Source organism: Cynocephalus volans, chromosome 4 (assembly GCF_027409185.1).
Source record: "Cynocephalus volans isolate mCynVol1 chromosome 4, mCynVol1.pri, whole genome shotgun sequence".
Classification (NCBI taxonomy): domain Eukaryota; kingdom Metazoa; phylum Chordata; class Mammalia; order Dermoptera; family Cynocephalidae; genus Cynocephalus; species Cynocephalus volans.
In genome coordinates, this window is record NC_084463.1 from 132,582,756 (window position 1) to 132,654,844 (window position 72,089).

Sequence of the window (72,089 nt, forward strand, 5' to 3'; positions counted from 1 at the left end):
AGGGGATGTTTTGGAATAATCATCCTCAAACTTAAGCATGAGTCAGAGGCATCTTTATGGTTTATTAAGACAGATTGCTGAACCCCATCCCCAGTTTCTGGTGTGCCTGAGGTAGGGCCCATGATTCTGTTTTTAATAAGGTGATGCTGATAGTGCTAGTTCAGGGGCCAAACTTTGAGAACCACTGAGTTAGAACAAACATGCCCTCTTGCAGCACCTTACCGCCACCTGAGCTGGAATGCAGTATATTTGAATTTGTTTCAAAGGGGCCACTTTAAGCAGTCAAACTTCCCAACCCCTTTTAGATGACGAAAAGAGACATCACTTCATTATGTCTCCTCTAGAAGAAGAAAAAAAAAACAAACCTTAGTCATGGGGATTTTAAAGGAACCTCACAGTTAATTAACTGTAGCCTTAGCTGAATGCTTCTGATATCTTGACAGTTAAACACATTTAGACTTCTTGATGTTTGCCAATATTTTTATGAAATAATTGAAAAGTATATCCTTCATCTAGGTTTGTCCTTCATTGGGACATTCTTGGGCGAGCAAACTGGGAGGTGATGACCAGCAGGTGGCACTGTGAGTCAGTTCGTGGCGGCAGCCCAGATGGGGTGAAGGCAAAGCAAGGTGCTTGCTTTAAATCCTCCAAGTAAAGTCCTCTTAACCACTTGTCATAAAATACCCTGAGACACACGTCTTGGAAAATCGAAGTGTCAAGCTCAGCATCTTTGCCACATTTCAAACTAGGTAATTACCTTCTCTCCCAAAGGGAATCTGTTTTATGTATTTGTGTCCTTTCTAGGTTACAAGTTTCCCAAAGGCAATGATCTTGCCTTCCACTCATTCTACACAATGCTGAAGTGAAATGCACATTTTACAATAACAATCTAATTATTCCACACCCCTCTGAGCTACAGGATGACCTGTTATATAATTGCCAGTAATACAGAAATGTGCCTGCCTCATAGAAATCGTTGCAATAAGTAAAGGTTTTTATTTTACCTAAAAGTAAACTATTTATTTCTTTGCAATAGAAAAAAACAGACCATTTTCCTGTCATCCCAAATTGTGAGTCATTATCAAATAAACAACACTGCATTTCAGTTTGTCATTTTTATTAAGTCTGCAGAGTTGGGGTTTTTTTTTAACTACACACAACAAATACTTTGATATAATCTAAGATAATAAAATAGTGGAACAACTTTTCTTTTTCTTAGATTTACATTTGTATAGAAACAATCTGTGGAACTTCTCACTTCAAAGGGTGTCTAAAAACTGTGATTCATCCTCATTGCTTTAAATAATTGTTGGGTTAAAGGTTGCCATTTCCATTCTCAACTGATATGTGTCTCTATGCAGTTTCCCTTGGGTCCAAAGCTTAAGGCCTTGGGAAGGTGGTCAAGAAAAAAAGGGTGGCCACTCTCCTCTCTGCCCTTCCCCTTATATGGAGGAAAGTGATTGGAACAGGACTGTTACAGAAGCCAGGAAGAAAAGAAATCGATTGCACAGATCTTGTTTGCAAGTGTCGAAGTCGTAACAAGTCTTTACATGACAACGACCTATCTGCAGATGGGGAATTCCATCATGACAGCACAGTGCCTGTTTGCCCCCAAATGTTCCTTTCTTCTGCTAATCATGTCAGTTACTATGGATAGGCTGTGGCCAAAAGTTCTCCCTAAGGGCTGGCTCTTTTGTCACATTGAAGTCTTGGCCCTGGCATTATGTCACTTGGATGCTATGTCTTGGTGCCCAATAAGATCTACCATCACCTAAGAAATGCCTCACCCCACCCACAAATCCCCAAAGTGCTTAAGAGTGAAGACCCCATGGGGACAGTATCTTCAGTGCCCAGGGACTCTGGCCTATATCATTCCATTGATCTTAGTCCACTCGTAGATGTCCTGCTCGCACACTATGTCGGAGTTGATGAGGAGGTATCTGTCGCCTACACAGAAATGCTTCTGACAGGCGGCACATTTAAAACATTCCAGGTGATACACTTTGTCTTTCACCCGCATCGTCATCTCATAGGCACGGATCCGCTTGTCACAGGATGCGCAGAGACCATCTTGGCCAAAAAGCCTGGGGCAAAAATAAAGAAAAGCTAAGAAAATAGTGGCAGAGATAACACTGGAAGAGAAGCCTTGGGGTGGCTGCTATAAAGGAGGCTGAACTTCAGGACGCCAGGAAGCTGGCAGACTTGACCCAGATGATGGCCGACCAGCACAGTCTTTCCTAGAAGGCAGAGGGGACTCTGGGATGAAACTGTGGCATCTGTGTTTGGCATGCACCCTCCCTCTTCTGAGCTCTTGCCCTTAATTCAGCAGCCACTCACCATGCCTCTAGGCTGCCCCAGCCTTCTCCTCTGTACAGAAGACTCCCAGCTGAAGTGATTTGTGATAAGGGGTTAGGCATGTATTCTGTCCCTTCCAGGGGAACTGTCACTTTAGAAGAGGAGCTGCAGGAAAGCCCTAGGGGGCCCTTTGAGAGGGAACTGACCAGGAATGCAATAAATTGGGCATCTTTCTGAGGCTCCCAAACTCTATCATGTCAACAGCCACTAATTCCACCCATGAGGAGGGCTGGCCTTGAATGCCTCTATAAGCTGCAAAGCCCATCCCCACATGCCTAGGCCCTGGGCTCCAGCTGCCGGGGGACAGGGAGCTCTGCAGAAACCTGTGGTGCAGTGACTTGTGCCTCAGAGATCTGGAGGACAAATAGCATCTCACAGCAAGTGGGAGATCTTAATCCATGGTCCTCGCCATCCCACTGGCATGAATCTCTGGGGAAGCTTCTCTTTGGGACTCTCCTAAGCCTCAGTTATCAGTCACTTATTTGAAACAATATCCAGCGTCAGGGTGGAAGATGCAGCATGGTCGCGTTCAGTGCAGTGGGTCTCTAAATGTTGGTCCTGGGACCAGCAGCATCAGTGTGGCCTGGGAACTTGTCAGAAGTACAAATTCTTGGCCTCCGTCCCCGCTACCGATTGAGACTCTGGGGGAAGGTCCAGCAGTCTGTGTATTAACGAGCACTTCAATGTAACTCTGATGCTGGCTACTGTTTAAGAACCAGCCTGCAATAGTGGAATTACACAAGTACTGGAACCAGAAAAGCCGGCTTCAAAGTTGAGGGCCAGCCCCGAGCACCTGAGTGTCCCTGGCAAGACCTCTGGTTTGTCTGCATGTCAGTGAAACGGCAGCAATAATCACAGCATCTGCTGCACTTAGCTGCTGGAAGGCTCAAGTGGAGCATGTCAGAGCACCAGCGGTCAAGGGCTTAGCCAGTGCTGCTTTGTTCTAACACATCCCGGGTGTATTCCCCACTGCACCAGTCTTGCTGCAGGAAGTCACTTTCACACGTGGCTGACAACACAGCATGTTAGCGGGGTGGTTGCCACATAAAACCTGTAGGACCATTTTAGGTAAATACCTGTTCTTATTGGAAGTTTTTACTAACTCCAGAATATCAGAGAATCAATTGGTACATTCTAAGAGGCTGTAGGGGAGATAAGGGCAGTTGACAAATTTTGCAACATTTGGGCAAAATTAATGGAATGGAGAAGGGGTGGGCTGTGAGGAGAGAACTCATTGTTGCGGCCAGGGCCAGCTGATTTCCTTCTGAATCCCACTTTCTGTTTGAAGATCTCTGAGTGTTTTCCAGGCACTGCCTGGGAGCAAACTCATTAATAAGGAAAAACATTTTATCCCAACATAGCAGATGGTGGAGCTGTAGGTAACCACCACCCTGGAGGTCACAGAGTGGAGAAAGACAGTTCTGGTTTCCTGACTGTTCAGTAAGTTAAGTTTGGGTCTGAGCAAGAAAAACCACTTAGGAAACAGGTGGTATAGAATGAATCCAACCGCCTGGAGTGTGAGATCCTTAAGGAAGAAGGGAGCTGATTAAAGGGGAGTCGGGGGGTAATTTACAGTACACATCAGGCAGCTGATGAAGGGAAGGACAAAAGACTAATATTTGGTATTATTAGTCTTATAATATATAAGACAGGATCAGGTCCCAGCATCACCTCTCACTAGCCAGGTGACCCGAGCAAATGGCCTCTCCTCCCCGGGCTGCTGTGTCTTAAGACATAAAGCAAAAGAGCTGGAAGAGGAGGCCCCTGTAGCTCCTTCCAACTCTGGTATTCTGAGATTCTAATAATAATACAAATTAACAATGACTTGACACTTAACTTGAGTATTAACCTCTGGCACCAAGAATTGGTGCCTTAGGCTGGCTATCCCAGAAGCAGACCCTGAGGTGAGGGTTTATGTGCAAATGATTTATTACTGATGTGTTCTCAGGGGACACCTGTAGGACAGCAGTGGGAGCTGGAGGGAGGGGGAAGAAGCCAAGCCAAGCTGCGTTCTCAGGCTAAGGCCCTCACTCTGGAGTGTGAGTTATGTCTCCAAGTCGCTCTGGCTCCAGAAGAGGTTGCAGGGCTTTGATACTCCTGCAGTGTCTGTCATTGATCAAGGTCTGCTGGGCATCTGGTGGCGGGCAGGCATACTACTGGACCTAATGGATGCAGGTGCTCGTTGTTGAAAGTAAAACTACTGGGGTAGAGGGTGGGGGAGCACACAAAAACCGGTAAAAATGGATCCAAGGGGATCTGGGCTATGCAGCAACTGTTAACAGCTGTTGTTAGATTCCCAACAATACAACGTAACAGCAGCAGGGCTTAGGTTCTGCATGGGGGTCTCATGAATATTTGAGGCTAAGTGCCTGAAAAAGACTGTATCAGGAGAGTCAGCCATTGGAAATCCCCAAGGCGAGAAGTGATCCTAGGGGAAAGAAGCACTGAACCCCATCGGAGGTCCCTTACAGTCACCCCTCAACTTGCCTTGTTAAAAGATACGGCTGGATATGTTAACAAAGCAAGTAAAAATGTCCATGGCTAAAGGACTAGCCCTGAAACAAAAACCAATTTTTCTCCTTTGCCAAGAGGTGTAACATCTTAAGCTTTCTGCTGCCCATTTTCATAATAATATAAATATTAAAGCAAGGCTAGAAATGCCTGCACTAACACAGAGTTAATTAACATGTTGCCTAGGAATGTAGCAGGGAAAAGAATTATTTCATGTCACCAAGACACAAGTTAATTAACATTGGGTTCTCCCAGACTATTTTTTTCTCTTCTTTTTGAAAATGGAAAAGATTAACAAGCCCAGGCAGTGCTGGTTTTATTCTTGAATGTTACATAAAACCATAGAGATAGGGAGAAGCCCAGGCTCTTTTGACCTTATTCTACCGCACTTCATTTAATAAGATTCAAATGATTTGACAGGGATGTGGTCAGAAGCCCAATGGGAATCATTTACCCGGCTGCTTGCTGACTGACCTGGCAAACTGGGCAAGCAAAACCAGGTCTGTATTTATCCCGGATCTATCTTCTCGTAACTTAAAAAAAAAAAGGACCAAAATTATAATCATGATCATTGAAAAACCCTACTTATTTTCTCAGAAGCACCAACTTTGCAAGGACTTTATCAGGGAATTAGTGGGGAAGCTTATTCTGTCTTTGGGGAAACAGGTAAGCTTCCTTCACCATGGAATTGCCTGCAGCTTTTTTTTTTTTTTTTTTAATATAAAATGCCCTCACGGCAGGTTTGGGAAAAAGAGCTGGCCTAGCAGCCAAGGGCATTGGAGTCTGAACAAGCTTCCATGGGTTGGATGGCCCTGCTGTATCAGGGCTGCATGCTCTGCAGACCTTCTGCCACAGGAAGATGGCGAAAAACTGACAGCTACACAGTTGAGAAGATCTGACAGTAGAGGGCACAGAGTTACCTCCACAGCAGCTACTATTCAACTAGAAATGCTAGAACATTCGAGGCAAAGGCACTCATTGAGTGTTGGAAAGTTCACATGGCCAATAGTACGACCCAGAGCATGAGAGATGTCCTTAGTTCCTGTCTCACTCGGTGCTGCAGAGTTTTAATCTTACCATTCCATTCTTCCATCTCTCTGTTCATTACATTGGAATACACTTTATGATGTCATGAGGGTAAGTTATAAAAGCAGCTAACGTCTATCTGATACTCCTGTATCAAGCCAAGTACTTTACATGTATTATTCTATCTAATCCTCACCATTTTCTTGGAAGTCGATACTATTATTATTCCCATTTTACAGATGAGGAAATCGAGGCTTAAGGAGGTTAAGTAACTTGCCCAAGATCACAGTGCTAGAAAGGAATATTATTGGGACTCAAACCTACAACCAACCCCAGGGCCTTTGCCCTTATGTCCATCGAATACCATCTTTCTACTACGAGAGTCAATGCTTGGAGCTCCGTGGCAAGAACATGGCTTTCTAGTTTTAAATTTCTCATCACATAATATTGGAGTCATACAAAAGAATACTCTATAATATCTACCTATCTATCTGTTTTGAAGCATTAAAATGAGCTCCTAAGAACCCCCCCAAACTTATAAACTAAAACACCCCAGTTCCTATGCTGCTCCCTCTGTCCTCCTCCCCAACCCCATCCCTTTGTCTGCCCCCCCCCAGAAGGAACCACTATTCTGAATTTTGTGTTTACCACTGTCTTGCCTTTAAAAATATTCATATTTTCCCACACAGGAATGTATCCTGAGATCATGCTTCTCAAACAGGAAGAAATGCCAACTGCTTCTCTGCATGGGGCGGCTGGGACTCGGCCTCGTTCGCCTCCGCAGCCTGACCTCATTTGGGCACAGATGTCCACGGATGGCCTGACCTCCCTTCTGTGGAGCCGGGGGGCAGCAGGGAAGATACCTGAGATAGTCTCTCCGGCACAGCTTCCGGCCCAGCTTGTAGTAGAGGCGCCGACCCACCTCGCCCAGCCGGCACCCACACAGGTCACAGCTGAGGCAGTCCTCATGCCAGTACTGGTCGATGGCCTTCAGGAAGTAGCGGTCCCCAATGTTCTGCTGGCAGCCGCCGCATGTCAGCAGGGACGGGGGGATCTGCAGCACCTCATCCACTGGTTCCCTGGAGAGAAGGCCATGCATTAGGGACATCTCACCGTGGCAGGACTAGCAGCGGAGGTCAGGAATCACTCTGGGCCAAACAGGGAACCTCACTTGATTGCCTTTTGGTGACATAGGAGAAGGGACAGGACAACATATCCCCAGGCCAGATTGAAGAGAGACCCAGCAACCTTGGGTTAAGACAGGAAAGAGCTGGACTTACACCTTCGATGCTATAAGAAGTCAACAAGGGCACCAAGAGCCAAGGCAAGTGCAGGTGGCACTTTACCCCCACTCCCGGCCCAGCGCCATCTGGGCACCTCAGGTCTCTTCCTTTTTCCACTCTCGCCTCCTGCTCTCCTCTTCTTCCTTCATACTTCTCCCTCTTTTTCCTCCTCCCAAACCCAGGACCCCAGAACACCCCCTATCCGCAGAGGAGGCACTCGAGACCAAAAGAGTTGCCTGCTGCCAGGCAGCCATCTACCCAGAGCGCCCCAAATCTGCAAATTCCCCATGTGCCAGCCAACCTAAAGCTCTTCCCAACCGTACAAAAGCAGAGGTGAGGAAAAAAGAAGAAAGCAGCCAAAAATTATTTTAGGTTGCTTTCTCTTCCCAAAATAAAAATTCCATCAGCATATCATAGAAATTCTCTTTATTTTGTTTTTTGACATCCCATCCCTCTTACCGAATAAATCCTTGGAGAAAAATTCCAGATAGTAAGGCCATTGTCAAATTTTTAAAGGAGATCAAATAGACCTTTCTTTCTTCCCATGAAAATTTTTACAGCAGCAAAACTGATGGGGATAAAGTTGATTCAGGAAAGAAAATGCGGAGGGGACAACGATTATCTTAAAGACAGTGGAAGGCGACTGAACAGACGCTGCCATCTCAGTCCAGGCAGCTCATTAACAGTGAGCCTAGGACACATGTTCTTTCAGTAAAAAGCCATGCAGAGTCTCTCCTGTTCACCTGCTTCGCTGGAATCTGAATACTTTTGTTTTACATTTTAAAATAAATACTTTTGCCAAAAGTGGCAGGAATGAGTCCAGTACCAACTGGGACAGGAGAAAAACTTAATACTTGTTGATTTGCGGTAATGAACAAGTGCTCTCTGGAACCTTATTCAAACACAGATCTATTTTTTTAAAAATCTATTATGTTTTTTAACATGGACATTCTTCCAACTATGAAATTCTCAAAGGAAGTTTCCTCCTGGGTACCTTGGAGGTGTGAATCTGTACCTCCTATTTCTCGCTGGCACTAACTTAGCAGGTGACCTTGTGTCATAATTGGCCTGAGCCCACAAAGCTCAGCACCCATTATACTTAGGGAGGCTCGATCAGTATCTATAACATACTCTGAAAACATTAGGGGACTGTCAGGTAAAGTATGAAGCATTCCCTATGAATATTTAGGAATGCTAAAACCAAACCATATTTTGTAGATACAGTATAAGAGGACTTCATGAGATTATCTTCTTTTAGAACAAGGAAATGTCAAACCCAAGCCAGTTTCTTTGGGGAAAAAAAATCAAGACCATAAATAGTTTTAAGAATTCACTGAAGCTTGACTTGCTTTCCTTTGTTTCTAAGGATTGTACATAAAGGACTCCCATTCTCCCTTCTGTAAAATAACTAATACCCCAGGTCTTTGCACATGCATCGACTCAGAATAGCATTTCTTCTTTTTCCACAGCCCACGGTCTTACTTTGAGCTTTCAAACACACTCATGGGACCCTGACCGTGCTGGATGGACTGATGCTGATGCTGCCAACCAACTGTGAAAGAGAAGAATCTGTACTTAGCTGGTGCAAAACTGCCCGGAATTAAACTGAACTGCTCTCGTTACTCACGGGGAGGCAGTAGGAGCCACCAATTGCACGGTAGAGGAAATCTCTATGTTCATGAATTCTGGCTGTTGTTCTGTCTAAACGTTTCATTTCTATGCTTAGGTAAGTCTCTATCTGTAACTTGGAGAGACTGATTGTAATGACCCAAGTTGGCTTTGAGTGAGTACACAGTGAAACATCTAGGACACCGGGCTGCAGTAGAAACGTAAAGCCAAAGAGCTATCGTGATGGCCTGAGATGAGATAGAGAAAGACAAGATAAGATACTGGCTCCATCTATCTTTCTATAGTTAATGATAATGTCACATTATCTTTGGTGGACAATCCAAGCAAATGACTGAGTGGGATTCACCCTCAAATTAATATTTTATATTCCCCCAGAGCCTATCCGGAATATTACACCTGAATATTACTTCGGCCTGGATTTCTGGGATAATTTCTCAACAATTTCCAAGACAGAGAGAGAGAAAAAAATATGCTACAGCAATTTCTCACCTACTTTGTCTGCCTTTGACTAGAACCTGTCTTCACTGGGCAAATAGTGAAGTGAAGGATGGCTTGGTGACCCTCACTTAGCAGGGGCTTGCTGTGTTATAGAGTTAGCATGCTTCAATTTTCTAAGCTCAGTGAAAAAGCACAAACTTTGAAAAGAGCCAACTTTCTTTAGGGAACTGAAACCTCCAGATTTATCTTCTAATAAAAGGATTAGTGACTAAATTCTGCTGATTGAAAGGCATCAGGCACCAAGTTATACAATTCACTCCCTTATTGTATTACTATGGTCTTGCTCAGTCTCTGAAAACCCAGGGCTCAGTTGTCATTCTAAGTTTATAAAAAAGTGAACAAAGCACCCTTTAAACCCATTGTTTGCATAGACATATGCTTTAAAAAAGGAATGTTATTTTTCTCCTAAGAATCTGTTTAAGGAAACTAGGTTTTTGTTATAACAAACCTAGCTCCTTAGAGAACCGATGTCTTAACCTTCAAGACTGAATAGTGATGTTTATATTCTCATTGGATCGTGGTACTTCCTGTGTTTTATGAGAACATGCTGCGCTTTTATGCTGGTAACTGAGGGTAAAACCCAGGTAAATAAACACCATAGAAGACTGAAATTGGAAGGGGTGGGGGAGGGACTTCAAGCAGGAAAGCCCAATTCTTTTCAAGCAGGAAAAGAAAAACAAAACAAATGCCTCTTAAAAGCACAAATGGACAAGTCATTAACCAGCTCCTTTGGTCTGGTGTAACAAATCCCTTCAAAGGATTAGATGGGGACTTCAAAGGAATAAAAATTCTCAAAACCAGACAGCTAATGACTCTTAAAAGGGCATGTGCGTTGACAGGAAAATGATATCTTAAACACCCCTTGGTCCCCATGTTAATACTAAAGAATGGGTATAAATTGGGAATAGGAGAACATTCCAAACCAGTACCAGGCTCAGAAAACATATGCGACAAGTGCTCATTAGAGCTCTGGTTCTCAGACCCCAAATCCTTTTTAAGACTGTGATACAAACTATGAGACGTCGCTCCCCAGAAAAATCCTCCTGTACACAAAATGGTGCACTAACTTTCGAGGTTCACAGACCCCCATCGGTGGACACTGGGGCAGGGGTGGAGGGGTGGGGTGGAGATACGTGTACCCAGATAAACTCCGGATTTAGCTGCTCTAGAAGTCTCTGGAGACCAAAACGAGCTCCTAGGTGGGCGGTCGGACCCCCTCACCCGCCCGTCACCCGCGCTGCTGGCAGCCACTCCACCTGCGGACCGGGAAGGGGGCCGTCGGGAATCCCGGAGGACTCCACTTGGAATGTTCCCCTTTCCAAGACCAAATGGACAAAGAGAAAGGGGGCCGGGAAGGAGCGAGAAGGGAGCAGAACCAAGCCCGGCACGCTCTCCGGATTGCACCTGCGCGCCTCCGAGCTCCCCCCGTGCCTGCTCCTGTGCAAACTTTCTGGCCCGCGGTGGCTTTGGAGAACGTCCCAGGTAGCCTAGAGGGGCCCGCAGAGGCGCCGGGCCGACCCCCTTTCCCTGCCGCCCGCCACCCAGTCCCTCTTCCAGTGCTCCCGGAGTCACCCGCCAGGAAAAGGGAACCTCTTGCAAACAGAGGGGGCCAAGGCCACGCTGCGGGCGCGCACCTGCGACCCCCTCGCCGGCCGCCCGCGCCACCCTGCCGCGAGGCCGTGGGCACGGGGGGTGGCAGGGGCGCCGCACTTACTCAGACGGGTCCAGGCTCTTCCTTTCGATGGCCGAGGACATTGGGGAGGGAGGCGGCGTGCCGGGCGGCGGGGGCGCTCCCTTTGTGGCGCGGGGCTGGCCGGCTGCTGCCGGGGCTCGGACCCCCTCGGGTGCTCGGGCGCTGCCGCCGCCGCCACCGCTCCTGCGCCTCCTCTTGCTCCGGCGCTCCGGCGGCGAGCTCGCCCCTCCGCGCTCAAGGACAGTCACCGCGCTCCCTTCAAACGCCAAAGAGAGAGAGCGAATCACCGGGCTGCGGGCGCGCCGCGGCCGACGCGGGGGCCGGGGCGCGCAGCCTGGCCCCGGGAGGCTGCAGCAGCTGCTGCTCAGGACTTAACCTTCCATCCCGGTCCCGCCGCCGCCGCCGCCTCCGCCCGGTCCCGCTCGCGCGCTGTCGCCGGCTCCGCGCCGCCCGCCCCGAGCCCCTCGCACCTTCGCCCGGGTCGCGGCGCGCAGCTCGCGGCCGAGGGCAGAGAGGGGGCGGCGGCCTGGGGGCGGGGAGGGGACCGCGCGTCTCTCCCCGGGCTTCCTCCTCTCTCGGGAAGGTCTATTTTCGCTCAGCTTCCCTCTGTCTCTGGTTTCATTTCCTTTTTCCTGATCACGATTCAAATACAATAGAAGGAAATCACATTTAAAGAGACAGCTGCCCAGTCCCCCCTCCCCTTTTTTCTTCCTTTTTTTTTTTTTTTTTTTTTAACGGGGCTCCTGGGGATTAGCAATACAAACAGCAGCATCAGGACTGACTTGGCTTCTTAAAGGGACCAGCGTCGGGGACGGGGACAGTCGCTCGGCGAACTCCTCTCCTTGGAGAGGAGGCTGGGCAGCCACTAAATCATTCTTTAGGGTTTCCCCTCTTCCGCGTTTCCCTTTTGGTGTAACTAAGGCTCAAAGTAGCCAGCAGGCAGCTCAAGCAAGCAAGAAAAGACAAGAATGTGAAATAAGCACCTACAGAAATGCAAGCGCTCCGAGTGGCTTTCGCGCGCGTCCCGGGTTCGAGGTCCCAGGTCCACCGACGCGGGGCACGGGGATGTCCCGGACAGCGCGACTCTGCCGGCGGCGGGCTTGTGGCTGCGTCCGCGCTGCAGAGGGCAAGTGGAGCGGCGCGAGCAGGGATCGCACTGGCTGGGCGCGCCTGAGCAGTGTCAGGGGCCGCCAATCCAGGAGGGAGGGTGGCTGGCAGAGGCCGCGCTGGGCATCTGCTGGCAGCAGAATTGCCTCCTGCAGCATCTTTCAAAGAGCGGGCTCCTGCAGCTAAAGTGCCAGTCATATACCCCGACCGGAGAAAGTGCTTTTGAGATGATCGAGAACATTGCTTGGGAAATTATTTTGCCCTAGGTCAGGCAAAGAGAAAGAAGGCAGACTGGATTTGGGGGGTCAGGTTTCTCCTCCAACCTAGAGGGCAGGTTCTGGGAAGAGGCAGGAATGCAGAAGGGGAGAGGAGGAGGTTAATAGTCCGCCCTTCCATAGAGAAAAACTTTGGTTTCCCTGGGCCTCAGAGTTCCTTGAAAATGTTTGTGCTCAGACATTATTATTAAATGCTTATTTGTGCACGATGCTGGTCATGAGGCTTGTGAAGAGTACTTTCAGAATCCATAGTTTTATATGAACAGCCTGGATCATGGTCATAGATAGGAATTTTATCTGCATTTTAAACTTGGCCCTGATGGGCCTGGATGAGCTCATCCTGAAGAGTGGTGGTTGAAATCAGGAGAGAATCCCTAGATGCTCAGTTGTCCCTGTTCAGAACTAAATCCTCATTGACTTTTCACAGGTATAACCAGAATTTACTATTGTCTCTGTGTCCCAAAGCTTGGGTCCCTAAAGTTTATAATTAAAATCTGTATGTGTGTGTGTGTGTGTGTGTGTGTGTCCAAGGAAGTCTTAAGGACAGCTTTGAGTCCAAGTCAGGCCTTCAGTATATAAAAAGACATTTTCCTCATCAGATCCTTGCTTTTAATTAAAAAAAAAAAAGACTAGAATTCTTAGGCAAGCCTAAATTATGTGGTAAATATATAACCTACCACTTAACTATAATTTCTAACAAAAATGCAAAGAGACATGTAGGTTGTAACGAACAACAGTTTATCTACTTATAACCAGTTAATGTAGTGGTTAAATGTTAGGACTTTGGACGTGACTGCCTGCGTTTGATTTAGGCTTTTATTTATCTGCTAGCGTGGCCTAGAAAAATGACTTAATCTGAGGAGGCAGTATTGGGTAGTGGCACCTGTATTAACCTACCCTTTACCACCTGTGTGAACCTGGACTAACTGCAGGAATTTAAACTCCCAGTATCCTCATCTGTAAAATGGGGATGACATAGGTTGTTGTGAGGATTAAATGAATTAATGCTTGCAAAGTGTGTCACATAGATTTGTAATGGAATGGGCGTAATAATAGATAGCAGGTTGATTGCAGCTGGCGTAGATTAATTACTCATACATGGTGGCTGCTGCTATAGCAAAAGACATCATTGAGATAATTTTAAAAGGGTTGAAATGAAATTTAAAGTTGAAATAGGGGTTTAAAATATGAATTTCCCACCCAAATTCAAAAACTATTCTCTGTTTTTTAAAAACAAATAGCGCAGAGTCCCCTTACCTTAACTCCTTTCTGCTCCTAAACAAAACATATAACATTTTCCATTTTAATGTTCATTATCTTGGTGACTAGATGATACGTTTGCATCTGCTTGCTTTTATTAAATCTGATAAGTTGCTATAGTTCTTGCTACAGTTTTGCATGGGACCCAAGTCAGTTGTTAAAATAAATATGTCCTTGGGTTCTAGGAGGTAACCTCAGAATAGCCAAATTTGGGGCATAAAGTTTCCTTTTAATAATATGCTTCTGCTTTGTCCTGAGTGTGCAAAGAAAAAGAGATTACTGTGTACGACTTTGGGTCAGTTTCATATCTTTCACAACTCTTTGGGGAGAACTTCCTTAGAGAAGGTGAATATTTGAAATGGTATCTTAAGATTTCAATTTCACACACGGTGGTTGTAAGAAATAACTGCCTACCGGTGGGATTTCATTTCTATTCAGTGGGCAATTAGATTGCTCAAATTTAAGTTTACCATTTAGATTCAAGTCTCAGAATGTGTTTTTATTATGAATAATTTTAAAGCAATCATGACCTTATTGTACCTTTCCGTACCAACCAGTACCTGTCTTAGGCAGAAGAGAGACTCAGTGACTATGAAGAGATTTGAACATGTTAAACAGTTCTTGAGAGTTGAGGACATCTGTACTGGATCCCTGCCCCGTGGGACTGAAATTTAATTCCTTCTCCCTGTCCCCCAATTCTTGCAAATCTTAAATACCCTAAAATTTAGAAATGTTTAAAGTTTTTCTTCTTGAATCAGATTCAGAAGAAGATTGAATCAGTCTGCAAGATGAATCTGACCCCAGATGGATTATTTTTTTTCCTGTGGGCATTTTCTGTGCTTCTTGCTTATTACCTTTACAATTGTTTTCTAGAGAAGAACAGTTTCAAGTGACTAAGGCTGCATTCCTTTGCTTAAATAGACTTCTTTAGATATGAAAATGCAAATGTCATTCTGAAATGCCAACAATGACAATTTACTTCTTTTTTTGTTTGTTTTCAACCATTAGAAGCCAGGTTGCAACATATGCCTTTTTCATTGTGACATTCACATATAGAAACAAAAATAAAGATCTATCTTAATATGGCTTCAACCCTAAATCTTTAAACTATTCAGTTGTCGCAGGCATTTGGCTGCCAAACACATTTCAGAACATTTTGGGGCCAGTTGATAGATAATGTTTTCATAGAATGTTAGACCTATTAGTAACCTTAATGATCAAAAAAAAAAAAAAAGAAAGAAAAAGAAAAAAAAATTAGTAGAAAAGAACGCAAAGTAAATCTTAAAAAAAAAAAATCCATATCAACTAAGTCTTAAGAAAATAAGCATAGGAGTCAGATAGCTCAGCTGTTTACTAGCTGTGTGACTTGGGGAAAGTTACTTCACCTCTCTGAACTTCAGTTTCTGTATCTATCGAATTGAGGTAATAGTAAGGCTCAACAGGGCCAGGACTAGCATGAAACCACTGGAGTGTCTGGTTACCTCATAGGATTTTTCAGAGGATTCAATAGAGTAATATGGGTAAAAATGCTTTGCACAGTGAGGGTGCATAGTAAATGCTCAGAAATGATAGCTGTTACTATTACCCCATCTTGCAGAAGTAATCACCAGTGTATCAGGAAGCAACAATCTCGCAGCCAGCCCAGACATCCACCAAAGAATGCTGAGACTGGGATGCTGTAAAAGAGCCGGAGTGAACCTAAGGCATCAGCAGGCCCCAAGCTTGCTGGGGAATTTCCATCTTTCAGCAGGAAATTCAGGACTGTGCCTATTCGCAACCTGGGTAGGCTGCTGACAGTGTCACTGCCTCCCTACTAAACTGCCTACTTCAGCCACATCCCCGATTTTATTCATCGGATCTTTCCCCAACTTCTAAACCACCTTTTACAACTAAGTAGTGTTTCCTCTGCCTGAGATGCTCTTTCTCCTGATCATCCTATGGCTCCCATGTACTTCATTCAGGTCTCTGTTCCAGTGTTTTATCCTCAGAAAGGCATTTTAAAATCCCTCTTCTCATCACTCTCCATCCCCTTATCCTGCTTCGTTTTTCTTCTTAGTATCATCACTATTTCCTCTTTACTATATATGTGTGGGTAGGTTTCTTGTGTGTTTTGTTTTGGCCTTTCCTCCCAGCTAGAATGTAAACTCTGTGAGGGTACAAACTCTTTCTGACTTGTTCCCAGGTATGTCTTCAGCTCCTAGGATGTGTCTAATACAAGGCTGTCCCTCAGTGAGTACTCAATGAATGAATGAGTGTACCAATGGCGGCCCTGCTCCCCTTAGCCAAAGCATGCCTGCACAGTGCTCTCTGGGTAAGTGTGGGAAAGGAAACTTGAAGTCCCTTTTTCTTTCTAGAGCATCACTTTTAGGAGAAGAATAAGGGCCAGATACCATTCAGATTTGGGTCTAAGAGTTTGGCTTGGAAAAGAGATCGGGCTCTTGGCTCCAGGAATGCTGACATACAGGTGCTGTTTTAAGTCCACTCTTTGAAGCCTGGCTCTGCACTTCAGAGCCCCCACGCCCACAAGTACCAATGGAAAAAACACAGCCAACCACGTGGGTAAAAAAAGCACAGACTTTGGAGACAGACAGACTTATGTTTGAGTCCTGGCTCCTTTAGCTAACGTGGTTTCAGGCAAATTATTTAACAGCTCTGAGCCTCAGTTTCATCATATGCAAAATAGGGATAATAATATCTTTGTTACAGGGTTGTAGGAATAAAATGAGATCCTGCATGCCAAATGCTTAGCACAGTGACCAACATAGAGTAGGTGCTCAAGGGACGGAGCTATTATTAGAATTAATTAAGCAAAGAAACCCATAGGAGGATATTTGACAGGGAAGGGTTTTCTTGGCTGGACATAGATGGATAAATGAAGTTCTGCCACAAAAGGCTCAGCCCAAGCAGGGTGGGGTCACCCTCCCTGCCAGGGGGGCAGGGTGGGGGGAGTTCTTGCCTCATCTCTCCTGCTATGATGACCTCCAGAGACAGGTGGGTTAGGTTCGCAAAGACCTGGCCCAGCCTCCTGTTCGTGAAGTGACATGAAGAGACGATGTTAGGAGCCTGTCCTGACCACTGGCTCTACAGAGTCAGGGGTCTCTGGTCTGGACATTGAACCCCAGACAGGCCTTCCATTGGAGGAAAGTGGGCGGTGGGGTCAGGCCACTGCTGGGAAAGCTGCATTTTCTGACATTTGTGCCTAGCTGAGGGCACTGAGCCTGGCAAGGGAAGGCAATTCTGACCTTTCTGATGACACTTGAGCCTCCAACCTATCTCCACATTTCCTGAGCGACAAACCTCAATGAGAAGGTGTAGAGCTGGAATCTCATGTATGGTACTTCCTAGAAATGCCCATTCCTGAGGAAGGTATCCTTTGGCAAAAAACCAGGCCAAGAGCTGCTTGCTTCTTTCTGCCAGTTTTCTCTGCTTGCTTTCAGTCGCCTGTCATGTGTCCTACTGCCAGACTAACCTGTCTGGAGTTCTGCTTTCTTCATGGATACCACCCTCCTCAAGAACTTGCAATGGTTCCCTATTGCCTGTGGCCATCCACAAGTTGCTTAACCTCTTGAGACCTCAATTTGTCTGTTTTATAGAAAGAAGAGGTGGACTGGAAGGTTAGAGCTGAAGTTCTATGTGTGATTCTGTTATTCCAGCAGATTAAGGCCAAATCCCCCATGCTTTCATTCAAAGTGCCCCATAATCCTGTCCATTTATTTCATTGATCCAACTTTCTCTCCTACAGCCCTGAACCCTGAACATCCCATCCAGCCTGGTCTCCTCCCTGATCTCAAATGCACTGCTAGTGGCCATTTCTGTGCACTGTTTTACTCTTTTCTCTCTATCTGGGATGTCTGCTTTGTCCATGTTTCAAATCTTTGGTGCTAGAATAGTAGAGTGATTAAGAATAGAGGCTTATAGATAAGTAAACCTGGTTTCGCGTTACTGCTACACAACTTACTATCTGGGTAATCAGGCAAATCTCTGAGCTTTGGTGCTTGCAACGATAAAGTAGAGACAATGATAAATATAGGGTTAGAAGTAGTAATTGTATATATTATAAATATATATAAATATATTTAAATAATAATATATTTAAATAAATATATATTTAAATGTATATATTTAAATAAATATATACAAATATATTTAAATATATATAAATATACATATATAAATAATGTATGCAGTGGGCAGAGCACTGTGCCTGGCACATAGTACGTGCTCAGTAAATGGCAATGGGTACTACGGTTTGTACAAAATCCTCCCCAGTCCCCTCTGCCTCTCCAGATTTTGTCCGTAGACCTGGACCCAGCTTAAGTTACATGTTTACCCTGAAGGTTTCTCTGCCCCTGAAGCTCACAGGGTGATCCCTTTTGGAGTTCTCACAGCTCTTGACTCAAGGGCCTGGTTTAGTGCCTCATCAGACTCGGTCTTGCAGTGCAGTGACTGCACATGGGCAGCATCTTGCCACCTCAAAAGAGGCAACTTGCCTTAAATTCTTAAAAAAGAGTGACCATGGTTTTTATTTTCACTAGCTCCCTGATATAAATCTGGAGATACTCAGTAATTGCTTTTGAATTGGCAGCTTCAAATATCACATCCATGTTTATCAATTGCCCAATTCCTAGATTCACATTGATATCCCCAAAGACCTGAGGGTCTTTACACTGTTGAGGAAGGTCTCCCCAGAGCTGAGGATGGCCCATGCATTGTTAGTCACAGACCTCTTACAAACCTGGTCACAAAAACTATAAATCTCTTAGAAGAAAATATAGGGGAAAGCTTTATGACATTGGATTTAGCAATGACACTAAAGACACAGGCAACAAAATTAAAAATAGATCAATTAGACTACATCAAAATTAAAAACTTTCATGCATCAAAGGATGCTATCGATAGAGTGAAAAAGGCAGCACATGAAATGGGAGAATATGTTTACAAATCATACATCTGATAGAGATTAAGATCCAGTACATATAAAGAGCTCCTACAGTTCAACAACATCAAAAAAAAAACAAACAACCCAATTAAAAAATGGGCAAAGAATTTAAATAGACACTTCCCCAAAGAAGATACACAAATGGCCAATAAACACATGAAAAGATGGCCAACACCACTAATCATTAGAGAACTGCAAATCAAAACCACAATGATATACTACTTCACACCCATAAGGATGGCTATTTAAAAAAATTAAAATTAAAAATTAAAAAAATAAAAAACAGAAAATAATAAGTGTTGGTGAGGATCTGGAGAAATTGAAACATTTGTGCATTGCTGGTGGGAATGTAAAATGGTATAGCCATTATGGAAAAAGTATGGCAGCTTCTCAGAAAGTTAAAAATAGCATTCTACATCTGGGTATATACCCCAAAGAACTAAAAACAGAGACTTGAAAAGATATTTGTACACCCATATTTATAGCAATATTATTCACAATAGCCAAAAGGTGGAAGCAACCATGTGTCCATCACAGATGAATGGATTTTAAAAAGTGGTATATACATATGATGGAATGATATTCCACCTTAAAGAGGAAGGAAATTCTGATACATGCCACAACATGGATGAACCTCGAAGACATTAAGCTAAGTGAAATAAGCCAGTCACAAAAGGACAAAGACTGCATGATTCTACTTTTACATGGTACTTATAGAAATTCATAGAAACAGAAAGTACAGTGGTGGTTGCCAGGGGCTGGGGGCAGGGGAGAATTATTGTCAAATGGGTACTGCATTTCAGTTGGGGAAGATAAAAGTTCTGGAGATGATGGTGGTGATGATTGCACAATTAAATATATTATTTATATATTATACATGTGTATATTTATTTACACACACACAAAAAACCCTAAAGTTAAAGACCATTCCCTAGGTGCACCTCTGGTCCTACATGCAAAATTTTATATATTACTTCAGGGAGCTCACAACCTTCTTGGGTTCATCTATGGACCCATTTAAAAACCCCAGTGCTATGGTGAAGCCAATCCCATGAGCTCCAAGACATACCTGAGGTCCCACAATGGCAATCCCTGCCCACTTAGGCTTTTGTGAACACTGCCGGTCCCTGACTTTAGGACAACCTTCTTTGCAGAAGACCACTTGGCTCCAAGTACAGGGGAAAAGGGTGCAGTTTGTTATTATGTAAAGCCACATCCTTAAAGGAACTCAACACTCTTATATATATCTGCCCTCTCCTCTGAGAATCCTAGAGTTTGAGTGTAGCAGGCACAGGCTCCATTTTGGGTGATGGTGGTGGTCGGGGGGGTCTCCTATGAGCAGAGCATCTCTAATGCCCGTTCAGTTCACTGCCCCTTTCGGAAGATGAACTCCACCCCCTCACGCTTTCAGGCCACAGTGCTTCCCATCATTTGCAGAAGGCTGCCTTGGGTCATATCTTGCAAAGGAAGAACTATTAAAAAATATTCCATTTGTATTTCATGCGTGGCACTCCATCTGGAAATATCTTTTATCTGGCAACTTTTGCAAAGTGAACTGAATCTTGAAGGAGGTCCTGGCAGGTTTATGCTGGCTTCTCTGTCATTCCAATAAGTCATTTCCATCCTAACCTTCACAAGGGTTGAGCAATTGTGACTTGGTGTGGAAAACAGGACTGGCATGGGATGGCAGCAAGTCTTCCGGGCCCTGAGGCACCTTTATTAACCCTTAAACCCCCACCCTTGGAGGGCAAGAGCCAAGTCTAGAAGATTATTATGTACACTCTCTCAGCTGAAATGTTATTTCCTTAGAAAAGTGTCCCCTCAGTCCCCCACCGCTCGGCCCCATACTAGATTAGGACCCACCATTATATGATTTCACTCCAAGTTCAGACCACAATTTGTAATTATACATTTTGTCGTTGTTAAATGTGGTCTGGCTCTCCTGAAGACTACAAGCTCCTTCTGCTCAGAATTGAATCCAAGAGCCTTAGCCTAGTGTGTGGCATGCAGTAAGCATACAACAAATATTTATTGAAGGAAGGAATAAATAGATAAATAAATAAATAAGTAAATAAAGTCACCTTACCTGCCTCTCCACCAATTGCTTCAAGTCCAGGTTGAAAAGTACCTTGTTTTCAGGACAGTTGTTACTGAAAGAAAATGAGAGGAACCCTCTGGTTTAGGTAGCTAGAAGTAGCAAGCAGAAATGAGAGAGAAAGAGTCCTTATCTTCAGTTAGAGAAATGTTTCCAAAGGTCCTTGATAAGTTAGGGAAAAATACCCCCAGGGCTTTCTGATGATAGGCTACTATCCTCGATAGTGTGGCTGGGTGGGGCAGGTGGAGCTTTGGCATTAAGGCAAAGGGATGGACTCTAACGGTTTCTTTGCTGGTTGAAGAGACTGCTTCCTGCAGACTTTTTTTCTTCTTCTTGTACTGGCCCAGCTTGTAAATGTGAAGGCGTGGCACCTTTTCCAAAAGTGCAGGGCTGGTCTATCAGGAGCTGTCCTTATTGCTATTGTGTGGCCTTTCAGTTGGATGCTCTGGCTGGTCTGAGAAGGCGAGAGCTTTGTGTTTCGTGCTTTGCAAATCTCACACACCTGAGTCTCAGAAATCCCCCATGAGTTAGAAGGTGCCGGTAGCCAGGCTCCTATTTTTATTTATTTATTTATTTATTTATTTTTCTGTTTTTCTTTTCTTTTAGTTTATTGCTTGTTAGTTTATTTTTAATTTATTGTTTTTTTATGTTACCATTTGATAGGAGAGGAAATCAGGCCAAAGCCCTTCCAAATCTTAAACCTGCCTAAACTAGAGAGTGACAGGACACCTACTCATTAGACTCTGGCATTCCTGCTCACAAGAAGGTCTTCTGCGAATTTATTTTTAAAGAGGAAGAGCTTCATTTGGCAAAAGTCGGCACAGAGACTGTATCACCCGGTAAATGGCAGTTGTTGGATTTGTCTTTTGAGTGATTCAGACAAAAGATTAAAGTTATGAATATTGGGCTTATTGTTGCAAATAATAACTACCTTTTATTAAGCACTTACTATGTGCCAGGCATTTTATATATTTTATCTTATTTAATCCTGATAATCACTTCTTGGCCTTTTGGCTAAGATCAGTGTAATCCTGGTAACAACCTTCTGAGATCAGTTGTAGTATTATTCCAATTTTACAGATAAGAAAACTGAGAGTCAGGAGAAGTTCAATAACTTACCCGTGGTCACACAGCTGCATAAGTGTAGAAGATGGGATTTAAATGCTGGACTTCTGACTCTGCCCTCACCGTGTTTACCATGCCAGTGTTTCCCAAATATCCTACATTTGCTAGTTAACAATACATATTCTTAGGCCCACACAAAATCCACCAAATCAAAATCTCCAGGGGTTCAGAACGTCTTTCTCTGGATACTCAATCTAAAGTAGCCTCTTCCCCAGCCACTAACACACCACTATTTATTTTCATCATTATGCTTGTCATTACCCGATATTTTCTTATTTATGTAATTGCTTATTTTCTTTCTCATCCACTGTGATAAATTCCATACATGAAGAGACAAGACATCAAAAGTTTTATCACCTAGATACTGAACAAGGGGTGGTACCTAATAAGTAGGTACGCATTTATTGGATAAATTAGTAGATAGTGTCTAAAGCACTGTGTTAAGAAGAATTATGAGTCTGTACTCAGGTTCTGGGATTATCACGGAATACTGGTGTGTCTCAAATGGGACTATATCTAGCTAAAAAGCTTCTGCACAGCAAAGACAACTGTCAACAGAGTGAAGAGGCAACATGCAGAACGGGAGAAAATATTTGCAAACTATTAATCTGATAAGGGATTAATATCCAAAATATACAAGGAAATCAAACAACTCAACAGCAAAAAAACAAATAACCCAATTAAAAAATGGGCAAAGGACCTGAACAGACATTTTTCAAAAGAAGACATATAAATGGGCAATAGATATATGAAAAAATGCTCAACATCACTAATCATCAGGGAAATACAAATTAAAACCACAATGAGGTATCATCTCACCCCAGTTAGACTGGCTATTATCAAAAAGACAAAAAATAACAAATGCTGGCAAGGATGCGGAGAAAGGGAACTCATACACTGTAAATTAGTACAGCCATTATGGAAAACAGTATGGAGGTTCCTCAAAAAACTAAAAATAGAACTACTGTATGACCCAGCAATTCCACTACTGGGTACTTATCCAAAGGAAAGGAAATCAGTATACCAAAAGAGATATCTGCACCCCCATGTTTATTGCAGCATTTTTCACAATAGCCAAGATATGAAATCAACCTAAGTGTCCATCAACAGACGAATGGATAAGAAAATGTGGTATAAATACTACTCAGTCATAAAAAAGAATGAAATGAAATCCTGTCATTCGTGGCAACATGGATGATCTTGGAAGACATTACATTAAGTAAAATAAATCAGGCACAGAAAGATAAATACTGCATGTTCTCACCCATATATGGGAGCTAAAAAAGTTGAGCTCATAGAAGTAGAGAATAGAATCATGGTTACTAAAGGGTGGGAAAAGGAGAGAGAGGGGGGATAGTGAGAGGTTGGGAAGAATAAGTTATAGTGTTCTATAATGCTGCTAAATAACTATAATCAATAATTTATTGTATATTTTCAAATGGCTAGAAGCGAGGAGTTCAAATGTTCTCAACACAAAGAAATGATAAACGTTTGAGGTGATAGGTATGCTAATTACCATGATTTGATCATTACACATAGTATACAGGTATCAAAGTATCACTCTGTACCTTATAAATACATACTATTATTATGTGTCAATTAAAAAAATACTGGTGTGTCTTCTGAGGCTGTAGGATTGGGACATGTTGGCCCACATGCCATATATTTGCCATTCTAGAGAAAGAAACTCAATCCCAAGAAAGTCAAGTGCAAGATGAATGCAGCAAGTCAGAAGGAGAGCCAAGTAAAATGTAGTCCCTTCCTTCAAAGACCTTTATCTCTTCCTTGGAAGTCAAAATGAACTCATAAGTAATGGAGAATGAACAGATGATCAACAGTGAGGTGCTGACCAAAAATGCAATTGGATTAAGTAGAAATGAGAGTGGGAATAGGCATGGAAGTCTTTCTGGAAGGAGTAGAAATTGCCTTGCCCTTTGATGAGTGATTACCTGGGAACTTCCTTTGGGTCAACTTGCACTATCAGCTTTACATAAAGTGTTTTTTCTGGTCCTTACAACACTCAAATGGAGTAAGTACTGCTAAGTACTGAGATGATAATTTTATGGATGAGGAAACTGAGTCACAGAAAGGCTAAAGAACTTTCTCCAGCTCACAGAGCTACTAAGGACTGAGTAGGGATTAACAGCCAATGATTTCTCTTAACCAACCCAGTAAGCAGAGGAGGTGTACCTGGCAGGAAACAGCCCAGATAAGGGTCCTGATGTGGGGTCAGGAGTTGGAGGTGCAGCTCAGGAGTGGTGAAGGAATAAACCAATTGCTGAATTGGACCACGACAATATTCCAGTGAAAGGAAATCAGTCTGCCATTTTCTCTCATTTAAAGGCATTGGATATTAAAATGCACCCCACCTGAGCCAGTAATCACAAATAACCCAAAGTTTTATTAACTTGCTTAGGCATAGGCAGAGTCCCTGGGTGAGGGGCACACTACAAGAGGGCTTCTTGGCATCTTGAGGGGAGAGAGCCTGGTTCTGAGGGCATTGATATAGGGCAGGGGCCCACTTGTTGAATAATGCCAAGAGGCGGTGGAGCGGGGCAGATTAATTTTGAGTGATCTACACTGATGGGAGTCAGGCTAGGGGTTGGGGGAGGCAATCAAAAAGAGCAAGGGTGTGTTACCTTGCACATGACTTTCTAGGTGTAGCAGAAGTGAGTGGGGCTAGGGCATCTGATGGTTTCTGCCCTGGTGGGTGTTATCAATTTGGCTGAATGTCATTTTTCTGGGAGTGACTTTTTGCACTCAATTCATTTTCTCTGAAATTCACTCCCTGACATTTGGTTCGCCATGCCAAGGCTCTTGCTAATATACTTGTATATAGACTGTACCAATTTTACATAGCCAACTCAGTATGTAAAGTCTCCTTGAGGCAGGAGGGCCCCTGAAACAAGGTTATCACAGGCTGCAGGGGACATTTAAGTCCTAGGGATTTCAGGGTACCGTGTGCAAAATTTGCTTTAGGTTTGGTGGTACATCTGTTGGGCTATTTGGATTATTTGCCTGCAGTATTGATCCACATACAGCAGGATACAGTCTTTTGAGGGCACATACTGTTCCTGGGCAGCTAGGAAATCATCTGCAGTTAGTCTAATCCCCACCACTCTAGCATTTAGGGATTTTTGCCCTTTGGTGAAAGCTTCAAGTGCTGCTGCTCTTTGTGTTTTGTGGGCGGATAGAACCTTGGGCCTTTGTCTGCTGTATCTGCTAGTTTTCCTTGTGTAATCATATTGTGAGCCCTAGTCCCATGCTTCTGGCCCCAAATGTCACAGAGATACCTACAGCAATGGGTAGGAAGGTGGCTCATCAACTCCAACTGGGGACGGCGACCAGCGGGATTCAATCATAGAGTGGTCAGAAAAATGTTAAGAAGATTGTCAGAGTTACTAGTGGACAGGTGAGTTTAGGTAGTTGGGGCATCAGGAGGGAGTTGGCTAGGGGAGTGGCAGAGGTGAGCCAGGCTCCCTCTGGGGCTTCTAATCTCTCATGTTCCTTTAATATCTGGGGGGAGAAGGGGAGCACTGGTTGTGCTCAGCGGGCCTAGGAAGACAGAAACACAGGCATGCACATTTAGATAGATGCATGATCTGGACTCTTGGGCCAGTGACCAGACTTAACAGCATCAATCATGGTCTAGCCCAGCATAGGACCTGGGGGCCTGGGCTAATAGCAATTGGCATTAGTTGTTTTGTGGTGTGATGGTGGGGGGCTGCTCATGAAGGCAGATTACAGACCCAACATTGTATGAGGTCCAGATTAGCCTGGGGATAGCCTTAAGCAGTAGGATCTCTTTGGGAGGCCCAGAAGGGGAAATTTCAACCACAATGGGAAGGAAGTTTATTGTGCCCAATGGGGAGGATGGGGAGGGAGAGAGTTACAACTTTGGGGGTCTGTCTGGTGGCCACCACTTTCAGGTATGTGATACACATGGAATAGGGAATCCACTAAGGGAAGATACTTGTGCTTTGGCAGGGGGCATTTTGGTAGATGATGTCAGTAACTGGGTGGACATCATCCAGGATGCAGTGGTTGGCTGGGCTGTGGTCATCACCTGCAGTGTGGTGGTTGATTGAGCTGAGGTCATCACCTACAGTGTGGTGGGTGGCTGGGCTGGGGTCATCACCTGCAACGTGGTGGGTGGCTGAGCTGGGGTCATCACCTGCTATGTGGTGGTTGGTTCCCTGGGCCAGTACAACTCTTAAGTCAGATTCAGGTCATAGGACGATATTGGGAAGGCTGTCACAAAGATGCACAAAGTAGAGGGTGCTTAAGGGCATATTTGCCTATGTGTAGGGCCACCAGTTGTACATCCTAACTATGATAAAGGTAGCTTGGTTGTGGGGGGCTAAAAATGCAGGACCGCATTTGTTTTTGTTTGTCCTGATGGCTGCTCAATGTAATGTAGGATTCCTGGCCTATGATGGTGTAGAAGACAGGGATGACACTGTGAGTTCAGTATCGCCCAGGTCCTCTCATTGAGTAGGGAAAATATGCCCCAACCCAGGCCATCAGCCATATTAGGCATAGCCAGCTAGTAATAACCTAATGGTTTCACAATAACATTTTTGTGTTTTTAGGTTCCATAATAGCATTTAGGACTGCCCATTTATAATGACAGGGGGCATCCATATCCCAAAGCTGTGAGTGGCTGTCCATGCTTCAGCATCTGTGGTGGGGCACAGATGGCCTCAGGTATGCTAATTTAGAATACTGGTGTTGGGGACCAGGATCTCTTTTGTCTTGTTTCGAGATCCACATGGTGATAGGTGTCAATCCAGATGCCAATACTTCTATCCCCTTTTAATCCATTGTTTTAGGGGATGGTACTGCCTGTTTTCCAGGTCAGTAGTAATGTGCTGTCAGGGATTTTGCTGTTCTATGGGTAGCCAGCAGATTGAAAAAAGATAAAGGGATGGAGGATCGGAGGAGTTTGTGGCAGGCAATCAGATATGGGAACCCATGACTTGGAGCTTTGATATCTTGTCAGAACTAGTAAAGGTAAAATGAGGGCATTTTGTTATGGGTGAGGACCCCATAGGGGCAAGGTATCAAGGGAGATAAAGCAGTAAAAGGAAAGTGATTTGGGAAACTTACATGCCCTTTTGTAGCTTTAAGACTTGTCATTGTGGAGTCTACAGTAGCGTGGTGGGAAAGTGAACCAGTAGTAGACATGTCTACATGTTCACCGTGGTTAGAGATACTGGGTGGCCAGGAAGCCTGGGGTAGGGATCCATTAGCATCAAATTGCCATCAGGAATTGCAGGGAAAGTGAAGGAAAATGGTCAGGGCCCCTCAAATGTTCAGAATCTTGCTGAGCACTTGATGTAAATATGCACGTGCGCCCAGGTTTTCCTTGGTTATTGTCTAATGTAATTGTGCATGTGCACCCAGGTGTCCTGGGCTATGGACTTAATTATAAAGGACAAATGGCTCTGATCCACAGGGCCGCCCCCCCCACCCCCAGGATGCCCCTTGGGGGGGGGGCGTGCCACAGGGAGGCTGCTACTACTGCTGGAGGCTGTTGCTGCAAGCTGTTGCTGCCAATGCACCTGGGACCCTCCGTGAGGCCACTGCTGCTGCTGCTGGAGGCTGCTGTTACTGCTGCTGCTACTGCTGAGGACTGAGCTTGCGTCATCTGCCAATGGCTCCCAGGATCTTTTGCAATTACCTACTGTGGACCTGTGTGTAAGGGGTCTGGTGACCCAGTCTGTACAATGGGTTTCAAGGGTCTGAGCTCTAACCCTGACAATACAAATGGAAACTTAGTGTAATTAAAATAATGAAACATTTTGGCTTTAGTTATGAAATGGCCATAACCCTACAATTGGCATAGTCATGTAGCCATACATGAGTGCAGTCAGTTTCCCCAGTCATCTGCTGGGACTGACAAATTGCTCCCAACTCTATTTCTCTATAGGGATTCAATACACCTGGGTGAGCAGTAGGACGTGGGTGGGAAAGGTAAATGCAGCAGCACCTCGTGGAAGGTGCAGTGTCAGCCTCCAGGAGGGTGGATTGAATGAGCCATTAGTCCATTGAGGACTTTTTAATGAGGGAAGGACGTGAGTGGAGCTGCATTTGGGTTGGATTGGGGTGGGGAGAGGACGGAGTGGGGTTGCTGTGCAGGAGCTCCCATGTCAGTGAAGGGTTGAAGGAAGGAGGTGTTGGGGCAAGGACAGGAGGGACCCTGCATGACTGGCTGAGACTGGGCTGCAGGAGACAAAGGAGGGGGCAGCCAAGGTGGCTCCAGAGACATCTACAGCAGCCGCCATGGGCTGAGCACTTGCTCCATGTTGGGCTTGTCCCAGCTCTTGAACCTCTGATCTCATTCCTTTCTCGCACTGAGCCTGTGGGCTACAAATGACTGGCCTCTTGCCTCTGCCCATCACACAGGCCATTCATGCCACTGCCAGAGAGATCCTTTTATAACCTACCTCAGATCCTCTCACTCCTCTGCTTGAAGCTCTCCAAAGGTTTCCTTCCTGCCCAGAGTAAAAGCCAAAGTCCCATCAGGCCCTGCATGTCTGGCCCCGACCAACTCTGTGTCCTCTTCCTCTACACTTTTCCTTGGCTTCAGCCACACAGGCTGCCTTGTTATTCTTGAAACTCCAGCTTTAGAGCATGGGCTCTTTTCCTTCCCCTGGAACAGTCTTTCCCATATGTCAGTTCTCCTTATTGGAAAAGTCTTCCTTCATCACCTAAGACGTGAACAACCCTGACCACCTCATTCCCTTTCCCCTCACGCCGCCTGTGTACTCTTCTCTGTAGCACATATCACCATCTGATGTGCTATGTGTTTACCTGCTCATTGTTCGGTGTCTGTCTCGCCCTCTCTAGTTTGTAAGCTCCATTCAGGCAGGAGCGATGTTTTTTTTGTTGACATCTATGTATCTCCGGTGCCTAGAACAGTTCCTGCCGTGTATTAGGTGCCCAGTAAATGCTTACTGAATGGATGAATAAAGCATATATTATCATTCTGATTTGATAAAAGGGGAAACTGAGGCTTGGGATGGTGAGCAACTTGTGCAGGCAGGACAGCTAGCAGTTGGCAGAGCCATGGTGCAAACCCGGAGGAGTCCGGCCACAAAGCCTGTGCTCTCCTGCATTAGGGTGCAGTACTCCCAAGGAGTTTTGGACCCGACCTTTGCAACTGAGAAAATGGGTCTTTAGTAAACAGAAATGGGGAAATTCAGCAGATTTACGCATGATAGGGGAAAGGTGACACATTCATTTTGGACTCCACTCTTCTTTGAGTTCAGTTGGACGTCAGAGTCCAAGGGCGGCCATTGGAGCACTTCCTGTGAGTCAGGCGCTGTGCTGAACACTAGGATTTAAAAATAAGCAGGACGAGGTTCCCACCCTCGAGGAGCTCACCATCTCGGGCTGCAGTGTCAAGGGCATGCTCGCTGAATTCATGGTGCTGCAGTACCCACAGCAGGACTGGAGCATGGGGATGGGCTGTGGGTCAGACACTGCTGCTTAGCAGCATCTCACAGTCCTGCACCTTTGTTCAGTCAAGTTCCTGAGCGGTTATGTTGTGCTGGCCGAAGTGGTGACATCAAAGATACAGAGGCATTTCAGACAAGGGCCTGTCCTCAGGAGGTCACAGAAGGGAGGAGGAGACTCACTTATTCATTCATTCACCAGCTAGAAAATGCACGCCTGCCATGTGCCAAACATGCTCACGAAGTACACACTCTCCTGATACTTGAGGAACTTACACAGCCTAGTGGCAAGTCATTATAATAAGAGTTATTATTATTATTGCTGTTATTAACAAGGATGATGATGACTAGCAAGGACTAAGTGCCAGCCACTGTCCAGACATTTCCATGGCTTGTTTCATTTATTCCTCACAATGACCTTGTGGGTACACCCATGTGACAGATGAGGCCACTGAGGCTGCCATCTCCCTAAAGTCTACAGTAATTTTGTGTGAGCACAAAGGAGAGCATAACTAAGTTTACCTGATAAAGTCAAGAAAGGCTTTACAGATGATTTAACTTTTCAGGTGGGACCTAAGGAGGTATGGGGTTTTTTTAAACAGAAACACTGAGCAAGAATCCAAAATAAGGAAAGCGCAAGAACTGCTGCTTCAAAGGGGCATTGTGGAAAGTCAACAAGATATGAGAGGTAAAACCCTAACACGTGCCTGGCACAGAGTAGACACTCCCAACTCTGTTCCCCTTCATTGGTCCTCTGTGGCAGCAGGAACTTGAGGCCACTCTCTCCATCCACCTTGGCTTTTTAAAGACACCTTTCAGATTACAAGCTCCTCGGAAGTCAAGGCTTCTCCGAGGCACTCCACTACAATCCTCGCCCTCAGCTCGGAACTGGAATGTGTTTGAAAATGCTAGCAAGGGAGCGGCCCCACCTCTTTACTGTGTAGGGTCATTATGCAAACACTCACACACGGTTTCTGGGGAGATCACAGTCAACACCAGCCTCTCTTTTGGATCAGAATAATTGAGTGGGCCCCCTTTGTGGCTGGTGCAGAGGAACAAACTAGCTGGATAAATTAGCAGTTCTCGAAGACATTAGCCACCACCAGCTCCCACAGTGAGTGTCTGACTCACCATGGGGCCTATTCAGGTCACAGCCTCTGAATAGACGATCCTCTTCTCTCTGAGACAGAGGCCAGAACACCATGGGGGAAGCTTGAAGGCTGGTTCCCCCTTCGGAATCTTTTTATTTGAAAAGACAGATTTAATTACCACTTCTTCTGGCTCCTTGAAGAAGAAGAAAAAAGTTCCCTTGCAATCCCCCGTTCATTAGAGAATTAATCAAGCCTACTCACCAGCAGATGATGTCATCCCGGTGGCTTCCCCCATCAGATCGAGGCTGCCTGCCCCACTGCTGCCGTCTGGGCTAATTGCCCGCTTCGCACCTGTTCCTTCTTGGGAGGCCCTGGCACTCTAGCACCTGGAGTCTCTGCCACCTCCTCTCTCTGCCAGGACACCCGCAGGCCCTTGTGGACAGCAAAGCCCACGGCTTCACGGCCAAGAGTCTGAGGGGATGTTTCCTTCCCACTTCTGCTCAGGGCCAGTTGCTGTTCTTTGAGAGTGTTGCAAACCTAGAGTTGTCAGGGCTGGGCCTGTCAGTGGCCTGGTTGTCTACCTGATAGGGTGGAGCCTTCACCCTTGCCGTGAGCTCTCTCATACCCGCTGCACTCTGTGAGGAATCCCTAGGCTATCAGAAGACATCAACTTTCTGTGCCAGACAGCAAGCCCTGCATGCCCAAATCTTAACTCAGACCCCTCAGCCTCTCGCTCATAGAAAAGACACATGATCCTCCGCTTTGAACCAGTTCCAACAGACCCTCCAATTCAAGAAGCCATCTTTGAGTCTGTTCACACAGCTCCCTCTCCCTCCCAGGGCTTCTGCCTTTGAACTTCCCCCTGCACCATCAGCCAGTATTCACTTGTCCCTCTTACTCATAGCTGCACTGTATTATCCCAGCAAAGGGGAGCTGCAGGCTGTAAGAGAAAGTTCAGGGGTTCACAGAGACCTGGATTAGAATCTTGGCTCAGCCACTTACTAGCTGACAAACTTAGACAAGGAACATGGACTCTCAGAACCTCAGCACCCTTATTTGTAAACCAGGGACAGTGGTATCCACTTTGCAAGGTTGTGGAGTGGGTTAAATAAGATAACAGCAGGAAAGAGCTTGCACAAATGCCCATGTTATATAACACATACAGTATTGTCTTACCCAGCAATCATTCAGTGTATGGATCTGATCATCTCTTAATTAGATAATAAATTCTTCTAACATGGTCCTTGGGGCCTGGAATGGTTATAACTGTGAGGAAGTCACTCATAGGTAGTTGGTTCTTTATTAGCTGAATAAAAGGAGACTCCAGGCTCTCTTTTCTCTTGCCTTTACCCCAAAGCTTTTATCAGCTGCTGTCCCAGGCCTGCCTCTTTGATCCTAGGCTTTGGGCCACTGCAGACTCTTCTTTCCTTGTACCCCACCCCCTAGTGGGACCTGGTTTGCAGTGTTTGCTGCCAGTCCCTGAAATGGCTGCTACCCCATGCGGGCCTTGCCTGTCAGGGGCATGTCTGTCTGCTGGGCCAGCCCTATCCCAGGGTGACAGCTCACCAGGCCTCACCCCCAAGTCTCTTCCACGTATTAGCAGCCCACCCTGGTCCAGAGATATCTTTTATAGCTGATCTCTGGTGGCACCTCCTACCTTCCAATTAGGAGCCTGTCAACACCCAGGCCATCACTCTTCCTGCAGCGGCTGACAACACAGCTGCCCGTGGAGGCTGCTCTGAGAGAGTCAGGCAAAATTATTTCCGTGGTGGAGGCAGTGCTGAGCACAAGAGTTGGAATCGAGGTGAATCTGAATCTTGTTCAGCCTCCTCATTCTGCAAGGAGGTGCCTTGTTTCTCTTTAAATCTGCAGCACCAAGCATGGTGCCTGGCACACAGTGGGTATTCAGTAAATGAACACATGTGAATTTAAAAGGCCAAGGACACAGTGCTTGCTAGCAGACTCCCTTTCTCAATATCTGTGATGTCCACTTCATTATGCAAGTAAGAAAGTTAGCTCACCATTAATCTTTCCTGATCTTTTCTTTCCTTTACCTCTGTGGTTAGAAATAAATTTGCACCATAAAAGAGAGAATCCCGATCCCCTTGTCCTCTCTCTTCAATCTTCTCTAAATCCTTGGATCAGGGTGAGGCTCTCTGAAATTCAGGTTCATTTTCAGAAACTGGTGCTGATAAAGGAAGTATGACACAATCTAACATTTTTCTTATCTGGCAGTGTGGTCTGGTGGTTTGCACAGGGGCTCTGCAAGTCGGAAGTCTGACTTTCTATTTCTGGGGCTTAAGGGAAACCGTGTAAAAACAGTCTTTACAGACGCATGCATTCTTGCTTTCTCTTTCTCGTGTTCCCTGTATGGAGCCCATGTTGGACCGGCTTACCCACCCCAGTCAGTAGCTCAACCAGGAAGGAAGGGTACCGCCCCTCTGGCCCTGCTTCGGCCTTGGTTGAGGCTGTGAAGGCTAGTGGTAAATCGATGAAAGATAATCCAAAGAAAATGGAGAGTGGCTTGGGGCCGAGAGTATGAAGATATGGTGATGACTGACTTAATTAACCACATCAAACTAAACCATTTCTCCTACCACCACTTGTGACCCTGAAGTCGTGAGAGTCTCTTGGGTTGGAGGCTTCATTGGCTAAGGAGCACCCTGTGTACCTGGAAAGAGGTAGGAAGGAAGTTCACCTTGCTTTGCCCTCCAGGGAGAAGATCCAGAAGTGGGAAACAGGCAAGTATTTTGATATGAAGTAGAAAAAGGTGAGGGAGAGAGGGAGAAAGAACCAGAGTGGCAACAAATTTGATGAAAGGAGAAAAGGACAAGAAGAGGAGGGTACTAAGATCAGATCTTCTGAAGAGCAGAGAACTGTAATGATGCACTTTTTTTTATTGCTGGACCTAGGACAGTTACACAGCAGCTTCGGAAAGGCCTCCTGAGGGGTTATCAGTGTCAAACAAGCCAGCATAGACAGAAGCATAAATCTTCAAGGAATTCTGTTGCACCCCAGACCTCAAAGTAGAGAGATCTGAACAGCCTTGAAATCAGTAGAAAATGTTCAGCATTTGATCAAATTATTGCATCATAACTATGCAAGTTCTTGGGCTATATCTAGAAAGAGCAGGGCAAGTTGGAGAAAAATAGTCATTTAACACACCATTTCCTTCCCCATTTCTACCCCCTGGTCTTTAGGTCTCAATTCCTGCTAGTGTAGTTGTTGTTTTAACAAGCAGGAAGCTGTGAGACCTTCTGGGTTATCTTTAGAGTGAGACCCTGCAGAAGGTTTTAGGCTGAGCCTGGGGCTGGGTGATCAGATGGCATTTGCCTTGGGCTAACTATGGCTGTGGGGTTCTGTGGATTTTCTCCCTACAAGGGAGATTCAGACACTAAGATTTCCAGGCTAATTGTGTGTACATTATGCAGAGTCTCAGACTGTGGTGGGCATATGGTGTTTTATCCCTATGTTAATATCACAAAAAAATGTCAGCTGACATCACGTGATCTGGAGTGCTTTAAAGAAAAAAACACTTTCTGGAGGAGCAACACTAAGAGAAGGACACCAGGAAAACCCAGATTTGAATTCTGTCTCAGCCCCTTATTCAGGCAAGCCACTTACTCTCCCCTCCTCCACTTTTTATCTATACATGAGGATTATTAAACTGTCCGAAGGCTGTTGTGAGAATTTAATATGATATACAATTAGTGTAATTTCTGGCACATAGTAAGTTGTAATTTATTGCCCCTCTATCTCAAAGTACATGATGAGACTTAATTTTTAGATATTGAAAAAAGGGTTTTCATTGGGTTTCCAGCCTGTTGTTTATGAAGAGAAAGCTTTCGACTGGCAAAGGCTATCAAAGTGGCAGCACCTGTTTCAGGATGGTGATTAAGACCAGTGATGTCTTCCTATTAAGTGGGGCCTGGCAATATTAAACAAGCACCCAACACTGCTTTACCAGACAGCAGCAAAGCCCTTGTCTCATTTTCTTTCCAATGTGTTACCATCTTGATTGAACAGAAAAGATAGCTTAAGCTGGTCTGAACCAGTCTGCAAGACCAATAGGGAAACCTTCCCACCCCAGAACCCAATTACCTGCAGGATCAAGGAGTTTCTCAGAAGATGACTTGCCCAAGGAGAAGCAAAGTTGAAGGAGCATTTGTCTCATTCAAGGATAACAGGTAACAGCAGAGGGAGGGCAGAGGTGCTTCTGAGAATAGCTCTGGGGCCCCCAGTGGAGTCCTAGAGCAAGAGAGCTATAAGAGAGGAGGTGAAAATTGAATCAAAGGCTTTTCACTGAAATATCTGGAGAACAGCAAGACACAAGGCATTGGGGCCAGCTGCTTGGCTGTGAGCAGAGGAAGGCACTGGTGGCTTCAGAAGATTGTACCCTTAGGGCCAGTTTCGGTTGCCCTGGCTTTGGGCAGCAGCATCCAATTTTGAGGTCATTCACCGACTCACTCATTCACTCACTCATTCATTCATTCATTCATTCATTCATTCATCCAATGCACTTATTAAATGCCTATTGTGTACCAGGTTAGGCATCAATGCCTTTGGTGCAGAAATTAACACCCTCAATACTTGTGAATCCACAAGAAACATTCCTGGGGATTTGCTCCCAAAACTATTTGGTAGGAATGCAATGGGTCTGGAACCCCCACAGAGCAGGAGCCAGGGTAACCAATCGACTTCTCCCTGGTTACTACCTCTGTGACCCTGTTTTTATCTACAGGCTTGTGTGATTTGGGACCCATGATGCTCACCTGGAAAATGAATTGGCTCGACCACAAGATCTCTAAGATCTTTAGCACATTTTATTTAAAATTTTACAGATTGAAACTCTGTCTTTATAATAAGCAATAATGAATTATGAACCAGACATTTAAAAAGCAGCTTATATTACTCTGTCATCCAATTTGACTGCTTTAGAAGGTCACCTTCTGAAGTGGTCCACATCCCTCATTTCTCCCTTTTACCCCTCTTTATGGTGGGATCAGGCACTACTTTGCTTCAAGCCCTTGCTGCCATGTGGATTTACAGGCCTAAAAATGATAGCTAATATGGATTTCAAAGAGGATTCTTCTGGTTTTTAAGTATAGGCAAACAGTTCAAAAATATTTTTTAGACTGTGCATTGGCCAACACTGGATGTTCAAAGAAAATCAGCAGGCTGGCTTTAACCAATGGCCACCAGTTTGCAACCTTTGATTTTTACAATTAGGACTGGATTGAGTCGGGAGAACTAGGATCCAGTCATATCTGACACCTACTTGGCTTCAGCAGGTCATCAAACTTCTCTGGGACTCACGTTTCCTTGTCTTACGATGAGATTTTAAAATTCAATATTTCTCCCAACTATGACAGTCTGCATCTATGTTTTAGAGCAGTATGTCATGAATGGATATGTTGACTTGTGAATATTTCACTGTTCTTATGTTCAAGATCAGAAAGAGTGTCTGTGTCCTTTTTGTTAGGAGGTGGGAGGTTCTAAAGGAGCATAATTACTTACCTTTCCTCCCTTTGTATTAGAAACAACTGAGAAATAGGCCAGGAAGCTGAGTGAGTGGAAATTAAACTATGATATATGCTCTATTGTTGCTAAAGTTGAATAATGACCACGCTTCCAATCTGTGGTCAAAGTATGGGTCTCCTATTATCTCCTCCCAAGTTGAGGCCAAGGGGCCTGCTTGTGGGCAGCATTAGGGCTGCAAAACAGAACCTCATGCCCGCAGCCATACTGAGGACCTGGCTGCCTCACCTTGTGGGAGCATTGCTGAATAACAGTCAGCACCCATCATGCCCCACGTGGGCCTTCCCACCTGTTCCATGCTCCAGGTATGTTCACCTGGCCCAGCAGCTCTGAGAAGCAGAAGCAGAGAGGAAACCTGACTCTGCAGACAGATCACTAAGTGACAGAAATTTTAGAGGAGGCAGGGCTGCTGCTAGCCCACAGGATGCTGTTGTGAGAATTAGAAAAAGCTGTCCCTTCCTCTGGACAGACATGGCCACATCAGGATGCATAGCCTGGCAAGCAGGAAATAAGTCATGTTTCAGCCCAACTCATCTGCTCGCTGTGTGTAGCCACAGCAGCAGCCTTGGTAGGAGCCCAGGTCAAAGGCCTTGAGGGTTCCCTCTATACCCTTGAAGTCATTGTCATAAGTTCTATGGCTGTGCTGTTCCAATATGGTAGCTACTGGCCATGTATGGCTATTTAAATTCACATTTAAATTAATTAAAATGAAATAAAACTAAAAATTGTATCCTTCAGTCATATTAGCTTCATGTTAAGAGCTTAATAGCCACATGTGGCCAGTGGCTATCATATTAGACAGATACAGAACATTTCTATCACCACTGAAAGTCATTTTGGACAGCATTGCTCTGTGGGATCCCTTCTGGTTACGTATGTTACTTCTAAGTCTTGGCCAGCTTACCTTCTCACTCCCTCTCTTCCCACTCCCCATCATGGACTGCATTCTCCAGCCCTTCAGACCACTCATGTGTTCCCAATATTCTGGATTATATCTCATCACCATATATATATATATATTTTTGGTGGCTCACCAGTATGGGGATCCGAACCCGTGACCTTAGTGTTACCAGCACCACACTCTCACAAGTGAGCCACAGGCCAGCCCCAATCACTGTACTTTTTGTTCATGCTATTCCCTCTTCCTAAAATGTCCTTCCTCTACCAATAACTGCCCATTTAATCAAATCCCACTCACTCTTCCATGTGGAATATACTATAAAGCAAATGTACCTCACAGGGCCTGGTTTTCCAAAGCCTTGCAGTTTCAAATATTGACCTTGCAAGGAACAGGAAATTTTCCCCAGGCTATTGAATCTCTGTTGCAAGATAAGAATTGTAACACAGCAAGGTTGCTGGCTCAAAGACAGACAAATTATTAACTGATATGTAAAGTTAGGAAAAAGCTGCTAGAGGGAAAAGGAATGTTGGCTAAATCAAGCCTTTGTTAGTGGATCACTTAATTGCCTAACAGAATGTCATCTGACTTGTTTTCACTGAATGTTACCAGCTTCTATTGTAAAACTTGTTAAACTGTACTTAGCAAAACCCCACCTATGTCTTTTCCTGTAACTTCTTGGTCTGGGGAATAAATGCAGGAAGAGAACCTCAATTTGTGGTTAATTTCCCAAATGGAAGAATGGCTCATGCTTGAGGGTCCTGGGATATTAATCCCTTTCTGGGGCTTCTCACTGCTCAAAAGAGACGGGCTTTGAGTAATCTTTGGCGGCTCCACCACCCAGGGGAAAAGGGGTGACAAATCCGTGGGAGGCAAAGCAACACTTCCAGAAAATGGCAACTCCCTAAATGCTCTAGGTGGACAGTTTTCTCTTGATAGCTCCCAAAGCTAAACACTCATCTGTGGTAAGGGGATCCGAACCCTTGACCTTGGTGTTACAACACCACACTCTAACCAACTGAACTAACCTGCCAGCCCTCGGATGGTGTTCTTGGACACTAATCACCAGGTTGGACGATTGTGTAATAATATTGTTAATACTATTAATAATTTTTATAATTTGATCATTTCATTTAATCCTCTAATTTTTAATAATTCAATAATATTTTTCATTACACTGTCTTGAGCATTATGTGCCTGGTGCTTCTCTGAGCCCTGCTAGATGGCTATTATTTTCCCCAACTCACAACTGAGGGAACAGAGGCTCAGAGATGGGCAGTCCTCCAAGGTGACTCAGCTAAGGAAATGGCAGAGTGACATCTGGACAGAGATCTTCCTGACTCTAGAGCCCAGATGCCGGGATGCCCCTCATTTGAGGGAGTGGTCTGTGGACACGGCCTGGCAGACGTACCTTTGCTTACTTTAGATCAGATATAGGACGAGGGGCTCCAGTTCGGCAGAGGCTTCAGGGCAGCTGCCCCTTCAGTGCATGCCCTCCCGCCCCCCATGTTCCCCAAGGGGAGGTCAAGGCTGGAGAGAGGACTTGTGTGTGAGAGGCTTTCCCAGGCTTCGTTCCTCTTGCCAGGGCTGGGCCAGGCCCGGGGCCCCCGTTGGCACTCTCCCTGTCCTCTGCAACCCACGGTCTGCCACTTCTCGCTAACCTGGGCCCCACAGAAAGGCAAGTTGCCTCTCTGGCTGGGAGACAATATGTATCCCTGACTTTCCTTTTGCTTCAGCTTCGGGTCAGTGCTCTTATTTCCTCTCTGTTCCCATATGCACCATTTCCACAGCAGGGCTAGGTGAGCTGGGCAGTTTTATGATGACATTTAAAAAAACCTCCTGCAAGAGGCTTTCAGCTTGAGTGTCATAACTAACTCTTTGTGTCTGGGTACTGCAGCTCTTCCTGCCTGGGGAGAGACATTTCGTGCTCAAAACTCATTGAAAAGGGTGGACAAATGGGGAAGGAAGTTCAAGTTATCAAGCGGAGCCTACCCACCCACGCCCTTCCCTGGGCCCAGGTTTCTGGGGGACAGTACTGAGGGGCAACGGTGGTAACGATCACAGCGCCAGTCTCCACCCTGCCACTGCTGTCACCTCGGTTCTCTCTCTTTCTGCCCGTACCCTCCTTCCTCTCCTAATTCTTGTTTTCTTGTTTCCCATTTCTCTCCCCTCTACACATGCCTTAATCTCCCAGTGAGTTCCCCCGGCATGGCATGACCCCAATTAGGGGTGCTCAGCCCTGGAAAGTATTTTGATGTGGTTTCTGAGCTCCAGCTCACCACCTCTGTCCCCCTTCCCAGCCCACAGTAAACTTCTCTGTTTAATGCTTTGAGGTCCAGAGTCTAGGAGTACGAGGAGTTGGATTGTGAGTCAAGATAACCGCTTGTCAGAGGAGCCAGGTCAGGCGCCTCGCAGCAGATCATCTCTCTCTCTGGCCTGCGCTGCCCAGCTTCAGGCCTCCTGTGCTGTGGTTCAGACTTTGGTGACCTGATTCTGAGCCCTGTGTTCCTGATTCTCTCCCTGTTAATGACATCGGCTGAGCCTAATCTCTAGGTTAGGACCAGCCTGACAACCCATTGCCAATTCCTGATGATGCTTCTGCTTTGGTTTGGCATGTTCCACCTGAGACTGTCCCCCACATCTATTTAAGCCTTTTATAAGACCTGAGCCTCTTCCTAAAACTAAGCACTGTAATGTGGAGGTTAAGAGCACACAGCCCCTAGTGTCAGACTGACTGTGGTTGAACCCTAGTTCCACTGCTTACTAGTTGTGCACCTCTGGACACATGTTTTACCTTGTTGTGACTCCATTCTATTACCTGTAACAGGTAGAGATTACAATACTCATCTCATGGCAGTGTTGTAAGAATTCAACTCAGTGAGATATGTAAAGTGCTTCTAACAGTGCCTGGAATATAGAAAGAGCTCAATAAATATCAGCTATTAACATGATCTTTATAGGTGTTTTCATTTGTTTCCAAATAGGAAACAAATTTCTTCCTTTTTCCTAAGATCTGAAAGTTTTTAAAAGATGCTTTTCATGGAAAACCAAGAACTGAAACTTCCGGAGTTCCCCAGAGATTGATGATGGAGGGTCCTGCCCATGCAGTTGCCTTTAGAGAGACACAAGCTCACGGCTTCTATCATGGGCCTCGGGGGAGCCCACAACACTGCTGCTAGAGAGATTCCAACTAGTTCAGGATGTTTTCTGTCCATAAGCTGTCTTTAGGCCTGTACACTGATTAGCTGCAGACACATCTGCATTAAAAGTGGTTTCATTTTTTAATCTATAAATGGCACTAGTCTTCCTACTTCACAAGGCCAGAGAAGGGTCCCAATGTCAGAGCTCTAGCACATTTCTAAAGAAAGTCCCCATCCCAAGGGAGCCCAGGGGAACAGTCCACTGTCCCAATCTAGGCTCAACTTGAGGGCTGCTGAATCCCCAGCCCTCACAGCCTATGAACTTTCAGGACCATCAGGTCTAGCAATGACTCAGCTGCAGAGTAGGGAGAAGGGAAGGTGCAACCGGCCTTAGAAATCTAACTTTTTTGGAAGTTTTGCGTAACTAGTCATCTTCTTTTGCCATCTTAGTTTTACAAACACCATAAATATCAGAAAGGAAAATTTAAAATATAAAGTGGAAAAAGAAACTCTTTCCCATTAAACCCAACTATTTTCAAGTACCTCTTAACTTTGGCATTCCTTCCTACATTTAAGAAAACTACACTCTCTTTCTCTCTCAGTAACTCCAGTATGCAAAAGCCCTGAGCTCTCAACTTATCAGTCTCCTATAGACTGCTGGAGCATGGATGTTGAATATCCTAAGGAGGGCTTTTCAATAGTATGGCTTCCTCTTGCAATACTGGCACCTCACCTCTCATTTAAAAACATTTGCTTATATGCTTTTTGAAGTGCTTTATTTATTTTCGTTTATTTATTTTGGCAATTGGCCAGTACGGGGATCCGGATTTGTGACCTTCGTGTTATAAGGCTGCTCTGTCAGTGTGCTTTTATGGCCGGGGTTTTATTTGTTCCTCACAACAAAACTGTGAAAGTGGTGTGAGGTCATTGTTATCTCTAGCACTGAGAAAGGTGCCCAGGTTCACAGCCTAAGGTGGGCACAGAACTAACACCCAGTCCCTCTGCCTGCTCACTAAACCACTGCTTTATTAATCTCAGGTCATCCCCCCTCCTCACCCTTCTCTTCTGTTTTCTATTCCATTTCAGAAACAAGAAAAAAAGACAAAAGGTCAAGATCAAGGTGCACCTCTTTCCCTCCAGTTAACACAGAGTCTGTATCTAATCCCAAAAGGGGTCTCCCACCCATACATGAGTAATTTGTCCACTCAACTTCCTGCCTACCTAATTGATCAATAAGAAACCTGCAAGACTTTTCCTCATTGTAAGCTAAGAGGCTTTCTATTATTACAGGCTTCCTCTTACAGGGAGTAGACCCTTTTCCCTCTAAACATATAGAAACGTATTTGGAATATAGCAAAACAGGGTTTTCATTTGATTGGTTTTTTTCAATTATACAGTGGTTTTCTCACTTCTATAATCACAGTAGAAGTCACTTGTTGGCACAGGAGCTTAAAGATACAAACCACTTGATTTCCACATAATGATCTAAATTTAAAAAGGCTGAGAAATGAACCCTGAACCACTAAGCCCACTGCAATGTATATAACCCGTTTATGTTGAGCAGCAGCCACGGTGAGTTTCCCTGATTTGTGAACATACAAATAAAGCATTTTCCCACGGATTATTTCTAACCTGCACAGTTTTTCCATAGCCAGATTTGCCTTGACCCCAGGGGTGAAACTTTAGAGCACAATGCATTCCCACAATGCTGTCAATCCTATTGTGGGGCCAGCAATTAATTATAACAATAAGAAAGACTTTATTCACTCAGGCCTCCCTTCCTGCTCTTAAATTCACAGAACTCCCTGCCCTGCCACCTGGACAGTTGCTGATGTGAGTTTCTGTGTGTGTGTGTGTGCATGCGCATGTGTGCGCTTAAAATAATCCAATCAAAATTATGTATGAAATACACAAGTGAAAAACTCTAAAAGGAAAAACTTCAAAATAATTAAAGTAGATGTATAAAAGTGGTGATATCAATGGAAGAGGTGTCTTTTACTTTATTCCCTTTTTCTAAAATAACTGTATATATTGCAGTTTTATGACTTAAAACTCATACTATTAAGTTTAGATTAATGCAATGTAAAAAACTTTAAGTACTTTACTATTCCTTCAATGTTTATTGAGCACCTACCATGTGCCAGGCATTGTTCTGGGTGCTAAAGGTATAGGGTGAATAAAACAGTTCCTTCTCTCATGGGGGTTCTACTTGTATATGGAAGACAGGTCATAAATAAGTGATTATACACAATGGTACATTGAACTTTTAAGGGAAGAGAGTGGAACTGGGGTTACCGGAGGTGGGGTGGGGAGAGAAAGGGAGGAATTGGTAAAGGGCCAGAAGGGTCGATTACATTGCATAATGATGAGCATATTGATTATCCTGATTTGAACATTATGTATTGAACAAGGTATTGATATTGCAATATGGTGTTGATATTCAATGCTGTACCCCACAGATATGTACAATCAACTATGTCAATAAAAATAATACATTTTAAAAAATACAATGGATATACAGTAAAGTGTACTAATAAAAATAAATAAGTGACTATATAGATTTGTCATGTATTTGACAAATATTTATTGAGCACCTACTACATGCCAAAAATATGTCTAGGCACTAGGGGTGAACACCCTTGCCTGCATGGACTTTATATTCTAATGCATGTAGATATTGATTCATTTCCATCTAGAATGAATATTGTGAAGGCAAAGTACTGGGGACCTGAGCTAGTCTGAAAGGTCAGGGATGACCTCGTGGAGGAAGTGACATGATTTTAAGTGCCTCAAATAAAACAGGGTTTTGCTGTGCCATCCAGGACAGAGAAAGCTTCCCTAGATGTGGCAGGATACACTAAATTCTGGTGGATGCTCCCTGATGAAGTCTGTCTCTAAGTTCCCTCTGCTGCGGAGTGCAGCCTGGTGCAAGAGCTGTCCCAGGTGTCATGTGGCCTCCAGGCCTGGGCTGGCAGTGTGTAGAGGGACTTGGGAGCCAAGTTTCCATTAGTAGTCCCTGTCCATTTTTGCTGCAATGCATCTTTTCTGGTAAGCCCTGATACAGAAACCAGCAAGGCCACTCTTCCCTTGCAGCACAGACAGTAACTAATGGGCCTTTCTTCCGCAGATGGGAAAATTGGAGCGGGGAAGACAAATCCAGCCTGAGCCGAGGGGCCTCTGCATCGCTGGTCAGGAGGAAGCAACTGCTCGATTTCTGGTTTGCCCCTCAGCCCGCGGAGCTCCGGGTCACCAGCCTGAACTGATTAATGCACATCACGCCTGGGTCTACTTGGAAATGGCTGAAGGCACTTAAATGGAACTCCCAACCTTTGTCCTCAGCCCCGAAACCACAGGTAAGTATTTAGGTCTGTGTTGTATCGATTATGCCTCCCACTGGCACCAGGAAAAATGCTGCAAAGCAAGTCAACTTTCCAGTGACAAGGGAAGTCATTCTCCTAATCCGCTCTCACTGGACAATCAAGTTGACAAAAACCATTAAGTTTTTCTGAGATTAGAAATTCACTGTCAGAAGGAGCCGGGTGTAGAGTTTTCCACTCCATTACACCCAGGACAATAACCAGAGGCCAAGTGACAGGAAAAGGCTGGGGCTTTTTAAAGTTTCCTGCATCCTTGGGTAGAGGGAAATAAATTCACAAGTGTCTCCTTTTTGTAGGACATGGGATATATATTATCTCATTAATCAACACAACAACCTAGGAGATGGGACCTACTTATTGCATTTGACAGAAGAATAGCTGGGGCTCAGCAGGATTGGGTCACTATCTAAGATCACCCAGCTAGTTAGTGTGAAATGGGGCTCAGGACGGAGTCACCGGGCTGGAGGGGTCTAGAGGCTAATGACGTACTTTCTTCTATGTAGAAGAGTACCTTAGCCATCCTTGAACCTGCTTCCCTCTGAGAGAGCCTACAGTTCTGCAGCAAGTGGAAAAAGGTTGGCACAATGGTTAGGACCACAGACTGCGATACCTACTGGATTTGCGTCCATACCTCAGCTCTGCCTCCCACCATGTGACCTGGGGCAAGTTCCTTCACCTCAATAAGCTTCTTTCTCCTCCTCTATTCACGAGGAGATAATAACCTAAAATGCCCACCCTGTAAGGACTCTGAGGATCAAGTGAGATCATGCATGTAAAGCATTTAGCATCCCAACAGGCACATGGCAGGTACTTTGAAAAAAAGGAGTCTGTTGGTCATAGGAAGTGCCTTTTTTACTTATATTTTTAGTATAAATTTATATAACCACATAACTGAGACTTTGGAAAATAAAAAAAAGGAAAAAGTCACCTATATTCATAACAACTATTATTATTATGTTATGTTCTTTCCAGTATTTTTTCCAGTGAATCTATTGTTTTTCCCACAGATATAATTATTGCACCCTGCTCTGTAACATTGCACCCTGCTCTTTTTCACTTAGCATTGTATTAAAACCATTTATTCATGTTGCTACAGTCCTTATTTTGATAATTGTACAATATTCCATCATCTGGATATACCATAATTTGCATGTCCATTCCTCCATTGCCTGACATTTAAGTTGTTTTCAATTTCCCCCTATTACAAATAATGCTGGGGTGAACATTTTTGTGCACATAGTGTTTTTACAAACCTCTATCTGAACATTTGCCACATTGGACTGAAATGATATAAGTATATGCCTGTCTCCCCTAAAGAGACTTGAAGCTTCTGGAAGTCGGGAGTGCATTTCTTTATCATTGTATTTCCCACACTTAGCACAGATCTGACATTGAGTCTGAATGTTGATTGAGTCAAACACTTTTCCCTGTTTTGAATTCCCTGTTTTGAAATTCCTTCAGATAAATTCCCTGAACTAGAATTACTGATTTAAAATATATGTTCTTTGGGGAGTTTGAGTAATCAGAGTATTACCAATTTGCTTTCAAAGAGGTTGTACTCATTGACCCTACTACTGGTCAAGAGTGACTTTTCACTGTTCATCAACTGCATATTCTTTGAGAACAAATTAAGGAGAAAAAACAGGGCCAAAACTAACTTAAAACACTGTTGAAGAAGAGAAGAATGAGGTGGAAGAATTGCTTTACCAAATTTTGACACATATAAAGCCTTAGTAATTAAGTGTATGCCATATTAGCACGATAGACAAAGAGACCAGTGAAATAGAACAGAGAGCCCAGAAACAGATCCATATGGATATTTGCTTTAAGACAAAAGTAACTCTGCAGAGCAGTGGACAAGGGGTGGTCTTTTAATAGTGCTGGAAAAATAAAGTATCTATAAAATAGAATTGGACCCCTACCTCACACCATGCACAAAAGTCAACACCAGGTGACTTAAGACCTAAATGTTAAAGGTAAAATAATAAAGCTTCAAAAATATAATACAGGACAATATTTTCTTGATTTCAAGGTGGGGAAAGAGTTCTCAAGCAACACACAAAGTAGTTTGATGTTTGACTATATTAAAATGAAAAACTTCTGTTCATCAAAAGAAGGTGGAAAAGCAAGCATGAGAGGGGGTGAAGACATCAGCAGCAATTGTATCCAGAATCTATAGAGAAAAAGATAGATAACCCAGTAGAGAAGGGGCAAAAGTTTTGAACAGGCATTTCCTAAAGTGGAAATCCACATGGCCTATATACATCTGAAAAGTTGGGCTAGCCAGTTAGCTCAGTTGGTTAGAGCACAGCCTTATAACACGAAGGTTGTGGGTTCTGATCCCTGTACTGGCCAGTCACCAAAAAAAAAAAAAAAAAGAAAGAAAGAAAAGAAAAGAAAATATGCTTAACATCAATTAGTGATCAGGGAAATGCAAATCAAAGCCACAATGAGATACTATTGCACATCCAATGGATTGGCTAAAATCTAAAAGCTGACAATACAAAGTCTTGATAAGAATGTGGACCAGTAGGAATTTTCATCCCATTATAGGAATATTAAGTGGTACAACCACCTTGAAAAATTGGCACTATCTACTAAAGGTATTACACATGCCTACCCTATGACAATAATTCCACTGAAAAGCATATTCTAAATCGAGCATCAGAAAACTCTCCATAAAAATTCAAAATGTAAATACCTTAGGCTTTGTGGGCAATATGGTCTCTGTTGCAACTACTCAGCTCTGCTGAGTATTAAAGCAGCTGTAAACAATTTGTAAAGAAATTGGGGTGCTGTGTACTGCTAAAACTTTATTTATGGACACTGAAATTTGAATTTCATATAATTTTCATGTGCTATGATATATTATGTTTCTTTGGATTTTTTCCCAACCATTTAAAAATGTAAAAGCCATTCTTAGCTCATGGACCATACAAAAGAGTTGGTGGGACACCTGTGGCCCATGGGCTGTAGTTTGCCAACCCCTGTTCTGCACCGCTGTGCAGAGGGTGGTCCAGGGATCAATAGCGTCATTACCACTGAACAATATGCTGCACATGAAAACTTATGGGCCTCATCCTAGACTTACTGAATCTCTAGGGAGAAGGACCAGGAATCTGCATATTAGCAAGCTCACTGACTATTTTCATGTATAGTGAAGTTTGAGACTCATAGCTGTGGAGAAACTTATACATGTGCACACAAGGATATATCAACAAACATGTTTATAGCAGCATTATTTGTAATAAACCCAGACTGGAAACAACCCAAATGTCCAGGAACAGTAAAAACAGTAAAATGTCCAAAAGCAGTAAAATAGATAAATAGAATAATATTCAGTAAAATGAACAAACTAAGCTTTATGAATATAAAGCCTTATGCAATATGGATAAATATTAAAAAGATAATGTTGAGCACACAAAAAAATTAATACAGACACAAAAGAATATGGACTCTATGATTCTGTACAATAATATAAATTCAGAAAATAGACAAATTAAACTCTCCTTTTGGGGTGAATACCTATGTGACAAAACAGTAGAGGGAGGCGAGCAAATTATACTCAGTAAAGTCAGGGTTGTTATCTTTAGCGAGGAAAGAGGGCATTGTGTTTAGGAAGGGTCCCATGCAAGGCTTCTGGGAGGCTGGCAATGTCCTGTTTCTTGACCTGGGTGATTGTCACATATGTATTCACTTTATGATAATTTGGCAAAGTGTACATTTATGTGTTATGCACTTTTCTATATGTGTGATATATTTTACAATATAAAATTAAAAAGAAAAATAACTGCCAGGAATGGCAACTTTCTGAGCTAGCCCTGTGTGTGGAACCTGCCAGATCCACTTCACACCTTGACTTCCTGCTTGGCTGATTCCCTGTAGCCCACCCAACAGCAAGTTGCAAATTTATAGGCCAACTGAGCCCAGATGGTTTCCTGCGATAGCTGCTAGGGGCATAATAATGAATACATGTCTCCCCGCATGTTCCTGAATGCATTTTGGCAGGATTTTTACTGCGGGCAGTAAAACCTTGTTACCAAGTCCCTCGCTGTCTCTGGGGCTTGGCCACATTGCAATTGAGCCACACTGCCTCTTGTGACAGGCAGCCCGTCATCCCTGTCCCACACAACATCCCTGAGAACTGGCTTTTCCTCTATTGTCCTATGAGGCTGTATGATTGATTGTTACTAATAATCATCGCATTTCAGAAACTGCAATTCCTGTCCTCACAGCTGGAACTTCCTATTTGCACTAATTGGAAAAATATCCTCTGGGAAAGGGGGCATCTTTATTGAGTCAATCTTGGGTGATGACTATGTCGACTGGCAAGATGAAGTTCATAGCAGAGAGATGAAGGCTCTAAAACCCTCCTCATGCACTGGTCCCCATTCCTAGTCCAAGAAGCCAGGCTGACCTGACATATCCAGACCCCCATCTGGAGAAACTAAGGGTTGCATTAGAGAGGGCTAGCTAGAGAGGTTGGGGTCAATCCAGGGATCAAAGAGCCATCCCAGCTAATGATCCCCAAATTTTCTTCTCTTTCTTCCTTATTAATAGTAGCCCTGAATATTAGCTGCATAATTAAGACACATTTCCCAGACTCCCTTGCAGTTGTACATGGTCATGTGACTAAATTCTGACTAATGAGAATGCAAGCAGCAGTGTATATGGAACTTCCAGGAAGTGTTCTTAAAGGAAGAGTCCCTGTCCTCTTTTCCCTTCCTTGCTGTTGGTTGAAACGTGGCTGGAACTTTAGCAGCCTTTTTGAACAATAAGGTGACATTGGAAAAGGAGTCCATGCCAATGGCTAGCAAAGCACCATACCAGACCTGGACTAACTTGCTGAACTTTTGCAAAAAGAAATAAACTTCTCTCTTGTTCAAGTCACTGCTTGGGGGGCTTTCTGTCACTTGTGGTTGAGCCCAGTCTTAACTGAAACAACAGCATTTTTTATAATAGTAAAAAAGTGGAAATAACCTCAGTGGCCCACAAGAAACATTGGTTAAATTTGTTCACTCATTTGCTTACTCATTCATCAAATTTTATTGAGTGCCTCCCACATGCTTGGCACTGATCTAGGAAGGCTCTGGTCTGTCAGGAATATAGTGTTAAAAAAAGATATAGTCTCTACCCTCAAGAACTTGGTTAGAAGAGGAGGCATAAGTACATCAAACAACTACAATGTAGTATAATTAGTGGAACTTTAGAGGCTGAGTAGTTAAAAAATATTTTAATGGGATAAGGAAAATGTTGGTGACATATTGCTAAAAACAGTGGGTTATTAAAGATCATGCACAATGAGGCCAGTTTGCAAAACAGCATACATATTTGCACGGAGAAAAAACTAAACTGAAGTATACTTTGTCTGAACACCTTGAACGACACTAGCATTTAGTAATTGAGCAATAAATGGTTAATGAATGAAAGAATCTATTTCAGGAGAGAGGGACTATTTTTTTTCCTCTGTATTTTTCTGTACTTTCCAAATGTCCCCCAATAAATATGTATTACTTTTGTAACAGGGGGAAAAAACCTCTCCATTAGGAAACAGTGTGAATTGTAGAGTTAAGTGTCAAATGAAGTGTGTAGGGTGGCGATTTTTGTTAGAATGCAAACTAAGTTGTGCTAAACAGTCTCAAAAAGAAACTCAAGTTGGAGGTGTGAGTTTGGCCTCTCCTCTCCCTACAGGGAAAAGGCTGGAAGGGTCTAGCTCGCCACCCTGTGCACAGACTGAAAGCAGGCAGGGATGTTTGCCCTGGGCTTTGTTCTACATTTTTAGTGGGGCAGGGCCCACTGCAGCCAAGTTATTAAGCACTAGGCCTATCACTTCTCTTCCCAAGGCTCCTCTCTGCTGGGCCTCCTGCCCCACCATTAAGGCAGCTGTTGTTGTTTTGTAGAGGCTAATTAACTCCACACTGCATGAAGCCAGACGCTAATTGGCCCACTCACTTAATCAACTTTAATGTCTCTTTTTCTGGTGGCCGTGGCTGCTGCTTTGTGTTTCCCTGATCACCAGCAAACACAGTTCCAGGGGAATGGCAGCAATAGCCTCCAATGGGCACAGTTAGCCCTAAGCCTGCCACCTACCGTGGGGGGATGCTGGAGCTCATTCTGACTCTCAGTGAGCTCAGTGGACAGACCTCTAAGTTCATGATCACTGGAATGTCTTGGGACCTGAGTTTATTGCTCCTCTTCCAGACATTGCATGCTGATATGAGTCATCGGATGGCTGGTTCCTCAAGAGAACTGGCCTCATCTCTGTTGCTGACACATATTTAAGGCTCTAAAATCTAACTAACCTACACAACTACTGCAACTACCTTTTTACTGAGAGTTTTCTTCTGTAGCAGACACTACATGGAAATGTCAAGCCATTTCCAATGCGACATGGACACGACATCCCACAGTGTAGGAAAGCAATACATATTTTTAACTAAATGAAGAAGAAATATTACTCATTTCATTTGTCAGATGAGGACACCGAGGAATAATAATATTTACACCTGTGATTGAAATTATATACATATTTCTGTAAGATTAGGACCCAGAAGTATTATAATCCCCATTTTTCGGAGAAATGGAGGCTTTCAGAGAGAAAATGATTTCCTAAGGTCCCCAAAGATGTTCAATTCCTAATCTCCAGAAGCTATGAATATGTTACCTTACTTGGCAAAATTATTTTGCTGGTGTGATTGACTTATAATCTGGAGATGGGAAGATAACCCTGAATTATCTAGATTGGCCTAATGTAATCACAAGGGTCTTTGTAAGTGCAAGCAGAAGTCAGATAGGAGAGAAGATGCTATGTTGCTGGCTTTGAAAATGGAGGAAGGGGTGACAAACTTGAACGCAGGCAGCCTCTGGAAGCTGGAAAAGATAAGGTCACAGGTTTTTCCCTGAAGTCTCCAGAAGGAATGCAGCCCTGCCAATACCTTGATTTTAGTTTTCTGACCTCCACAAGTGTAAGAGAATGAATGTGTGATATTTTAAGCCACTAAATTTATGGTAACTTATTACTGCAGCCACAGGAAACTAATACTGATTTTGTTACAACAGCAATACGAAACTGATACACATTGTAAATGGAAGAGTTAAAGGGTGTAAATTTTAGGCATCATGACATGAAGTCCCTTTTTGACTGAATTGACAAGATTTTCCCATACCCGATCAGCCCACGGTGATTCTGGATTCTAGCCTCCCATAAGGTGAGGACAACTGTGCAGGTGGGGCTGTTGGTCTGGCTTCTCCTCACAGCCAACATGCCCTCTGCCTCCTTCCCAGTCCATTCCACACTTCCTACCCTTCTTTGACTTCCTCTTCTTCCTCAAGCATTTAAACCCAACTTCACAATAGAGCTCATGGTTGGGGGGGGGGGGGGACCATGGTTCTCTGTGTATCTGAAGACCAGCTGTGACCAGGGCAGAATGAGTCACAGAGCTTGTGGAAATTTGGAGTTTGGGAGACAGTAGAGCAGAGAGGTGAAGTTCTTGCATTTAAGTTCTACCTACCCCACTTACTTCCAATGTGCCTCCGTTTCATCTTCCATTTGAAGAGTGTTGGCAAGGATGAAATAAGATAACCCACATGTCATGCTCAGCATTATACTTGGCAATGATAAATACTCAACAGATGTTGGCACTGATGACACGGATGCAAACTGAGCTTCTGGTTCATAGAAGCCTGAGGTCTGCTCCTCAGAGGCTTAAGGATCTTGAGCAGTGGTTCTCAGACTGTAGCACACACCAGATTCACCTGGAAGGGACTGGGCCCCACTTCCAGAGTTTCTGATTCAGTAGGCTGGGGTGGGGCCTGAGCATTTGCATGTCTAATATATTCCCTGGCAATGGAGATTTGGCTGCATCAGGAACCCTACTTTGAAAGCCATGATTTAGAGCACAGAGTTAAGGACGGTGCCTTCACTGTTTTTTCCCAGTGTCCAGCACAGTGGCTGCCATATGATAGGCACTCAGCAAACATTTGTAGAATGAATACATTTTTGCCCACTCTCTCCCTGAGGCTTTAAATGTCCGGCAAGCTGCCCTTCTCCGTAAAAGAATTCCATTCTCTATCTTTTTTATCACCATCATATTTACTACAACTTGGTGCTGACAATCTTCTCTCCATAGACTCCCTGTTTTCCCCTTGAATACCCTCCATTTCCCCAGTGAGTGTCTCTCCCCTGGATTTCAACCTTTTCCATTAACTCCATGCACTGCACAGCCTGTTCCAGGACATCAAACTTTAATTTAAACAGAAAATAATCAATAAGCTTAGCAAATTGCCCATGGCAACCTCTGCTGAGTGAATCAAAGGGTTTTATAGGTAATTTAAAGGGTGTCTTCACTCATTCCTCAAGGTAAAGCTTAGCACATTGACAAGAGCCCTTTCCACCCTGGCCCAGGAAGCTCTGGAAGGAAACGGAAGAGAACGGACTTAGATCCTGGGGTCGGGGGAGGTTGGGCCAGGAACGAAAGGTCTGTCTTTTAGGATTAAAATCTTCTAAGAAAATAGCACTGACATTAGATATTGAACCCAGTGTGGGCTAGGGTTTTGTTTGTTTGTTTGTTTTTTGCAACAGAAACAGATTCTGGATAACTTGAGAAAATAAAAGTAATGTCATGCCATGGGGTGTAATTGAAGACAAAGGCTGAATAGCCAAGTCTCAGAAATATTAGAAACCAGGGCTGCTATCTCATAGGTGCTATTTAGGGACGTATCTGCGCTGTTTTCTGTCTCTGTGTCTTTTGTTTCAAGTTTCATAGTCTGAGCAGCTTCATGGGGCTCCAGTCATGGCCCTCCTTGGCCCTGGAGGGTGGGCCCTTGATGGATAGTTCCACCAAGAATCTGTGGGGAAGGAGGGCTAGTTCCCCAAAGGAATATCGAGGTGGGGAGTTACCGAAAAAAGGAATGGCGAAGCTGGGCTGGCAAAAACATGTTTCTACTATAGAACATTTCTGGTGGTTGTGAGCTGTTTTTTCCAAATGAGAGCAGCCAATCCAGCAGTATTTACGAGATCCTGGGGCCCGTGCAGGACTTTGAAGGGCCATCAGGCATGTGGCCTGGTTATCTGCCCCATCTAGAGAGCTGTGTATTGTTTTCTGAGACTCTCCCCAGCTTCTTCCGAGAAGATTGTTTGATTTCTAAATCCTTACAAACAAGACATTCCTCTCTCTATCCAGGGCGATATTAAGAATATTTGGTAACTGGTACACTGCAGGCATGGACTAGTCAAAACTATCACAGCTGTAAAGAACTCATAAGGCCGAACTGGTCCATAGGCCGACTGACCGTCAGTCTGATGTCTCCTTAGCCTCAGGCTGGCATCGAAAGACTGTTCCCTCTGATCTCCACAGTAGATGCCTATAATGGCTCCTCATTCCTTGGGAGAAACACTGGGGTCTTCTTTCCTGAGTTTCGCAGACCCAGGGCTTTGTTGGGGCCTCCAGAATTTAGTGTGGCCACAGTAAGATGGATGCAGCCTTCTGAACAGAGCTGCAGTGAAATGCCAGGCTGGCTGCTACTTCCTCCTGCCCGTTGGACTCTGGAGCCTGATTGCCTGGATTTGAAACCCATCTCTACTACATACCAGCTCTGTGACCTTGATCAATTTACCCTTTCTGAGCCTATCTTTTCATGTGTAAAAAGGAGATAATAATAGACCTGCCTCATAAAGGTTGATGTAAGAATTAAATGAATTAAAGCATATAAGGTGCTTAGCCTTAGGCCTGGTTCATAGTTGGCACACAATAAATGCTGGCTGTTGTTACTCATATTACAGGTATTAACAATTTATTTTCTGAAAACATCTAGGGTAGAGAGTCCCAGAACCGAAGAATCAGAGTCCTTGAGAAAATCAGTGCTGAAAGGTTCTTTGGACACCAATGTGTTCAATCCCTTCCTTGAACAGAAGGGACACCAAGGCCCTCACTTGCCTGAGACCACACAGCCAGTTTGTGGAGCACCTTGACTATGACCCAGCCTGTTGCAGTAGGATGGGCAGCACGTGTGCAAAGAGTGGTCTGGTTGGCCCCAGGCATAGGTCAAGGAGGTCAGCATCGACAGGGGTGGTGTTGGAGGCCTGAGAGGCCTGGTAACAGAACCCACATCACCACTGGCTGAGCATCCCACTGCTGGGGGGACATGAGGGGCAGGTAAGGTAGAGAGTGAAAGACCCCAGGAGTGAAAAGTCAGAGAACCTGCCTTCTGACCCAAATTTGGTTTTATGCCAGCCCCATCTTAATGGGAGTGACTGGCAGTTCTGACCACCTTTAGTCATCTTTAAAGTATTGCACATGCCCTATCATTTCATTTAATCCCCACTCCATCTTGTGAGATAGGTATTACTGATCCATTTGAAACTGAGACAGAGGTTAGGTGACACATACTTAATTCATTTTTAAAAACCTTTTATTATGGAACTTTTCAGACATGCATAAAAGAAAAGAAAATAATCCATTATCCATTCACAGCTTCAATAATTATCAACATATAGCCATTCTTATCTGTGTGACACCACCTCACCCTTTTTCCTCCTCCTCTATAGAGCAAATTCCAGACATCACACCATTTCATCCATAAATATGTCTCTAAATGATAAGGACTCTGTTTTAAAGACAACCACAGTACCATAAGTCTTTTATATCAAGTAGCTGTTACTCTTATATGGTTCTTACATAATATCTTAACTGTTTTTTTAGAACAGCAGTAATCATTACTTTCACTTAACATAGTATCATTAACATTTTACTGTGTCATAAAATGTAATATTTAAGCATGCATGATATTAATGAATCAATTCATTGAGCCATTTTTGTTTTTAGATATTTACATTATTTCCAAATTTTTATTATTAAAAAGTGCTTCAAATAAATATCTGTGTTAGACTGTGAGGTGTCTCCAAATAATTATTCTCCCCTTGTTCCTTGGAAGAACCCCAGTTTTACTTGGTGTGACAAAAGATAAGCTAAAAAATTTTTCTTTCCCAGCTTCCCTTGCAATTAACTGAGGCCAAGTGAACACATGAGAGCCAGTGAGATAGAAGCAGAAGTGTAGGTGGGACCTCTGGGGAAGCTGCTTGGAGGGAACTGACTCAGCTGAAAGCGCTAGACTTCTGTCCCGCTCCCCTTCCTCTTCCCACCGCTTGAGTGCAGGTGGAGTGCCCGGTGGCCCAGCGCCATCTCAAACCGTTAAATGGAAGCCACGTTCTAAGGCAGTTGAACAGAAGGATGGAAAGTGCTCGGATCTCTGATGATCCCAGAGTCGGAGGTTTGTTTACCTCTTAACATCCTTTATGTGAGAAAGCAATAGATGTTGCTCATATTTAAGCCTCTGTTATTGGGATTTTCCTTGGTTTGCAGCCAGAACTAGCCCTAACAAAATCTTTGCACGTGTACATGGTTGTTGTGTATGGAACTTCATATTCTTACCTTGTATTATAGATATTTGTGTTCCTATTCACCTCTCCATTAATCTGTAAGTTCCTTGAGAACAGGGATTTTTTTCTGTTTTATATTTTTATCCCACATAACACCTATCCCAGTGCCTGGCACAAAATATAGATTTAAAAACATCTTTTTTTTTTTTTTTTTTGGTTAGAGCATGGTGCTGATAACACCAAGGTCAAGGGTTAGAATACCTGTACCAGCCAGTTGAAAAAAGAAAAAAACCTTTAAAAAGAAAATAAATGAGCACATGAATATGGGAATGAGCAATTATTTGACTCAGCCAGGACTTAGCTTCCTTAATTTTAAAAGGAGGTATAATGCCTCCTACAGGGGTTTTTGAGAAATCCCAGTAATCTGTTACTGAAAGGTCTGTGAAAACTATATAAGGTAGTTTACATGAAGGGGAACAGGAGAGCAGAGCGATGAGAAGGCCTGGAGACAGAACATGCTGGTCTTTGCACAGAACAGCAGGAACATCATGCAGCTGGAGTAGAGTTCCAAGTGGAAGAGGGGTAGGGGTGAGGTTGGAGAGGGGTCTTACAGGCCATGGTGAAGACTTCTGTTCTAAGTAAGACATGTGCCTCCTAATGGCATGAACCGCATAGAGCCACTACGAGAGGGTTCCATGATAGTGCTATCACAGCGTCTGCCACAGGGTGAGCATTTAGTACATGGTAATTGTCATTATTAGTGTTGCTAGTACTGATAGGGTGGTATAGTTAGAGAAACTGGGAGTAGTAGTCAGAAAAATAGGATTGCACTATTGGTTTTGGAAGTTGCCAATCTCAAGACACTAGCTAAGTGGAGACGTGGAAAACACAGGATCAGGTAAGTGACTGCTGAATCTATACTAGCCTCAGAAGGCTTCGCTCAGATGGGATATTTCATAAGAAGTCAAACTTGTCCAATAGATGAAAGTGAAGTGATTGTGGAAGACGAGGATGTGGGGGTCTTGAACACTATTGCCACCTGCTTGGCTTTCTCTTCCTCACCCTGGTGGCCCTTCAGGAGGCTTCTCAATGTACTGTTTAAAAACCATAAGACTGATGCTGAACACCATTAGTCATTAGGGAAACGCAAATCAAAACCGCAATGAGGCAGAACACAGAGGACTTTTAGGGCAGTGAAACTACTCCGGATGATACTACAATGGTGTAGACATGTCACTCCACATCTGCCAAAACCCATAGAATGTACAACACCAAGAATGAATTTGAATGTAAACTATGAACTCCGGGTGATTATGATGTGTCAGTGCAGGTTCATCAGTTGTAACAAATGTACCACACTGGTGTCCAGTGTCCACTGGGGGAAGTTGTGCATATGTGGGGACGGGGGTATAAGGGAAATTTCTGGATTTTCCACTTAATTTTGCTGTAAAACTAAAACTGCTCTAAAAAAATTAAGTTTATTAGTTAAAAAAAAAACACAATAAGAAAAACCACTTCACACCCACTAGGCGCTGTAAAACTAGAACTGCTCTAAAGAATAAATTTTATTAATTAAAAAAAAAAACACAATAAAAAGAACTTCACACCGAGGGTGGTTGTAATTTAAAAAAACAAACAAACAAAAATGAAAAATGTAAAATAAAAGGCTTGAAAGGATGTGGAGAAATTGGTTGGAACCCTGGAACATTGCTGGTGGAAATTTATGTGTGTATGTATGTATTTATTTTGGCAGCTGGCTGGTGTGGAGATTGCTGGTGGAAATTTAAAATATGTAGCCACTCTGGTAAAGAGATTGGGCAGTCCTCAAAAAGAAAAAGGAAAAAAAATATTTCCATTGCTCTTCATTTCCAGAATTACCCAACAAGTCCACTCCTAGGTTTATACCCCAAAGAAGAAAAAACAGATATTCAAACAAAAACTTGTAGATGAATGTTCATTGCATCACTATTCACAAAAGCCAAAAGGTGGAAAAAACCTGATGTTCATCAATGAATGAATAGATAAATAAAATGTAGTATGTCCATACAATGGAATATTATTCAGCAATAAAAAGGAATGAAGTACTGATAGATGCTATAACAAGAATGAACCTCAAAAACAGCATGCTAAGTGAAAGAAGCCAGAGACAGAAGGTCAAATATAGTAATACCCAGAACAGGCAATTCCATAGAGACAGAAAGCAGATTAACGATTAGCAGGGGCTGGGGGAAGGGGAGAATGGGGGGTGACTGCTTAATGGGTATGGGGTTTCCTCTGGGGTGATGAAAATGTTGTGGAACTAGAGGTGATAGTTGTACAACATGTGAATGTACTAAAGGTTGATGAATTGTACACTTTAAAATGGTTAATTTCATGCAATGTGAATTTTACCTCAATTTGAAAAGCAAAACAAAACACTGGACTAGAAGCTCTTTAAGTTCTTCCCAGTTCTAATGCTGTCCTATCATCCTGTCCTATTGCCACTTATCATTTGCAGGAGAATTATAATTTTGAAGCAGGTTGTTGTATCCTAATACCCAGGAAGAACACTACAGTTTATTTTGGCCAATAGCCCTTATTATCATGATCCCCCAAGTCCTGAGAGTAAGGCCCTAAAGGAAAAAAGACCCAGAAAAGGTAAGTTTTGAAAGGTTGAAAGAAGTACGGAAAGGGCCAGAGCATGAAACACAGACAAGATATAAATGCGGCATAAACAGGGTGGCGCATGGTGAGTACCATAATGGAAGGCCCCTGAAATTTACCAAACTCCTTCTCTAGGAGTAATGGAAAAAAACTATACGGTTGGAGTGCTAAGTTGTGAGCTCTTCCCAATCAAAGCCAAAGGGCTGGGCTTCTGCATTGTCTACAAGAGTTAGAACAAGAGCCCTTCCCAGGGCTCCAAGGGGTCTGCAGAAGGACTAAGAGGACTCTAGACCTATGCTGTCTCATATGATCTAATATGCTTCCACTAGCTATATATGGCTTCTAAGAATTGAAATGCGGCTAGTCTGAATTGAAATATGCTATGGTGTAAAATACACACCAGACTTTGAAGTCTTAGTATGAAAAACAAAGAATGTTAAATAGTTCATTAACTATTTTTATATTGATTATATGTTGAAATGATAATATTTTAGGTATATTGAGTCAAATAATATATTATTAAAATAAATCCTTCCTATTTCTTTTTACTTTTTTATGTGGCTACTATAAATTTTAAAATTTCATATGTGATTCATATTACACTTCTGCTGGACAGCACTGCTCACTAGACCATTGCATTAGTCCTACAGGGCCAAAGTGGTGCTGTCCAGGGTCTCTTGGGAGAGACCATCCATCCTAAAGCACCAAAGGGCATTTAAGCTTCCCAAATGGTTGCTGGGGAAATATGGGTGTGTCTTGTCCCAAGACAGCAAGATCAAAAGAATCCATTAAACAAATCAAATTTTGCTTGCATCCTAGATATAAACACAGGTGCATCCAAAACTTAAAGTCTTTTTAAGCAACTCAGTTTTCTCAAAAGGACTGTATGGCTATAAACATACTGTCAGTGGAGAAAGGAGGTCCCACCAGCCCCTTCCCCAAAACTCTAATATGTCTCCCAGAGTCCCAGAGAGGATAAATAAAATAAAATTTTCAAAAACACTTGAAATCAGCCAGAAAAACTGTGAAATGTTTATTCTGTGGCAGAGTAAAGATCACACATTTTCTATCAAGATAGAAAATAAGAACAAAGATACAAACAGCCAGTCCCCTGCACCACCATTTCAGTCATAGCCTGCCTGTGCTTCTGGCTGTGTTACAAAATGAAATAAATCCCTTTATAATCCCTCACACCGGCTCTGAAATATATTTTCACAAGCATCAGAGCAGACCCTTTGGGCATTTCTTCCTATAAATGCTCATCTCCACTCAAAACCTTTTTTTCCCCCCCAATCATATCCTTTTACAAAATGGTGAACTGAAATGATTCTTGCACAGGTTATGTCAGATGGGGAGGGGGAAAATGTGGGCAATGATCCAAACAGAAATTAGCCTGACAAACCCAACATCCTTCCCAAATTCTCCATAATCCTCCCCAGACACACACCTTGGTTGGCTCTTTCTTCTACCCAACACATCTAATTTCCCATTTTCTGCCCAGCAACATTCTCTTGCATTGTTCAATCCTTGAGCTGTTAACACTTTACACAGTTTGTAGGGTCTTTTAATAGTATGACACTTCCCCATAACCTCCACCCCTATACCTAGATCAGTATGACTTCACATAACACTCAATAAAAATTTGTTGAATGAATGAAGTTGAATCTGATATTTGCCAACCCTGATAAACTAGAGGAAATCAATGTCAGCTTTTCCAGCTAGATAGAGAAACAGGATGGCTACATAAAATGGACAGTGTGAAAAAATTGCATCCAGCACTTTACTTTGAGTTTTCTGAAGGAGGCTGTTACAGCAATGGACTATGAATACAGGGTAAATGCTGGATCTGTAAAGAAGCAATTCTAACAGTGGTCTGGAAAGAGCCAAGAAAATCCAGCTTCTTCTCGCATACATACACAGGTGTGCCATGTGGAATGAAATCCACTTAACTTGATTTTATGGACAGTGATTCATGCAAACTCAGTTCCAAACTGCTCAGCACAGCTCAGTTAAATAAATTACAGCAAGAGTAAGCCAGCCAGCGGTAAGGCTAAAGACAGAAAATAAACTTGAGGTCGAGGATTGAAATTTTAGGAGTGCCTGGTGTGCCAGAATCATCTTTTTTCTGGGGGCTCTGAAGGGATCTTAGACATCCTTCAAGGTCCAGGCCCTGATTTGACTGATGGGGAAACTGAGGCCAAGACAGGCCTCAATACATGTCCAAAGGCACTCAGAGAGTAACTGGCAGAATCAGGGTTGCTGGGTCCCAGGCCAGAGCCTAGGGGTGTTGGCAAAAGTGGCTTGTTGCACAGATATTTCCTCCTTTGGTCTACACCTGGGCCAGCTCTGGGAGGAGGTACTGTCTGTAAGATGAGGAGGCTGACAAAGGAAGCAGCCAGCCGCCCTCTGTGTTTTCTCAGCCCCATGGGGGTCACTGAAGGACCACGGGAATCAGATGGCAGGGGAGGCATTATAGTCTTTCAAATGCTCCCATTTGTGGAAACTGGACTCTTGGGGTTGCAACGGACAGAAATCCAACTCAGCTAGTGTAACCAGTAAATGAACACACAACACGTAGCCTGTGATCAAAATGAAACTATTTCTCTCAGTTCCTTTAAACTTTATTCAGTAAGGAGTGATGGCAGCATACTATTCCTGAGTAGTCCAGTGGACAAGGCTGCCATTTGAAAGAAATCACGTCCCCATATACTTCCTCAGGAAATAGGCACTTTCCTAGGTGGCAGCTTGACATTTTGCTGTGCTGAGGCCAAGTTGTATCTGAGTCTATCCAGCATTTCATGACCTACCAGCTAAAATTCCATCCATTAGATATAGCCACTGCAGTATGTATCATCTATTGCCACAATCGTGCTGCAAAAAAAACAACCACAAAACTTCAGTGACATATAACAATTAACATCCTGCTCATGAGTCTGTGGGTCAGCTGGGTGGTTTTGCTGGGTTTGGGAATGATCACTCATGTGTCTTCAGTCAACTGCCGGTTGCCTTAGGAGGCTTGGATGATCTTGGCTGGGCTGGGCTCTCTCATGTATCTGGAGCCTTAAAGTAGCTTTGCTCCTGATGTCTAATCCTCCATCAGAGGAGCAAGAGATAGCCCCAAAACAAACAAGGTGTCTTGGGGCCTATGCTCAGAACTAGCACTTTGTCATTTCCACCACTTTCTATTGGCTAAAGCAAGTCACAAGGTCAGCCCATGTTTGGGGGTGGGGATATAGTCTTCACCTCTCAGTGGGAGGAGGTGCAAAGGAAATTGCACATGACATAGATATAGGGAGAAGGGAAAATTAGAGCCACTTCTGAAATCAGTCTACCACATAGTATTTGCCACTCAGTAGCAAAATACATTTTATACATAAAATTTAGAAGCATGCCCAGGAAAGTTTTGCAGTACACCAGAATGCCAAAGTACACAGGTTGAGAACCACTGGCATGATGGTTAAGAATTGGGACTATAAGTTCAGAGAGCTGTGTTCCAATTCCTCTACCACTTACTGTATGACCTTGGGCAAGGTTCTTAGCCTTTCTAAGCCTTAGTTTCTTCACCTAAAAAATGGGGACAACAATAGCATTCATATCATAAAGTTATGAAGGTGAAATGGTAACATCTGTTATGAAGTGCCTAACACATGGCTTACCATATGATAAGTACTGAATAAATAATAATTATTATTATTAGTTTCATAATAAGGAGCTGTAGTGGATTGAATTATGTTCCCCCCAAACTCACTGAAGCTTGAATTGTGTCCCCCAAGTTTTAGGTATTAGAAATTTGGCCCCCACTGTGACTGTCAAGAGGGTTAGAAATCCTATTATAGTAATTGAAAGGTGGAGCCTTGAAGGGGTGATTAGATTGTAGTGAATGGATTAAAAATGGTGGTCAGGGGCATGGTTCTGAAGGCTTTAAAAGAGGAGAATCTGTCTTGCTCTGCTCTCTCTGCTTCCACCATCTTGCAATGTGAGCCCCTGGCTCGCTGTCACCACCACCAGATGGACTTTGGACTTCCCAGCCTCAGAAACTGTAGGCAATAAATTTCATTTTCTTTATAAATTACCCAATTCCATGTAGTTTCTTATAAGCAACACAAGAGGACTAAAACAGGAGCCAAAGCAGGAGGTGGTGTGCCTGAACACACTGTGAAAATATTGTCACTTTTAATCCATTTAGCTCACCCTCAGGAAGGCCACTGAGTTTTGGTAAAGGTGGAGAGAAGTCTTATGAGAGGAAAAAAGAAAAACAAAGAATATGCCCTCATATTAATTAATTAATTATAAGTCCCCATGTGCTCTCCAATTTGCCCTCCAATGTGCCATAGATTTGAAGTGTGCTGGCATTCACAAGTAATCTCAGATGTACCCAAAGATTTAGCCACGAGGATTTTCAGCATATTATTATTGATAATAGCAGAAAATGAAAACCATAGGAGATGGGCTAAATAAATTATAATACCTTTACATGATAGAATACAAAGTAGCCATTAAAAATGATGTAAGGTATGACATAAAAAGATGCTGATGATATATTGCTTAGAAAGAAAAGCAAGGAACTAACTGTGTACAGGGCGATCAGCTTTTTTGGTTCTCACATATTACCTAGCACAGCTGTAGGTCCACCATGAGGGTTCAATAATTCCTTGAATTTCAGGAGGTGGAAGTTTAGGTAATCTCCTTTCCCATTAAAGTATCATTTTCCTGATTTCAACCACTTGATTCTTCAAGCTCCATCTTATTATACATCCAGTCATGAAAAAAGTATGAAAAGTGCTCATTCTCATCAATAGTCAAGAGCAAGCAAGTAAAAACTACACTGAGATACATCTGCGCATTCTGCTAAAATGGCTAAAATTAAAAAGGTAGACAGTACAAAGTGTTGGTGAGGAATGGAGCGGTGGCAACTTACAGACACCACTTTGAAAACAGTTTGGTGGAAGCTCTAAGAATCAAACATGCACAACAACTATGTGTACTACCCAACAGCCCACTCCTAGCGGACGCTGAACAAAAATGTGTGTGCGTGGGAATTAAAGACACACATAGGAATATTCATGGCAGCAGTATTCAGGACAGCTACAAATGAAACAACCCATATGACTTATGGTAAAGTGGACAATTTGTGTTATATTGATACAGAGTACTCTGTAGTAATGACAGTGAATGCAGTACAACCACAAGCAACAGAACAAAGTAGAACAAAAGAAGCTAGATACTAAAACTAGTATCTACTAAAACTACAAACTCCATTTGTATGAAGTTTGAACACCTAAAACTAAACTATAGTATTAGAAGTCAGGATAGGGGTTAACTTGGGAAGAGAGAAGGGTGGGAGCGTAAGGGGGGCTTCTGGGGTGCTGGTAATGATCTATTCTTGACCTGGATGGTAATCACACGGTGTTTGCATTATGATAACTCATTGAGCCATATACTTAATCATCTGTGTACTTTCTATGCATATGTAATATATACTTTGCAATAAAAAATTCTAATGTAATAAATTTAAAATGGATCATACAATAGGACATAGCTTTACAGCACTTTCTAGGAGTTAGTGTCTAACAAACTTAGGTTGATTGTCTTTACGATTCCTTGGGGGACAAAAGGGCATTCCTCTGAGAGTCACCCAAATCCCCAGCAGCCTTGGGGTGCTGCATAAACAACAGATATGGCCCAGGTACGGTCCTGATGGTAGAGTCCGATCTGGCAATGAGCTGGGACTAGCAGAAACCCCAGGTGGGGGAATTTCTTCGAGGAGCCCAGACTAGGTAGGAGACCCACCCATAGGCACTGGAGGTTCATAGGAGCCTATCCCTCTGCCTGCATTGGAGATAGGCAAGCATTTAGAATGGAACAAAGCCCCTACCAGCCCCCACTGAAGGAGCTGTTTGTTTCCAAAGGCCCGATGGAACAACTAACTGTAACTCGGGAGAGGAAATTACACAATGGATGTTGAAATGTGGGCTTGTTGAAAAGTTGTCACTCGAGTAATGAATGCCCTATTTCCTGTTTTTTTGCCGAGAGTTAAATGCTGGGCATAATTAGCTAGTAAAAAAGCAAGCTTGGCAGCAGAACAAAAATAGCACATTTTGGGAGCCCAGGCCAATTAAAATTGTTTATGCAGCCATTTAGCAATATTTTTCTCCAAACTATTATGACTGAGAAAGAAGTAGTATGAGAATGTAAGGCAAGTTCCTCAGAAGAAAAATGGCCCACACACTGATCCTTTAAACAGCCTGCTGTACTCAGGGGATTTTATAATAAGAATGAACATTTCCATCCTCCTGAACTCCCTGGGCCTCCGCGGGATCTTGAGAACAGCATCACTCACAGTCCACAGCAGGCAGCTGTTGACGAGGCGCTGCAGCCTGCTAATGTTAAGGTTAGCCAAGCTCCCCAACGTGTTAGAGAGGCCAAACGATTATGGATTTAGCTGCTTAATACAGTCATTTAAATCATCTGGCTGATGCTATAATCAGGCTCGGTGTATGAAACATTTTCATTAATAACTGGACAGTCTGACTAGTGTTGGGATTAGTTGCTAGAACTCAGCAAAACTGCCCTGGGCAGTTTGAGGAAATTCCAGCTCCTCTTCTCATCACCCCCTTCACCACTTTGTGTCCCTGACAACCTTCTAACTCAAGTACTCAGACTACATCTTTCTTTCCCTCTCCAGTGTCCCTGTCAAAACCTGCTTTCAGATCCTTCATTTAAGGTAGGAAATAATGGTCTGATAACAGCTCTAGATGTTAGTGATCACAGCTTCTAGCTAAGAGATAAAGACTTGATTATGGAATTTCAGGCATTATCCAACTGGGTCAGGGGATGGAGTGGGCAGTTTGAAGACAAGGAGTTTCTCAGCATCCCTAAAATCATACCCAAGAGAATTAGCCTATTTTATTTAGCTTAGGTTAACCCATTTGACTGAACCCCTTTATTGGCTGACAGCAGAGACAAGATCTCTGGAGATGTTCACTCAACTGTAGACATGACCCCAGAAGCCCTGGCACATTTTGTCTTAGCTTGGCCACCTCCTCTGCCAGAATTCTGGGTGGCAGCTCACAGGCAGCTTCCTAGCCCTAGGGTGTTGAGATGAGCATGACTCACCTGGGAGGCTGACTGTTTAAAGCCCTTGTCATCACTGTACTGGACAGGATTATTCAAACAGCAGAACAACCATCTCCTTCATTCCTGCTCACCTTCTGTTCATTTTCACAATCATTTATTCATTCATTCATTAGTTCATATGAAGGTGGTACTTACAAATAAATAAAAAATAACAATTTTGCTTGATATTAAGGGCTCTCCTTGGCTTGACCCCAACCTCACTGTCTCACCTTTTCTCTGACTACTCATTTTCCTGAGTTTGCCAGGAACTTCTGGCCTCAGAAGCACACACTGTACTTTTTCCACTTTTGTGCTTTGTTCAGGCTCTGTCCCTGCCTCTGCTTCTTTTGCTCCATGTATCCAAATCTATCCCATCCTATAAGGCCGACCTGGATGCCCCTTCTTCTCCATGAAGACATCTCTGACCACTTCTGGCCACAGTGGTCTCCTATTCATCTGAACTGCTAGCATTTATTCCCTCAACCTGTATGTGGCCTTTAGTCAAGAATTGCCCTTGACATGTCCTGTGCTGCTATTTAACATTTTCTTCAGGGGAGGAAGAGTAGCATAAGGTTGGCCTCCCCTGCTCCAGCCTATGGGCATTTGAGTCAGGAGGGGACCTCTGGTCAGCAGTTCCAGGTCAGAACTAACTGAAGTCCCGCCCCTGGGTCCCCCGAGGAATTTCCTATTAACACCCTGCACCTCCATTTCGTCTCCTCCAGGCCCCACCTCTGCATCATGAATTTCCCTGCTAGCTCCTCCATTCTCTCTCCCCTCCACTTTCGTAAGCATTATAAGACTTCAGATAAGAAATCCTTATGAGGTCAGCTCTGTAGCCCCAAAGTGGCACCAAGAGACTTTACTCTGGTTCTACAGGTAGATGTGGTGCAGAAGCTACAACCCTTTGCAATTAGCCAACCAATGACCTTGAAAGGTCATTGGCCCCCTGTCATTCATTCATTCATTCAGCAAATGTTTTCTGAGCACATGTGGGTGCCATGGCCTGTGCTAGGTCCCAAGGATGCAGCAGTGAACAGATCCCAGCCCCTGTCCTCCTTCTTCAAGGAGTTGGCAGTCTAGAAGGTGATCCAGGCAAGTTAACAAGCAGTTAAAGTACGAATTCTCCACTTTTTTTTTTTTTTTTTTTTGGCAGCCGGCCGGTATGGGGATCTGAACCCCTGACCTTGGTGTTAACAGCACCAAGTAAGCTAGCCAGCCAGCCCCTCTACAGTACAAATTCTGTGTGACAATGCTGCAAGAGGGGCGAGCTTTCCCATATGGATGACATTCTGTTTTGTTTAACAATATCTGTTAAGAACCAGGGCCCACAATGCTCTTCCATAGCACTTTTCAGAGGCTGCAAGTTCTTCCTTTATGTTTCACTCAAATCTTCAAAAATCTCCACTTGTTCCCTTTACCTGTTAAAATTAGCAGCAATCTTTAAATAAAAAATAAAAAAAAAACAAACACCAGTCACAACACTTATCAGTATTCTTCATGGATTTCAATACATTAATTAAGTTATGCCTCCAGACTTCCACCAGGTGCTTTAACTTTGCCTAGTGTTTAAAACGATACTACAAAAGCACTAACGCCACCAGCTGTCACTTACTGACATCTGTCCAGTGCTAGGCACTTTCCACAGGCTATGCCATTCACTCCTCACACAGTCCTGGTAGAGAAATCTGAAGGCCAGACGGAGGTCTGAATTACCATACATGGGGCTGTTTCTATGTACATTCTCAGGTGCTGGTCTACTTGGTGAACTTCCATTATTTTTGCCTGACCCATATCCATTCTCTCCTCTTCCAGTATAATCACTCACCTTTATTAGTTACAGCCTCCTTTTGCCAAGGGTAGGCAAGTGACCCAAACTAGACCCAACTGATGTTCTCTCTCTTGAACTTGAATCTTAAGAAGCTTGGCTGGTGCTGTTCTACCCCACCGCTAAGTTCCAAAGAGACTTTCCGTTAGGTCTTACTTTGCTTAAGTTCACCACAGTTGATTTCTGTTGCTTGCAACCCACGAACCGAAACCAAAACTGTCATTAATTACAACACGGTGCTGACAAATATGAAACTTATCCTTCTTTTGTTCTGAAGAGAGAAAGCTGATGCTGTCTGGAACTTGCAAACTCCCCTCAGCACTTCGTGGAAGGAGGGGAGACGTGGGCGCCAGGGCCACAAACCATGGGATGTTAGAGAAAGGAACTGCCTGACAAACAGAGAATGTGCCAAATGAATGCTTTCAGGGAAACAAGGGTTGCCTGAACACTATCGATTCTCAGTTCACTAATGGCTCAGGCTGTGAGACTGAGTGTGACAGCTCTGCCTTGCTCAGTGCAGTTACACGCTGCCAAGTCAGGCCTATTTTCTGGTGTCAGCAGGGAAATGGGAGACTATTAAGGAAGCACATTATCAGGAACTGAGCTCAGTCACTGGGGAGATGGTGACAATTAGCATGATGGAAGCCAAGCAGCAATCCCAGCTCCAGGCCAGGTGCAGAAGAAATTAGTAGAGGCCTCTTAATTGACAGGTCAGCCTAGGCCCCAACAGGGAGAGGGCCCTGGGGAAATGCTCATGCTCCCTATTCTCTGGTTGGGAAGATCCCCACCCCTTCCTAGTTGTTCTGTGACCTGCTCACCACACAGAAAGTTGCTGGTGTCTGTCTATCCACTCTGCCTTTGCCCCAGTTGCAAAAGCAATAATGACCCTCTCTTTTGAATGGTGCTCTCCCATGCATTACGGCAGGCAGACGGTATGGTTAAGGGCCCGAGCTTTGGAGACTGCAGCCTTTGGGACAAATGCATGAATAAGACAATCACTATCTTTGCCTTCTGGGGCTCTGGACCTACAGGAAGCTGTGAATGAATGTGTGAGGGACCTCGTTTTGAAGAAACTCTCACATAAGTCTCTCCACTTCTCTCCCCTGCCACTCCCAACACACATGATGTAAAGGAAACGGATATGGCCTGCAAACTGGGACACCCATTTCCTGCCGTACATGAATTGACTGTGTGACCTTGGAAAAATTCCTTTGCCTCTCTGAGCTTGTTTTCTCAACTATAAAATGAGTCAATCATTAGATGTTCTCAAAATTAGTCCAGGTCCTCCAAGAAGCAGATGGCAAGAGAGGATTGAACGTACAAGGGGGTAATAAAGAGAAATGCCTGTGAAAGAAACATGGAGGGAGCTGGGAAAAGCTGAGAGCACCAGAGACTTCCATGCAGGTCTGACTCTGAGTCAAGAAGAGAGAGAAGGCTTAAGTGCAAGCATCCTAAACTTCCCTGCAGTCCACAGAAGTTTCAGCAAGACTACCGGGGAGTTTGGGAGATAAAGTCAAATATCAGTGAAGCCGAGTGTCTCCCAAGAACAGGCCTGCCTTAGTGTCCCTGCCGCGTTCTGTCATCCGGGAGCAGCCTGTGGGATGGATTTGGAGCCAGCATCTGGGCCTTCTGTAGCTGGAGGTCTGCAAGGGGCATTCTTTTGGCCACAATAACCTCTAAGCACCTTGGATGCTCTGATGCTTAACGAGCCAGGAGACCTCAGACCCGTGTCAGCCTGAGAAGGTCTGGCCGGGCACTGCCCAACAGGTGACCTCTTAGCTAGCCCCCACCTCGCAGCTGCTCTCGACCACTCCCTGGTGGCAAGTTGGCAGGATGTTTATGTTCGTTTGACACTTCGGGATCAAATGCTTCCTGTCTCTCCTATTTTTGGCCTTGCTTTGGTCTTCAGAGAAGGGAAGTCGGGGGCTTCAGTTTCCCTGCTGTCGTCTTTGTTTGAAGTGAAGCCAGATAAAAGAAGCCCTACTCTGATCCCATCCATCCGGCCCTTCCTGGAGGCCCCCAGCCCTGCAGCAGCTCTGCCACCTGGACCTCCGTGCATGTGTCCACATGCAGGAAGCAGTATGTCTTTGACTTCTAGATGGATCTAAGCTCCAAAAATTCTGGATTTGAGTTTCTGCTCCACCTCTTCCTAGCTGTGTACCCTGGGCAAATGACCACCTCAGTGAGCTTTAAGTTTCTCACCTGTAAAATAGGCATAATAACCCCTGCCTCATAGAGTCATTGTAAGGATTTGACAAGATAAGACACATAAAGTCTTCAGTGCAGCTTGGCCCATGATACATGCTCAATAAATGATACTTATTAGTGGTGGTACTACAAAGCACCTACTATCAGTCTCATCATTATTAAATCCACTATTGTTTGCTGATGAGAGACACTGAGATCTTAGAAATTTCTCCTGCCTTCAGGAAGCATATAGACTAGGATAAGAACACACAGAAAGCCACACTGAGATTAGCTGCCAGGGTTTAGGGGGGTGGCTTGGGGAATTTTGTCACAGTCAGATCTATCTCAGTCATTTCTTGACTTTTACTGGACATCCCTCTCATGTCTGCATATATGATTTCCTGAGCTCACCGTCAAGGTCTTAGACTCAACATACCATACCATGTAGAGATGGTGCTCCGGGCATGATGAAAGAACATTCCAGGCACTGAAAGGACTGGAAATAAGAGTGCTGGTTGGGAGTGATGACAGATAAAGCAGAAGGGAGAGGTGGGCCATCAAGATGAGGTGATAAAGGTCCTTGTAAACCATTTTAGGGAATTGGACTTGATCCTGAATATAATGGGGGTGCCCCTCAGGGATTTCAAATAGGGAGAATGATGTAATCAGATTTGTCTGATGGCTTCAGAACAATTTACCTGGGTTAGCCTACTTCCCTGGAGAAAGCCTGTCCCCTGGAGAGAAAAATATGAAGAGGAAGGACTGGAGTTGCCCTGCCCCTCAAGAGCACAGCCTGCCGAAACTTTCCCTGACCTGTTGCGTCTGATCCAAGGCCTGGCAGCTGGCTAGAGGGGAGCCTTGTCGATTACTCACAGTTCCCTTCCCAAGAGGACAGGCGCTGATGTGTGTTCTCTTGATAACACTGGCTCCTTTTGAGCAATAGGACTTCCTGTCTAATCAGAGAGTCGTTACTGCACCTCCAAATAGAAAATCCTTTAAACAAATCCAGCATTAGCCCTCTGTGATAACGGGGACATTTGCAATTTACCCTGAGCTTAAGGTGGGTACTGAGGACACCCAGTAATCAGAGTGATGTTTGGTGAAAGATTTCAGTGACCAAAGGGGACCTTTCTCCAGGGAATCTGGGCTCCCTTTCCCCCATCCTGAGCTCCTGGCTCCCCTGATTCCCACCCCCCATCATCTGGGGCCAGGCACCAGGGGCCTATGAAGAACAATCCCAAGGTTTGGTCTACTTGGGGCAGGTCTGAACTGCTCAGGTCAAACTTGGAGCCCCTTGGTCTGTCTATATGAGAGGGTCAGGAGGAAACCTGCATGAAGACAAATTGTCAACCAACATCTGAGAGTAAAAACTGCTTTTTTTCCCACTTGGGAGATTTGAAAATGGAAAATTGCACCCCCAACTGAGCATTCTTACCAGGGACCCTTCGTTGTCATAACCGCCTCCTCTCCAGTATCTGCTGGGATATCCCTCACTCCTTGCTTGCTGTTTTAAGACTGAGAAAAGGATGAGTGGGGTAATAATATTAGTTAACATTTACATGTCACTTGTAAAGTGCCAGGCACTGTTCTAAGCACTTTGATCCTCCAATGACCCTACAACGTAACTACTTTTATTATTCCCACTTCTTAATGAGATAACTGGGGCACGGAGGAGTTAAGAAACTTGCCAAAGGCCATGCAATCAGTACATGGCACAGCCAGATGCAAAACCCAGGCAGTTCTGGCTGCAGAGTCTGCACTCATAACCACCCTGCATAATACCTCTCAAAACCCATTGCGTTCTCTCCCAGTCCATAGCCGTCCCGTGTCTAACCCTGCCTGCATCTATGCCTCTTCCAGGAGGTTTTTCTGAGCCTACAAGTTCCTAAAGGGCAGGAATAATACTCTTATTCATCTCTGCCTCCTTGGAACGTAGCACCTAATTGATGCTCAAGATATTAGCTGCATAGATACTATGATTTATTGAGAATTGACTGAGGATGCTTCACCTTGAGGGCTTTTGTACCCTGCAGCACGCTCTGTGTGTCGTGATCACTCACAATGTGCTCATCACTGTTCTCACAAGTGAGCACTGTGTCTTGGGGGAGACTGTAAGAGCCTCCTGCCTTCCTTGATGAGAAACTCAGTGAAAAATTGGTGTTCAGTCAGTGTTCTTATCTGGCATTTTATCCACTTTCCTTCACACTTGGTGTGGTAGGCAAAATAATGCCCCTTCACACCCCGCTGCCGAAACCAAAAAAATCCACGTTCCAATCCAATGCTGTTATATAGCAAAGGAGGACTAAGTTTACAAATGAAATTGCTAATCAACTAGCCTTGAGATGAGGAGGTTACCCTGGATTATCCAGGTAGGCCCAGTGTAATCACAAGGGTCCTTATAAGTGAGAATCAGAGTCATATTTGAAAATGCCATGCTGCTGACTTGGAAGATGGAGGAAAGAGCCATGGGCCAAGGAATTCAGGCAGCCTCTAGATCCTCTTCCAGAGGCTCCAGTGGAATGCAGCTCTCCAACACCTTGATTTTAGACCCATGAGACCCATTTCAGGCTTCTGACCTCCCAAACTATAAGATAATAAATTCGTGTTATTTAAAGCCACTAAGTTTGTGGTCATTTGTTACAGCATCCATAAGAAACTAATACATTGGTAGTGGTATACAGTTATGAACAAAACAGACATGGTCTCTGCCCTTATAGAGCTTGCTAAATAGTCACAGTGTTTGGAGATGCTGGGTCTGGCAGACACTTCCTAAAGGACATGCTGTGGATTGGATGTCCCCCCAAACTCATTGAAGCTTGATCCCCACTGTCACAGTGTTAAGAAAGTGGGAAATCCTATTATAGTAATTGAAAGGTAGGTCCTTGAAGAGGTGATAAGATTGTGAGGACCATGCCTAGTGAATGGATTAATCCATTGATGGTTTAACGGTGGTCATGGGTGTGGTTTTGATGGCTTTAAAAGGAGAAGAGATGAGAAGCTCTCTCTCTTGCTCCTGCCCTATTTGCCATGTGACATCCTGCATCACTATTGAGACACCACCTACAAGGTCCTCACGAGATGTGTTCCCTGGACATTGGACTTCCCAGCCTCCAAAACTGTAAGTAATAAGTTTTATTTCTTTATGAATTACCTAGTTTTGAGTATTCTGTTATAAACAACAGAAACAGACTAATACACGAGGCCTCCAAAGCATTTCAGGGTAGTAGGAGATCTGCCATCTGGAGCTAAGAGCCTGTCAGTAGCACTCAGTGCTCTCCTGGGCCTTTCTGACTTACCTCCTTTTGCTACCATTTATCGAGTATTTTCTATGCACTAGCGACTATTCTAAGTGTTTTGCATTTGTATCTAATTTCATCCTAACCACAGTGCTCTGAGAAATGTATTTTTATCCCCACTTACCAGATGAAGAAACTGAGCCTCTGAGAGGAAAAGTGACTTTCCTAAGAGCACACAACTAGTAAGTGGCAGGTGTGAATCCCAGACACCTGACCCTAGAGCTCACATGTGCCGTCAACCACCCTGCTCTCATTCCATCCTCTGCAGACAGTGCATGAGGCAGGCCAGCTCCACCACACCTTGCCCCACCTCATCCACATCTGAAGGCAGTTGCAGGGCCCACC

General features: G+C 44.0%; 1 protein-coding gene across 1 annotated transcript; it reads right to left on the reverse strand.

Annotated features, from left to right (window-relative positions):
* Nucleotides 1-1,153: 1,153 nt before the first annotated feature.
* LMO2 (LIM domain only 2) lies at nt 1,154-29,212 on the reverse strand. Its single transcript, XM_063094986.1, has 6 exons — nt 29,186-29,212; nt 11,979-12,112; nt 11,466-11,521; nt 11,017-11,251; nt 6,756-6,971; nt 1,154-2,084 (listed from the first exon to the last, which is right to left on the reverse strand). The coding sequence occupies exons 1-6, from the start codon at nt 29,210-29,212 to the stop codon at nt 1,865-1,867; spliced, it is 888 nt and encodes a 295-aa protein (XP_062951056.1). The 3' UTR covers nt 1,154-1,864.
* Nucleotides 29,213-72,089: the final 42,877 nt, after the last annotated feature.

Bases quoted from the DNA above. Each gene is read 5' to 3' on its own strand.
- LMO2 (XM_063094986.1), bottom strand. From the start codon at position 29,212: ATGCCCTTGACACTGCAGCCCGAGATG. The intron at 11,522-11,978 runs GTGCTTATTTCA...CCCCGCCCCCAG, and splicing joins GAGCGCTTGCATTTCTGTAG to GCCGCCGCCCCCTCTCTGCC. The intron at 2,085-6,755 runs GTATCTTCCCTG...TTTTTGCCCCAG, and splicing joins TGCCGGAGAGACTATCTCAG to GCTTTTTGGCCAAGATGGTC.